Source organism: Miscanthus floridulus, chromosome 8, assembly GCF_019320115.1.
Source record: "Miscanthus floridulus cultivar M001 chromosome 8, ASM1932011v1, whole genome shotgun sequence".
Taxonomy (NCBI): domain Eukaryota; kingdom Viridiplantae; phylum Streptophyta; class Magnoliopsida; order Poales; family Poaceae; genus Miscanthus; species Miscanthus floridulus.
This window is the reverse complement of record NC_089587.1, coordinates 55990835-56062354: the sequence shown is the minus strand read 5'-3', so window position 1 is coordinate 56062354 and position 71520 is coordinate 55990835. Positions and strand designations below refer to the sequence as shown.

General features: G+C 45.9%; 4 protein-coding genes and 2 pseudogenes across 4 annotated transcripts; 5 read left to right on the top strand and 1 right to left on the bottom strand.

The window, feature by feature from the left end:
• Positions 1-1877: 1877 nt before the first annotated feature.
• LOC136472139 (transcription factor MAMYB-like) lies at positions 1878-5725 on the top strand (annotated as a pseudogene).
• Positions 5726-8140: 2415 nt separating this feature from the next.
• LOC136472138 (tobamovirus multiplication protein 2A-like) lies at positions 8141-11849 on the top strand. The gene is made up of 6 exons (XM_066469867.1): positions 8141-8698; positions 9384-9477; positions 9858-9938; positions 10014-10118; positions 11055-11255; positions 11343-11849. The coding sequence occupies exons 1-6, from the start codon at positions 8442-8444 to the stop codon at positions 11427-11429; spliced, it is 825 nt and encodes a 274-aa protein (XP_066325964.1). The 5' UTR covers positions 8141-8441; the 3' UTR covers positions 11430-11849.
• Positions 11850-12606: 757 nt separating this feature from the next.
• Positions 12607-15898, bottom strand: LOC136472137 (protein LSD1). Its single transcript, XM_066469866.1, has 6 exons — positions 15744-15898; positions 14920-15080; positions 14399-14512; positions 13930-14043; positions 13333-13442; positions 12607-12934 (listed from the first exon to the last, which is right to left on the bottom strand). The coding sequence occupies exons 2-6, from the start codon at positions 14975-14977 to the stop codon at positions 12899-12901; spliced, it is 432 nt and encodes a 143-aa protein (XP_066325963.1). The 5' UTR covers positions 14978-15080; positions 15744-15898; the 3' UTR covers positions 12607-12898.
• Positions 15899-40952: 25054 nt separating this feature from the next.
• On the top strand, positions 40953-41831 carry LOC136469108 (uncharacterized). The gene is made up of 2 exons (XM_066467430.1): positions 40953-41282; positions 41394-41831. Exons 1-2 carry the CDS (start codon positions 40953-40955, stop codon positions 41829-41831), a joined length of 768 nt encoding a protein of 255 aa, XP_066323527.1.
• Positions 41832-42090: 259 nt separating this feature from the next.
• Positions 42091-42462, top strand: LOC136469107 (uncharacterized). The gene has a single exon (XM_066467428.1). It carries the CDS (start codon positions 42091-42093, stop codon positions 42460-42462), a length of 372 nt encoding a protein of 123 aa, XP_066323525.1.
• An 18022-nt stretch (positions 42463-60484) lies between these two features.
• LOC136469106 (uncharacterized) lies at positions 60485-61164 on the top strand (annotated as a pseudogene).
• The last annotated feature ends 10356 nt before the right edge of the window (positions 61165-71520 follow it).

Below are 71520 nucleotides of genomic sequence, written 5' to 3'. Positions count from 1 at the left end.
ATGTGGGGCTTTTCAGTGGAGGACGTTTTTCAGGGTGGGTTTAACAAAGAAAAAGACGGTGAATTAGTAAGGTAGATAGACTCTTGGAGATGCTCTAAGGAAGGAATAGACAAATCGCTAGTAGGTCAATAGCTATTATTTACTCGATGTCTATCTATCACAAGATTAAGATCTTTTTAACTCCGCTGCTTTCTCACAGGATGGCTCGTCAACAATTTTGAATAATACGTCTTGTTCCTTGATGCCTTTGTTTGAATGTTGTCGCCTCAATCCACATGTGTTGAGATGGATAATTTAGTCTAAGTTCACTTTAATCGACCCCGATGCCTAGATTGATGCGAATCTGACTATATCCCAACAAAGCCTGAGACGGGAAATCCACTTGTTTCTCTGCTTCCACAATGTCCCGGTGACCAAAATCGGTAGGGTGTGAGCTACATTGTCATCGTTATTCACGATGGCTGCAATCCAAGATTGTCGTTCCTGATCTTGGCACTAGATTTCAGGGTTCACTTCTATACACGGCTAGAGAAGAGATATTCCAAGATAAAGTGATATGTTGTTTCTAAGTTTCTTGTTACACAGAGAGTAAAAATAGTTGTTCGTCTAATCTCTAAGCAACGTCCATGATTATATCTTTTTTTTTAATTGTTTATATGGCAACACAAAGTATTTTAGATGTGCCAAATGCTCTAATCTACTAGCAAGGAGTCCATTGTTGTAAGAGTTGGGCCCTCTTTTCCAAGGCTTTTTAGGGGCTTCTGTTTTAGCCTCTCTGAGGTGAAGTCCAGCCAAACACGTGTTTGGGACCACGGCATGGCCACTGCACGATGCAGTACCGGCACCGCGGCCGTGGCACAGGAAACACGCGCTAGTTCAATCTCGTGGTGGTCGTGTCTGCGGCAGTGGAAACAATCATCGATTCTGACGAGGTATTTGCGGGATTTTCTCGACTCTCGTGGTGGGATGACCGTATATGTAAGGCCCCGTTTAGTTCCGATTTTTTTTTTTTGCTTTTAGTTACTGTAGCACTTTCGTTTTTATTTGGCAAAAATTGTCCAATTATGGACTATTTAGGTTTAAAAGATTCGTCTCACGATTTCTCGGCTAACTGTGTAATTAGTTTTTTTTTCCGTTTACATTTAGTACTCCATGCATGTGCCGCAAGATTTAATGTGACGGAGAATCTTAAAAATTTTTGGTTTTTGGCTTCCATCTAAACGGGGCCTAATTTTAAACGGCCCGAACACCCACCCACTATCTTATCAAATGGTTGTAGGAGAGAAGCCATAGATGAGAGAAGCCGTTTTATCAGAGGAGTGAAGCTGCCTAATAAATGTGGCTGCCATGGCTTCTTAGGTTAAACCATTAAAAAAAAACATTGCCACAGACGGCGTTAGTCAAACTCCGGTGCATTAGCACGAATCCTTGTCAAATATTTCTCTTTTTGGGTTGAAAATAATATTGTATTCCCACTATCTCAAAATAAGTGACTCTTTTTACTTACGTATTGTTTGACCGTTCGTCGTATTTAATTTTTTTTATAAAGATTATCTATTTTATTATAATTTATTTTATCATTAGAGATACTTTATATTTGTTTATAATTAACAAAAAAATAAATAAGACAAATGATTGAAAACGAAAACTAATAGAAGTTAAAAACATCATTTGGGACAGAGGAAATAGTAACAGTTTGGGGTTCTTCCAAACGATGTGCAAAAATGGATCTCGAAACATCGGTCATTTGCGGATTTGATATTGGACCCATATTCATAGATATAGATGGACCCATTTATCATTCACCCGAGTGTTATTATAATCAAGAAGTCAAATTTTCTAGGGTCATTTTTTCTTTCCAAAGGGAAGACCATCTGATCCCATCATCCGATCTGGCCAGTGACCCTTTCTTCACTTGTCGCTTTCGCTTCGTGAGACTCCGGCGAGCCACGAACCCGAGCGCCGGCGACCATGGAGTTCATCGACCCCTGGGACTCCCAGTCCCGCGCCCGCGTCGTCCATTCCGGCCCCAACTCCACTTCCTTCTCCTCCACCACCGCCAAAGCACCCCTCTCCCTCCCGCACGCCGCATCTTGCGCCGCCGCGGCAGTCGCGCTTCTCGCCGCCGCGTACTACCTCCCCCCGGCCTACCAGATCCTCTCCTCCCTCCTCATATGGGTCGCTTCCTCCCTGCTCCTCGCCCCCTTCGCGCCCTCCTGGGCCACTGGCGGCGACATCTCCGTCGGTCGAGGCCGCGTCGTTCCTGCTCCAGAACCGGCCCCGGAACCCACCCCGGAACCCACGCCCGCCCCCCGCCGCGGCCGTCGCCAGAACCCGGCCCCGACGCCCACAAAGCCCTCAGATCCGGTCACTCCTTCCGTCCAGTCGGCCGCATCGCTGCATCCGTTGCAGAAGGCGACGGCTGCGGGTGGAGCCGTCGAGGACGGCGGCGAGAGGGAGGAGGACGCCGGCGAGTGGACCGACCAGGACCTGGAACTCCTCCGGCGGCAGATGGTGAAGCACCCGGCGGGTGAGCCCCAGCGCTGGGAGAAGATCGCCGCGGTGTTCGGCGGCCGCCGCACGCCCGAGAATGTCATCCGGGCGGCGAAGTCGGGCGCCCCGGGGGCGGGGGGGAAGCTCGTTCGAGCAGTTCCTACGCAAGCGGAAGCCGCTCGATCCGAGGGCTGAGGCTGCTGACACTGGGGACACTGCTGGAGGCGCGGAGAGTGCAGACGCCGCTTGGAGCGCCGGGGATGACCGGGCCTTGCTGAACGCGCTCAAGGAGTTCCCTAAGGACACTGCAATGAGGTGGGAGAAGGTGGCGGCTTCTGTACCCGGGAAGACGAAGGCCGCGTGCATGAAGAGGGTCACTGAGCTCAAGCGGGACTTCAGGAGCACCAAGACGGCATCGGAGGCAGCATCATAGGCGGACGCCTTTGCTGAGAATTTTGGTAGGGGTAAGGTTTCTGCAACCTTTTCTTCTCTTCATTCTGATACATCAGTGGAGCCATATGTTGCTAATTGTTGATCATGATAGTTGTTAACTTTTCCCGAGTCATCATGAACAATGTTGCAATGATGTATCAACGTCTTGTTTCACTAGGAACTTAGGTGAAATTTAAGAGTTCACCCTTAGGTGGCTGCCTAGGCTTGCTATTAGAAGTCTGAAACCTTAGAACTGTAGGGCTTCCCCCCACTTTTATTTCATTGGAATTTGAAACAAAGCAGTTGGAATTTGAATTTCATTGAAACCTCAGAAATGTAGCACACCCGCCATTCATTCATTTTTGGACGTTGACATGGTGCAATTTCAGTGAATTTACCAGATGTATAGCCTATCGACAGATAATATGGATACATTTATTGAGATGAGATATTATATTTGCTTAAAAGATTTAAAATCTACTGGACCTTCTAAAGATATTTTAGATTGGTGTTCCATACCCCATAATCAGGGCTGTCCCGGACTTTTCATGGGCCCTGTGCTGAATTCAAATTTAGACCCCTAGTTTGCCAAAAGAAAAAGAAAAGGAAATTTAGTCCATAAACCATTTCAAGTTAACATCAAAGTATCAACCTAATGACATTGATGTTACAACTAAGGTTAGCCTGTCAACATTTTTGCTATCAACATGATCTTCCTACACAAGTATTTTGTGTTCCTAATTATCTTTTGTCGCATCATCGTGGTCTCAGCCAACATTGGATCCAGCAATGCAAGTTTGATACCATTTTATTAGTTGATGTTGATCAGATTAATTAGAAAGAGTATGTGCTTGAGTGTATAATAAATAAATGAATAAATTGATGGTCATGATAGCTGTTAACTTTTCCCGGGTCATGAACAATGATGCAATGACGTATCAACGTCTTGTTTCATTAGGAACTTAGGTGAAATTTAAGAGCTCACCCTTAGGTGGCTCCCTAGGCCTGCTATTAGAAGTCTGAAGCCTCAGAATGATGCTCTGTGTTATCTGCCAAAGGTTCATTTTTTCATTTTTTTAAGAATTTAAATTCTTTACAGCATAGCATATTCTAGGAGCGCCCGCTGTTCATTTTTGGACATTGACATGGTGCAATTTCAGTGAATTTACCAGATGGATAGCCTATTCATAGAAATAGTATGAGTACAATTTATTGAGATGAGATATTATCTTGGCCTAAAAGTTTTTTTTTCCCGAAATTGGCCTAAAAGATTTAAGATCTACTGGACCTTCTAAAGATATTTTAGATTAGTGTTCCATACCCCATAATGATGCTCGGTTTGCATTTAGCTGATCTGAGACTATGTTCTTTAACCTTACCAAGATAGTTAGTTAGGTTTATGCCAAGATAGTTAACCAATACAGTCAATATACCTGCATTTTTCTTTGTTCCAATATATCATCCTGCTCATGATATATTGGCCCCACAAAAAGCCCTTCACGATTGGAAGCTACATAGAAAGAAATAGCTTATCTGCTGCATTGGCTACTTGCTGAAATCGACAGGGCAGTTAATCTGAATATGTTGCAGTCTTGCAGAATTAGTGTTTTGTGAATTTGTGGTATCACCAGTTCACCACCATTTTCTTGGTCCACATTTTCAAAACATTACTATAAGTAGGATTGTGTAATAAAATTACTCTGCCACTCTTGTATCTGCAGGTGAAAGGTGTATCTTTCTAGGACTAGTGTAGCTCATTGTAGTCTGGGTCAGGGATAGAAAGGATTTGCAGAACAGAGTGTGGTGCACACTTTCTATTTCAAGCAATCACATGTTCGTAAAGGAAAATAATTAAATATCATTAGATCATGTAAGAACAAGAACTATAAAGGAGAAAAGGCTACCAATGTGAACTGCTAATGTGTGCAATAAAGGAGAAAGAGCTACCGATGTTTACTGCTAATGTGATGCGCATATTGCAAACTGCCAGTTTTTTTTTTTCTCTTGAGTTTGCAATCAGCTTTGAGCTGCAGAATGGTCATGCCACAGCTGCAGAATGGTCATGCCACCCCCCAAAAAAATCCTGGAAAGCAGTATGATATAGTAGGACTTGTTGCAACTTTTAAAATTTCAACTTCTGATTCAATCTGTGTTAAAACTTAAAAGATTATCATTTGTGGAAATTTCCTCATTCTAACCTAGTTGGAACTCGAACATGAATTCCTGTACATTGGTAAGGCAAATTGAGAACTACACCAGAACATTTTGTTTTTTGAGATGTGAGAACTACACCAGAACTTCTTTTGATGATTCAATGCTCAATGTATGCATTATACTGTAGACTATATATTCTGAATGGAAAGTAGCTAAATCTATATGTCTGGTCTCCGTCGTGTAGCTTCTGTTTTGTATCATGAATTCATCATGATCATTAGTTCATTACATAGTGAACTTATCCTGCGATACTTGTAAACAATATTCCAGGTGTCGGACTGAATGACATGCATTGATTTGGCTAGCGAGGAAGAAGTTACACGGCTATAGCTCCACTGAATCATGGAGTCGCCAGATGGATAACGGAGAGGCCGGAACTACAGAACAGATCGTGTAATTTTCCTATTGAACTAGAGTCAGGGGATCCCTTGATATAGAAGAAACTTTACTTACTACTGGACACATGACATGAGAAAGTTATAGCTGGTCTTGTTGCAATGTTTTCATTGCCAATTCGTCTTTGGTACTACTACACGGTTAATTGTTGTTATCTTGTGTTTTGCGCTTCACAATCTTCGTATTCCCGGTCAGAGAATGAGAAACCAAGCAGCGTTTTTTATGGTCTGCACACTGAAACAGGAGACACTAATGATGACATGACTCATCAAAGGACCAATTTTTTTTTTAGAGCCGTCCTTGCCATCTCATCCCCAGCAGCAATTCGAAGCCGACGAGAAGAGTCCAAAAACAGTGGTGACAGGGACATGGCGTGGACATTTCATTTCGTTTTCAGCTGCGCAGTGTCTGCATGGTTGGGATGGGGTCAGATGGAATGTTATATAGGAGCGTTGGGTGAGTTCGGATAGTAACAGTACTTCTCTACGTTTGTGTTTACTTGTCAGCAATTTTTTACTATAGTAAATTTGATCATCTATTTTTTTCTTCTAAAAAAAATCTTAGATACTTCAATGTATATAACACTAATGAAGTATGTTTAATAAAGAATCATATATGTGAAAACTTGATGTATCTAAAAATCTTTTGCAGGAAAAACGTATGGTCAAATTTGCTACAGTAAAAATTCGGTGACAAGTAAACGAAAACGGAGGTAGTAATAATAAAACAAATTATAGAAGTCAAGTAATACGAGGGAGGGAGTATCGGCTGGCAGTGACGGATGTACTGTCACCGCACCGTGGTTCGAAAGGAGCGGCGCCCGCTCGACGACCCTTTGGGCCCACCACTCCGATCGGAGCACTCGCTTTGACCTCTAGCCGCCTTTGGACATCCTCTCCGATCGGAGGGTCTGGCCCAAAACGCTACTTCCGACTCTGACCCCGCGTCCCTTCGACCGGGACTTGTAGGAACTCTGCTCATCGCTCTTCTCCGACCGGCGCACTCAGAGCTGACTGGAGCCATCCGACTGGGGACGCCCGCTCGGTAGAAATCAGAGGACGTGCGGAGAAAGGCAAGGCAAGGCTCACAAGTCAAAACCACTGTACCAGGGACCATACCATGTACGGAGCAGTACTCTGCAGCCACCCTGACACAAACAGTGTTGTAGGCGCCTACCATTATCTAGTATCCGCCGGTGTGGGCAACAAGGCTCGGTAGGCATGGACAACAAGGCTCGGTAGCATACGCACTCTCTCTCTGACTTGTAAAGCCGTCCCCTTCATCTATAAAAGGGGACACGCTTTCTCCAACAAGGGGGACCGACTCTTGACGGATAAGTTGAACACACACGACACTTCATACACAGCTGAGCAGCGACCAAGCTCTCAGCAACCTTTTCGATCATTCCATCAGAGACTTGAGACTCGTCCCTCTCTCGACTGTGTTGTACCCCCTACTACAAACCATTTTTAATATTAATAACACGAGCAGCAGCAGCAAACTGAACATCGTTTAGCCCGAACCAGTATAAACCTCATATCCTATAGTACACCGTCGAGACCTAACATGTAATAAATTTACTAGCCCATCCCCAGCAGCGATTCGAAGCCGACGAGAAGAGTCCAAAAACAGTGGTGACAGGGACATGGCGTGGACATTTCATTTCGTTTTCAGCTGCGCAGTGTCTGCATGGTGGGATGGGGTCACATGGAATGTTATATCCGAGTGTTGGGTGAGTTCGGATAGTAACAGTAATAATAAAATAAATCATAGAAATTATAGAAGTCACGGGAGTACGCGAGACGAATTCATTAAATTTAATTAATTTATTATTAGTACATATTTATTATAGCACAACGTTATCAAATTATTAACTAATTAGATTAAAAAAAAATCGTCCCACCCATTATGTAGCGGACTAGCGGCAGATGCTTCGCCCATGGGTAATTCGAAATCGCTAGACAACGAGATGCTTTGGGCGGTGGGCCGGCGCCTCGCCTCGCGTCAGCTGTCCTATCCTATTCCTATCCAATTATCCATGGTCGTGTACTCGTGTTCGTGTCACGATACCGACGGCGGAGCGTGTCAAAGAGCTCTGATTTATTAATTTAATAATGATATGCCCTTGCCTGCAATTCAGAATTTTGGGCTACCTGAAATTGGTACTGTGATGATGCAACGTAAAACTGCGTGAAAAAAAGTTATCCAAAGTACGTCATATTTGCTCCCTCGGTCTCAAGAAAAAGGTGTAATTTAAATATTGATAGGTTTAATTAAATTTATATAAAAAATCATACTGAAAAAAAATATTATAAGACTCCATGAGACACCTATTTCAAGTCGTACAATTTGATACTATTTTTAATAAACTTAAGTAAACATAAGATAATTCAACTTTAATCAGATCTAAAATTGTATTCTTTTAGGACAGAAAGCAGGAGATTTAGAGTCATGCGACAATCAGTTAATTATATGCCGTGAGGTTTCAGAGTCATCTTTTCACCAAAGTATATTTGGTTTATAATAAAGTGATTTATTACTGTAACTCCTCCTGGTTAATAAACTCATTGCGGCTTACGAGGAGAATAAAAACGCACGCTACGTAGTCACCCACTCCCAACGCAATTCCATCTTCTCCGACGACCGCCCAAGAAGAAAAGAACCCGACGAGTTCCCCCAATCCGTCGAAACCTCCCAACATCCCAACGGAGCCCACCCTGCCTGCCTCGCCGCGATCCCTCCGCGCTTCCGGCGTTGATGCGACGAGTTCCCCCAAGCCGCCATCGTTGATGCGCCGGGGCCGGGGCCGTGGCCGGGGCCGGGCCATCGAGATTCCGGCGTGAGGCGAGGTTCCCGACTGTCCCTTGCGCGCGTAGGAGGGATCGGAGGAGCGCCCCGCCGCGGCCATGGCGTGCCGGGGCTTCTTCGAGTGCGTCCTCAAGCTGCTCAACCTCGTCGTCATGGCGGTCGGGCTCGCCATGGTGGGCTACGGCGCCTACCTGCTCGTGATGTGGCTGCAGGTCGCGCCGCCCGCGCCCGCGCCGGCGCCGGCGGCCGTGCCGCCCAGCGGCGAGCTCGTGCGGCTCGGGAGGCCGCTGCTCCTCCTTGTTGATGCGTCCCTGTCGGATGCGGATGGGACCGTGGAGAGACTCTCCAGTGCCTGGTGCGTGTGTGACGACTGATCTCCTCTGTTGTTACCTTTCATGTGTTGGTTGATGTGGCATCTGCGGTTTATTTAGGAGACGCAGCAGCTTTAGATCATTAGATTAGATGCTTAAGAACACTCTGCATGTTATGTATAGACAAATGTGGATCTTGCAACTTAGTAATAATGACTCAATTGCATGTAGTCGTGGCAAGAATCTTACAAAATCGTACAGTATGTGGGTACTGCATAGCCCAAGTACAGATCTTCATTTCCTTTTCGGCATTTTCTGGTGGTATCCTTAGCTACTTTACTATATTGGGAATTTCTGCCATCATGGATATTTTCCCCAATCTGTACTCTTTTATAACTGTCTGAAATTGATGTCCCATTAAAAAAAAACTCTCTGAATGATAATACTGTGTTCTTTCAACTTCTGGAATTGATTTTTTTTTTCAACTTTATTTATAGAATTGATAACATCTCAATCTTTAATTTTGCTTCTCATAGGAACACCCCAATCTTAATAGGATTAATCCAGAAAGGATTATGTATTTTCGTACTATATGATCTCAGCATTACAATTGAAGCACTGTATAATTGCAGTGATCATGTATGAAGTTGCACCGTTGTTAGGATGTTTTGCTTTGTGTATCATCTTTTACATCTCTTTTTTTTATACTTTGTTTTAAATCTTCTGCAGGTTTATTTTTGCGTTCATTGGTGTCGGCGCTATACTCTTTATCACATCGATCTTTGGTTGTGCTGGAGCTAGAAATGGATGCTGCTTGTCTATTGTATCCTCATTAATTCTGGACTCCTATTTATGAACCTAGTATCATGTGGTGTGCTCATATCCAATTTGGTTTCTGTTACTGTCTTGTCAATTATGAAGTAGTTGTGCTCAGTGGAGCAAGGAATCAGCCATAATAATCATCGATAGGGAACATCGAAATATGGGAACATCTTGTTCTATATTTGACCGACATGACACACAAGATGCAACTAATGTTCAAAGGCTTGATTAATAATTAACTAAAAAAAAGGTTTCATGTGTACTTTGTAATGCTTTGCTGTCCCCTTCTTGCTAATGTTGGTATAAGTCTCCCATTACACCATTAGCAAATAACTTATTTTCTGTGGTTGCATACCATGCTTTCCTTGACATCTGGAATAGTACTCATTCCTCATTATTCTGTTCATACTGGTCGAGCTTGGTGCAGGAGGCTTCATTTTCTTCAACCATAGTTGGAAAGAGGTGAGTACACTGTAGATCCTGTCTCTACTGTGGCGCATGATTTTTTTTCTTATTGAATTTAATTTCGCATTGCAGGTCATCCCAGTTGACAAAACAGGAAACTTTGACATTATGTACAGCTTTTTGAAAGAGAATTGGAGAATTGCAAAATGGGTTGCACTTGGAGCTGTTGTATTTGAGGTAAAAAAAAAAGAAAAGCAAAGCCCTTGGAATGTTGGATGTAATTTGATACAAGCATTCAGGAGATCAAGCAATTTTGCCTATGTATTAAGTTTGTTTTACGTATGAACATAGATGACATGCTCTAAATTTTTTATCATATTGTAGTGGAAGCCATCCAAATAAGGGAAACAATAATGTTAGCAGTAGGGTAATTATGAAGTGAAGCAGCTTGTGAGAAAATTGGTTGGGATTTGCAGCTCAGTACCTTGTTACTTTATCTAAGTTTAGATCCTTTTCGGGTAAATCAATTTTACGAAATTTATCAAAATATAACCTGGTGGTATGTTTATTATGGGAGTTTACAGGATGGTCCCTATAAATATTTCATATCCTCTTTACGCTGCTTCTCTTATTCCATTCCTGCTTGCTTCACTTAAGGTGTTTTTGTTGTAGGTTATTAGGTTAAATTATATTAGGGAAAAATAAAGTAAATTCCATGCTTTCTAACTTTTGCACATAGATTTTTGAGAATGTCTCTTTTGGGTTATACTATTACGATTTTTAATCACTAGGCTTGTACAATGGGAGTGGTTTTTACCATAGTATCGATATAGACATGGGCATCTGTCATGCCTCAAACTATACTAGGCAGTAGTAATGTTAGACAACTGGAATGGACCTGATTAGAACATATTTAGAAAGAGTTGAGGTTTCTGGTGAAACTGAAAGAAATTTGCATACATTTGAGCTTCTGTGGAAAAAATAGTACCTGTTATGAAAAATTTCTAGCCTTAGCTTGCACGTATTTGTTTAGCATTGGTTAAATTGTTTCTTGTGTGCCCGTCAAGCTATGTCTCACCCTTTTTGCTTCATAGAACTGAATTATCATCACAGCATGCAATGTTTCACCAGCTAGAAGTAATAGCAGCAAACTGTTTCTTGTTCTTTATGCAGGCATTGTTGTTCACTGTAGCTATCATAGTACAGTCGGGCAATCAAGCTGATTATGACAGTGATGATGAGTACATCGGCGCAAGGTCTGGAATACGGCAGCCGTTGGTGAATCAGCAGGCTGCTGCTGCTGATCCTAGGGTGCCCAATCTCGACTACCGCCCAATCCGGAATGACGCATGGAGCCAAAGAATGAGAGAAAAGGTATCAGGTCCTCTCGAGCCCTTGTAATTTTTATGGGGGTGGCTCATTTCTTTCCTTTGCTTACATGAACGTTTTCTGTTGTGGCAGTACGGGGTGGATAGCTTTGATCCAAACAGGTTTCAACCGGCCACGATATCTCCTGCAGAACAAAGAAACCGATGCACGATTCTCTGAGGCTTGATTGATATCAGTCAGTAGTGGTTCCAAGTTTTACATATATCGAACCGTGCAATTACATCGAGTTGAAGAGAATATATGTGCCTGGTTGTGTAGCATATGGAGAGCTTCACATTCGCATGTATCTGTTTTTTTTTGGCTTACATAGTCCAAACTCAGCACACCAATGCACTGGTGCAGGTGGCACATCCTTTAAGTTTTTCTAATAAGTATTGAACCTAGTTTGTGTTTTAGATAATGCTCCAATGTGCATAAAACTTCTCCTGTTTAAGTGATGGTCATTACATGTTTGTTACGCAAAACTTTATCAGAGATGTCTATGCGGACATATGAAGCTGTTGAGCTTTCTTGTCGTGCATAATTGTGCCACGGCATATTCGTATTGAAAAAGGCATCTGTTCATCTGGCCCAAAAGAAGTGACGTGTTCCCCTGTCAAAGATCCACAAAAAGTACTAGCGTCTTGATCAACACTCCATATTGTCTGCTGTCGAAAAGCTGCAAAGTGGTGTTGATACAGCGCTGCAAAGATTTAGATTAGGAAATCTAGGCGTTGTGCTGTCTGCTCCTCAACTGCTGACTCGACCAAACACCACCTATGACTGTGCCTTTTACCATTGTGTGTTTGCCTTCTGAACTATTGCACCATTTTCTCTGAATCGTGACAATCCGGGCATAGGTGTTGCACTATTTTCTCTGAAATTGTGGCAATCCGTACATAGCAATAACTGGATCACTGATCCTACACTAATAGGCATTGTCCGTCGACCTCTGCAGTGCCTGCAGAACTGAAACAAGCCACATGGCATCATTGCCTGCTGCTGCTAGTGCTAGGAGAGGGCCAAGCCTGCAATCACAGTCGGATAAGAATCAGAGAGAGGGTGTCCAGCCCAGCAGTCAATCAGGCATTCAGGCCTGTGCCACGGCAAGCAACAAATGCTTCTGTTCCTGACCATCTGGTGCGATGCACCCTCTGATCTCAACACTTTGATGGATGCCATGTTGACAACGGTGTCGATGTTCCCAGGGGCTAGGGTCAGTTCATTGAGCTACTATGCACCAGTTTCTTCAGTTAAACTCAAGACTTCAAGAGAGACCATGGTGAATGCATTTTAGAAAAAAAAAAAAAGGGGGGGGGGGGGGGGGGGGTGACAAAAAGGTTTGGATCGAAGTACAGTCAGAGAAACATTCAGAAATTCAGAAACAAAGGAAATACCATAGGTTTATATATGTCTCATTTGATTTTACAGACAAGTCGACGAGGTTGAGCCCTAGTTATTTCCAAAACTCTCATTTATTCCACGGGTTCGCCAGATTCATTGAAGGAACGCAGAAGTGGATGGGGGAGAATGGAGATGAGGAGGAACAAAAAAAGAATTGCTTCAGGGAAGAACTCTATACATGTGCACTCAAAGCATCCTTTCAGTCGCTGCCTTCATAGGTGATCTCAGTATTTTCAGGGACACTATCAGCTGCTGGGCTTCTGCTCTGCACCAGGTGAGGCCTGAAGAGAGTGAAAATTGGTGGTTAATTTTAAACTCTCATGAGAAATACTCCCTCCGTCCCAAAGAAAATGCAATTCTCGTTTTACGAGGAGTCAAACAGTTTGAACTTTGACTAAATTTGTATAAAAAAGTACTAACATTCGTGATATAAAATGAGTATCATTAGATTAGTTATAGAAAATATTTTTATAATAAAATTACTTAGAGACATAAATACTAATATTATTTACTATAACGTTGGTTAAACATGAGTTTGCTTGACCGGCACGGTTCCCACAATTGCATTCTTTTGTGGACAAAGGTAGTACAAGTTGTTTTACCGTAAGAATAAGAGTGAAATGCTGTTAGTCTTATACAACATTTATTTTTAAGTGCACTCTGATGGATGAATACTTACCCCAACTGATGTCACAAAATTGCAGACTGCGCATTTCACAGACCTAGCTCCATACTGGTACATGAGCAGCATACGGCAGTTCCCGCAGTTTACATGCGCAACTTGATTTGCTGCGATAGGAAACAAGAAAACGTCACTGGAAATGTTAAGAATGAGTTGAGCACTTATTTTCTGAACTCTGAACAATATAGAATTTCTGAACGTGATGTTTTTTCCTTTTGACAAAGTTGACAACTTGATGACTGGGTCATGGCACTAAATCCTTGTGAAACTTTTAGTAAATGCTTGGACTTTTTTTTTGAAACTGTAAATGCTTGGACTTGGCACACTAAAGTAGCTCTATGAGATATTCATTCAACTCCAGTGATTCTAGGATATCCCTGTCAACCTTTTCATCTTTCTGAATAATAACCAATTTCAATGACTATGACTTCAAGATAGGCCAAGTCTATAATGTTAAAATGCTATTGGCAGGTTGCTAGTGTTTCCAAACTGCACAATATATAGAAGTAGGATTTTTTTTGGACAGGAATCAAAACCACAGAATATACTTCTTCCAACTGAGAGGAAAATAATATTGAAGCTTCATAGGTCTACCTTCCATAGCCAGGTTAACAGTGTGGCAGCAAGAACATTGTACACTCGTCGCACCACGTATGTACATCAGGAGAGTGTGGCATCCTCCGCAAACTAGCTGTGCCATCTCAGTTCCTGCAGAAAATTCACATTTCAGCCCAACAACCAGTACTGCTACTGCACCAGAATTGCAACGCTTCAGAGGGCAAACAAACTTGTCCCCTTTGATCTCCCTGACCTATCATGAAACCTACAACTAGATCTCTGTAGTGAATAAAAGCTCTCATCTCCTATGTGTATATATAGTTTGCAAGATGCAAAACTTTATGGATACAGCAAATGCTACTTCTTAGCTGGTTAAAAAGAACAGAAAGACGAAATGGACGGTATTACACTAGTTCTCCACGCACAAATGTGGCTCAATGTTCAGATGCCATGTTACTTACTAACAAATTCTTCAAACCGAAATGAAGGTAATTCATGTGTGTACCTGGAGCCGGCACGGCGGTGACGGTGCTGCAAACTGCACAGCAGACCGACGTCGCACCAGCTGGATACATGAGGAGATTCCGGCATCCGATGCAGACAAGCTGGCTTTGGCCCCCTGAAAATTGCAGGACGGACAAATGACACTTCGTGTATGAATTTTCTGCTACACAATAATCGAACCTCTGTTTCAAAAAGGCCCCTTTCATGCATTACAACGTCAAAGTCAGCAGATAAAGCTCCACAGTCCATTCCCACAGTTTTTGGGCAATTTGTTACATAAAAACATAAAAGTTTCACCAAGCAGAAGGAACTGCTGCAAGTTCTGAACCAGAAACTGCAGGTTGTAGCCAAAATTAAGCAGCATCTGAACTGTATCAGTAACACGCCTTGATAAAAAGAAACTAATTTTTTATATAACTTTCATACATCCCAGCATTTCTTGGTACCTAGCAACACTCTTTACATGCCAAAATTACCCTGTGCACATCTGAGGTGGTAACTGGGGGGCAAAAAAGATTTTACCATTGGGCGGCGTGAATGGCACCGGAGGAGTCGGATACGGGGCAAGGGGAACCGGCATTGCCGTGCCGGCTGCCTTATCCGATGACGCTGCTTGGGAAGGCCTCGCAGATTCCGGCGGCGTTCAGGCGGCAGAAACCAGCTGCTTTGCCCTGCATGAAACCCTGGAAAAAAGTGCAGGAGATGCTGATGAAACAGAGCGAGAGAGGCTTCAGTTGCACTGAAATCCACAAATCTTGGAGAGAATGCACACAAGAGTGCTTGGCTAGCAACAAGCGACTCGAGAATTCCTTGGGAAACAGAAAATCGATTCTCTGAATGCACGTCAGAATAAAATCTTTCAGGTTCAGCTTCCAATTTCTCCTCAAGTCGGGTGTCTCAGGTCTATTAACAGAATGGCAGAGAAAGAACTCTACTCCATAACCCCACCAGCTCAGCCAACAAGCTGTTTTCAAGGACCAAACCAACTTTTAACAAATTTCGCTAGTTTGAAGAGATTAAACCTGGTACTAAGGATTTTCATGAACAGCCATATTCATGGAAACTGTTTGCCATTGTTGGTCTGATGCAATATGAGTACACTGAGCTCAGGATAAGGCAGGGGGTTAAAAAACTCACAGCTAATCCAGTGTCCCAAAAGAACAAATAAATGCTTGCCATCTCACAGACAAAACAGGCAAAGAATCACCCACATGACCATAGCAAGGCCAATAATAACAAAAGAAAGCGAGAAAAAAGAAATCCCAAGATGTAGTTCCCAGCCAATCATCGAAGAAGAAGAGCAAGAGGGGGAAATAAAAAACAAAGAACAAGAGGGGAATCAGCACCTAATAGCAATGCTTATGGCTGCTTCATGCATAAGAGCAGTTCTTGGGTTTACCGCATCTCTCTGTCTTCCTCTCTCCTGTCTCCCTCCCTCCCTCTCTCTCTATGTGATATGGAGAGTTTGACAAATTTATAGGGAAGTAAAGAAGACAGAGTATATGATGGGTGGCCAAAAAGGTATCTAAAGCTTCTCTCGACTTATTGGAACTTCTTTTTCTTTGTGCATAAATAAAATTTTGCGTCTGGATTTTTTTCCAAGTGTTTTTTAATGTTACTCCATATGTAACGTAAGATTCTTTAAAAATACTGAACATGGTGTATTTTTATATAAAAAAAAGTGGAACTTAAATCTTCACAATCTCCGATTCATTGCTTCGTCATAGTGAAAACCACATAGACATACCAAAATGCACAAAAAATAATATTTGTATTTTTATTTTCACACCAAATAAGGAGTTTGAAGATTAATTAAGTAACCAATCAATGCGCACACAGTAGTGTTCTGCCCTGGACAATACAATGAGTCATCAATTTGGTTTCTCCTACAGCCTGTTCGTTTGTTGGTTTTAGTTAGAGCTTATCAGCCAGCCAGCAATGTTTTTCTCTCACAATAAACCAGCACTAGCCGGACTTATCAACCCAGAAACTAACCAGCGAACGGGCCGCCGGTCACCGGTGATGCAGTGGTTTCCACAAAAACTGGTACTAGATGACGAAGCACACGCATAGTTCAACTAATTTGAGTGTGACATCAAATCAGTTGATCCCATGTTCCATCCCACAGTTTCATTATGATGATGACTAGGCAAAGAGAAAAACCATATGCAATTAGAGAAAATGTCAATTCTTCAAGCAATGATTGATAGAACAGCTTGTGATATTTTTATTACAAAAATAAATCAGCACAGTTGCAAAATTACAGACCTCGTTCAGAATAAAGTCATTATAATTTAGAACCCGTTCCGCTTACCTTAAATTCGGCTTGTTCGGTTTCTTTTTTTTAGCTGAAACAGTGTTTTTCTCTCACAACATTTCAGTCAGAACAGCGTTTTTCAGTCAATTTCAACTCAGTTTCAACGAGCCAAACGGGGCCTTACAAGGTTAATACCCCGAAAATAAAGACAGCAAGAAAGGTAATGCTTCATACAGAGAAGCAGTTATTTTCCTTGTGCACACGAAAACCAGGTTGGTGGTCACCAAAAATGAAGAGCAAATTCGCCTGTCATTTTCCTTGTGTGGTCTACCCTTGCAGTGAGATGCGATGAGATGAAGACGCCAACGCTCGCCATAGTACTTCACGTCTGAGACCGAGGTAGTGGCTGTGGAGACGCCACGTGCGCACCAGACAAGTCACGAGGGCTCGTACACAGAACTCTGGGTCTACACACGCTATCACACAGTAAAAAGTGGTGTGCTGTGGAGGACACACGAACGACTTTCCTGACCGTCACTTTCATGATGGGCTACCCACTTTTCTGTAACAATTATTATGCAGTTTTTTTTTGAGGAAAATAATAATACAATTAATGCAGGACTATACCGTTTCGAGAGTTGGTCTCTGTAAATTTAAGGACGTGTTTGGTTTGGTTTGAACCTCTGCATGAGACCCTCATCTAGCATTGATGTCTGGGCCACATGTATTTCTCAAGGTGGCAAGAAAACATATCTTAGTGGGGTGGAGTGACTTGAGGTGTAATTTAGTTTAAATTCCACTCTAGTCTACTTCATCACATATGGATTGAGGGGGTACATGTGTATCCAAATAAGCCCTTAGGTACATCTGATTTTCTATGCAATATGTCCTTCATCTTTGGTGAGGAACTGAGAACAACTCCAATGAGTTAGGATTTTGGGCTTTGGGTTTACCAAAATGTTTTCCTTGCTTACCGAGATGCCTAAGTAGCAAACCGGTAGTGACTACCAGCGGTGGTTAAAGATGTCAACCAGGACCCGATCCCCGATTCCCCGCGGTGAATTCTTCCATTAGGGGACGGGGATGGAGGAGAATTAATCCCCACAGGACAGGATTTGGTAGGAAGGTTGTCCTCGTCGGGGATGGTGGTGACGGGGATGGTTGCCTGGTCCCCGACCCCAATCCCCGCCAACCCGCCCCGCGAAGCACGCAGCAGGCAACCCAGGTGCCAGCCCATGTAAAGGCCCAATAAGTCGTGGAGGTATATAACGCGCCATCCAACCCTAATTCCTCAATCCCCATCCGGTCACTCACTCCGTCCTCCAGCCGCAGCCGCTACCGCCGCTCTCTCGCTGTCGCTCTCGCACGCTCGCCTCCAGCCGCAGCCGCCGCAATCTCCTCCCGCTCCCAGCTACAGCAATCGCTTGCCGCTCCCAAGGCCGAGCGTCCCTCCCTCTACCTCTCCGGCTCTCCCCCACAACTGTCGTGCAGGGCGCGGTGCCCTTCACCCACAGCGTCGGCGGTGGCCAGCCAAAGGAGCGGTGGAGACGGATCCGGTCACCACCGGCATCGACGGCGACGGATCTGGCTCCACCGACATGCCATCACCGTGCCGCCCCCGCCTGAAGCCGCCGACCGACCCAACACCGCCGACCCTGCGACGGCGTCGCGGGCAAGCCCTAGCGGCGCCTCTCCCTCTCCCCCACGTCCGGCTGAAAGGTCCTAATATGGCTAGAGGGGGGGTGAATAGCCTATTTAAAAATCTACAAATTAACTAGAGCAATTTGATTAGTATGACAAATAGCGTAATGCAAACTTGCTCTAGCTCTACAAGGGTTGTAAGCCACCTATCCAACAATTCTAGTTGCAATGATTACTTAGGCACACACACTTGCTAGTCTAAAGAGCTCAACTAGATGAATGTAAATAACAAAGCAAGCTCTCAATTCTAATTACATTAAAGAGCTTGTATCAACTAGTTTGCAAGAATGTAAACAAGCAAGTAGGGTGATTATACCGCCGTGTAGGGGATGAACCAATCACAAGATGAAGATCAAGCCAATCACCGGGAGAATGCAAATGACAAGAGACAATCGATTTTTCTCCTGAGGTTCACGTGTTTGCCAACATGCTAGTCCCCGTTGTGTCGACCAACACTTGGTGGTTCGGTGGCTAAGAGGTGTTTCACAAACCTCGTCCACATGATAGGACACCGCAAGAACCGACCCACAAGTGAGGTAACTCAATGACACAAGCAATTTACTAGAGTTACCTTTCGGCACACCGCCAGAGAAGGTACAACTCCCCTCACAATCACCGGAGACGGCCACGAACAATCACCAACTCGTGCCGATCCTCCACCGCTGCTCCAACCGTCTAGGTGGTGGCAACCACCAAGAGAAACAAGCGAAATCCGCAGCGCAACATGAATACCAAGTGCCACTAGATGCAATCACTCAAGCAATGCACTTGGATTCTCTCCCAATCTCACAATGATGATGGATCAATGATGGAGATGAGTGGGAGGGCTTTGGCTAAGCTCACAAGGTTGTTATGTCAATGAAAATGTGCAAGAGTTATCCCTTGAGCCGGCCATGGGGCTATGAATAGAGTCCCCATCAAATAGAGCCGTTGTACCCCTTCACTGGGCAAAACACGCTCTGACCGGACGCTCCGGTCATACCGACCGGACGCTGGCCCTTAGCGTCCGGTCGCCTGATGGACGCCACGCGTCACCAGCTTCAAACGCTGTTCGTCAGATTTCAACGGCTACGAAGCTGACTGGACGCTCCGGTCAAAACTGACCGGACGCTGAAGCCCTAGCGTCCGGTCGTTTCCAGTAAGCTCCCCGAGGCATGTTTTTTTGACCGGACGCGTCCAGTCCACCTTGACCGGATGCAGCCAACGTCCGGTGCTCAACCCTTAGCCACTGTGCAGACCCGTCAGTTTGACCGGACGCAGAAACCAGCGTCCGGTGCATCTCAGGTCCAGCGTCCGGTGCAACACAGAAACTGGCGACCTCTCTGCCAGCTCGATCGGACGCAGCCTTTCAGCGTCCGGTCGCTGAGTGACCCAGCGTCCGGTCAATAGACCAACGCCAGCATTATTTCGACCAATTCCATTTCAACTCTAACTTCTTCACCCTTGCTCAAATGTGCCAACCACCAAGAATTTTGCATCCGGCGCAATAGAAAATAGACATTTCATTTTCCCGAAAGTGCCGAATCCCGCCGAGCTTGCTCGGCGGGAGGGAGAGAGGGACCCAAACCCATCTCAACCCTGCAAACACCTTGTGCACATGTGTTAGCATATTTTCACAAATATTATCAAGGGTGTTAGCACTCCACAAGATCCTAAATACATATGCAATGAGTTAGAGCATCTAGTGGCACTTTGATAACCGTATTCCGATACGAGTTTCACTCCTCTTAATAGTACGGCTATCTATCTTAAATGTGATCACACTCACTAAGTGTCTTGATCACTAAAACAAAATGGCTCCTACATTTTATACCTTTGCCTTGAGCCTTTTGTTTTTCTCTTTTTTCTTTTCTAAGTTTGAGCATTTGACCATCACCATGCCGTCACCATTGTCATGATCTTCGCCATTGCTTCATCACTTGGAGTAGTGCTACCCATCTCATAATCATCTTGATAAACTAGGTTAGCACTTAGGGTTTCATCAATTAACCAAAACCAAACTAGAGCTTTCACCGGCGCCGCTTCGCGCCCGCACCACGCCGTGCACTGCTCAGCCGCTGAGAGCAGGTCCGCGGGCCCTTCTCCTCCTTCCCTCCTGCTGCTCCTCCGCTCGCCCACGTCTAGGGACGGCGAGGTGGTCGTCAGCGTCGACGGCAAGAAGGGATGCAGGGATGGGGATCCCCGTGGGGATTAAATCCTGGAGCGGGGATGGGGAAGAAGTTCTCCCCACGAGCCTTCACGGGGACGGGGACGGGGGAAATTTGCCCCAGCGGAGATGGGGATGGGGCAGTAACCCCCGACGGGAATTCACCATTGACATTTTGAGTGGTGGTGCACACAATCAAAACTTCACTTATGCGAGGGGCATGTTTGTTTTTCTTGCACCTTTGCCTTGCCTAACCTAGCTAGGCAAGGATAGCCTCACTACCGAGGCGAGCCAAATCAGCTCACCTGAGCTAGCAAGGATAAACTTGACACGTCACAAAAAAAAGGGTGGTAAAGAATCCAAACGCCATGATTTTGTTCAGGACAGGTCAGGCAAGCGCTGGCAAAAAAATCCAACACGCCTGAGGTTGACACCCAATGCCAATAGCGTCGAGCTAGAGCAATGCAAGTTACTTCAGAGCCAGGGCTTATCACAACCAACAATTTTTCTCTCACAACAAACCAACACCAGCCGTGTTTATCAGTCCCGAACTAACCAGCGCAGACTCATTGGCTGGGTAGAAGCATCATGGCAAAAAGTTTGTGCTTTGAACATCTGATTGGGCTCTTAAGATGCCCTATTGTATTTATCATTGCGGACTCTCTCATAAAACATGGGGGATGAATTTCATAGCTCATTAATACCATGACCATGATTTTGTAGTTTTTCTCCACATGGGAACCCATTGATTATTAAAGGATTCTTTAGTAATCAATGAAACCCGAATGGAGAAAAACAACAAAACTATGGCCGTGGTAATGAAGTGATATAGGTAGTGTTACAAAGATAATCTGGTACAAAATATTTCGGACTTTATCAATGACTGAGTTTATTTATACATAAACATAGAACAGAACTTATAAAGTATACCGAATCATCTTTTCTTAATTTAACTTGGCTACTGTACATATTGTATTGCTTTGAAATTTTAGCACATTAAAGTTTCGTATTCCTGAAACTGAAACGTTATGTCAGCTATGACTCCTTGCCTCCTTTGTATACTCTAAAAAAAGATCTACTGATCCATTTGCAGGGCCAGCCGGGGTGAGTCCTCAGTTCTCTACTACGTTTTGGAACCATTTGTCTGTGGTATAAACTTGAGACAAAGAAGGGTCGAGTGGCTACCAATTTGCACGTCTCCATTGGTAGATCCCCGTGATCTCTTGGACCCCCACATCTGAATTATTGGGGATCGATCCTCTGCATTCGCATACGATAGCATCTCGCCATCGTGATATCAGAAGCATATCCTTGACGCCATCCTGGAAAACGGGAAGCAGGAAAGAGAGATGTAACGGCGCAGGCTCTTTTGGAAGCAGGATGTTTGAATTTCCCCTCATAGTTATCGACATAAGGCGAACAAAACATGGCCCCAATTTCCGCGTGTCCCAAACATTTTTTTTTTTTTGCAGTTTTTAACGAATTTCGCTTACAGCATATACAATTGGCATGGGACGGTTCATTTTTTTATATGTATGTATGTAGGGAACTGCTTCAATACCTCCCCTTTCTAAAAATGCCGCTTCTTAAAGCAGTCTATCCAAGTAATCAAATAATTATCGTCTATAATTATGATCCATCTAGGTCCCGTATGGACCCCGGCCTTCCAAGCCCAGACCGTACGTAAGCACATATCGAGTCCTCCTCGAGATTTCCTTCGTATGTAGTGACGACGTCTACACGGCGGCCAACCTCCACGCACGTACCCTCCAGCCCAACTCGATCTGATCTCCGTCTTCCGTTTCGTGTGAGAAGATGGGTGTCTGCCGCTGTCTACTGCGGTACTGCCCGTGTGGAGGAGGTAGGCAAGGAGGGGCACCACGATGGCTGCGTAGTGGGCACTGGACAGGCCGGACACCGGCCGCTTGGGCTGGAGAGATCGTGAGCGGAGCTCTGCTCCGTGCATACCTGGTCCACTCTGAGACGCGCCGGGAAAGAACTCTGAACAAAGAGGATCGTGAACTGGAGGACCAAAACAAATGGATAGAATTTGGGCTGGGCATGGTCTGCGGCTGGAAATTATAGATGGATAATATAAAAGGAAATTATATTTAATTAATTTAATGGGATGCTTTGAGATTCTTTTTTTTTTAGAAAGAGGAGAACTGCTGGTGTTGACTGCTATCACTGCTGAAGGTGCCCTTGTCGAAGCCATGTGAAAGAAGGCCATGGTAGTGGTAGAACGTACAACGATAGAAGTAGAGAAGAGGGTTTGGTTTGGGCAGGGGCAGAGGCAGAGGCAGAGGCAGAAGAATGACATGCCTGCCCCAGCTAACCACCCACTCCCAGAGTGGATAATGGGATAGGCAGAGACAGGGCAGAGAGCCAGACCCATTGCTGTCCGAGCACAGTACCCTTTCTTGTAGTTGTGCGTGCCTGAAAATCTTCAGAGGCGCAAACAAGGGCAGGCACAGGCAGGCAAATTGTCAAACGCCCAACAGTGAAGGGTGAGATGAGCTGCAGACAGGGACGCCAGACTGCCTGCCTGCTGCTGATTGCTCATCCTCCTCTCCTACTACTAATTAGTCATGTGATTATGCATCGTCATGATCATCGCCTCCCGTGTTCGTGTTTCATTCAGAGAGGTGCTGCTGTACTAGTGGCTGGTTGAATCCATGGCGGACGGATGCGGACACCTGTTGCGACGCTTTTTGGTAGGCTGGCTAGCTGTGGGCTGCGGCTCGTGGGCGCGCCAGGTCAGGTCCTTGTCAGCACCCTTCAATTTCAGTTGCTGGCCGTTACTTTCCTCGAGACCCTTGACAGTGAAACAATGCAAGAAATGAGCTCATCCATTTACCTTTCCGGCTTTCAGGTCAAGCTCTTTCTCGAGTTATTTTTTACACCGGTCTCAGAAAATTGACACCTCCATATGGTTTCTGTTTCTCAGAAATTCCAGTGGCTGCTGGCCGGGTGATGGATCCGGTGGCGATTCAGATTCTCGATTGAGTGCTTCATGATTGGCTGACGAGTGACGAGCATGGTAAACCTGACACGTGGACGCCACCACTGCCCTAATTACAGATGCAATGCAAAAGATCGATCCATCGATCTGTGTGCCGCCGGCCATGTCAATCAAATCACAGTCGCAGCCGAAACCGGAGGGCGGCGCACACAGAATTGAAGCTCGGTCGGTCGGTCGCTAGCTTTTTTGGGCTTTGAATGATGCACGGTGGGAAGGATAGATGGATGGAAACCAATCAAGCGATGAAGAAAACCAGAAGCAGAGCCAAGAAAAGGATCGAGGCTGGTGGAATGCGATGGAGCCTTGGGAGGTAGCGGACGGATAAACGAGAGCCTAATCGCTGTAATCTGGACCACTAACTCCAGATTTTGCGGCGAAAATATCCAAGCAGGAGATCGATGAGAGCTAGGGCCTTGGTGGTGTTGTGTGGTGAAAACGCCGGCGAAAGGCACCGCTGGGGATGACGGATGACTGGATGAGCAGTGAATTTTCGCCGTCGATCAATTGCAAAGCGATGCGGGCCGGCCGGCTGAATCTCGCGTCACATCACACTGCTGTCACATATGTCGTCGTACGCTACAATGGAGTGAATTCAATGAAGCAAGGGTAGATTTATAGCCTGCACTGCAGCTTCTCTTCTTCTCATCTCATTCTCATGTCACCGGGAGAAGATAAATAAGTAAAGTAACCAGCATGCATCTCTCGATCTAGCTAGGAGTATCTCTGATGAAGAAATATATAATTATTTCAACTCAAGTTTTGTTTGGTTTAGTCATGTCATATCGATCACATACAACTACAAGGAAGGAAGGAACGAGCGGTGTGAGTTAAAAATGGGCATGCATGTCGTGGCCAATTGGCAACCAACGATCAAGGAACAAGTAGCACGTACGGATGAGACACGCGAGCTTGCTGTAGGTAGGACTCCACACTCCACTCCCAGTCCCAGCCAAGCCAGCTGTTGCTGCGGCTGAACAGGTTCAAGCTGCTGAATACTGAATAGTGGCAGCAGTTGGGATATATATACACACACACACACACAGCAGTAGCTTAGCTGCAGCACAGCCATGGGCGGATACAGTGGTATTCTTGGCTATTTTCAGAAATACCTAACTTTTTATGTACTCTTAAGTATATATGTATGCATACTTATCTATATCTATCTATACCTAATATTAAAGAGTTAAAATTTATCTTTTTTTTGTCTCGCTTATTCCTTCCGTAATTTTTCTGTCAGTTTTTGTGTTCGCCTCGAATGTTTCTCGCCGAGCCTGTTCCATTATTTCTGCAAATCAGAATCTAAATATTTATTTTTCAGTACCCGTACCTATTGACTCAAAGTTGTCCCACCAAATATCCAAGTCCAAATCATATCTTGCTTCCAAACTGTTTTCCAAGACAAATCTGAATATGCACGTCACAACATGTATCACCGTGGAAATCAAGTTCAAGTACATCTTTATTTTTTCAAAACTCCTAAAGGTAGCACCAAAAGTTACATATAAATCTAGCGTATATAAATCTTTGAGCCACAGGTCTTCAAGTGACCACGCAACACTGTGTATGTTCCGTTGCAACCAGGTCCGTGCATGTTTGCTAGTGTATATAAATGTATAATGAAGTATTGTCTATTATTTTCGCTGATTCTAGCCCACAACGACATAAAAACGGCATATCGGCATGTCTCCCAACCTCCCCACCTCACAGGACAGGCCACTCCAACTATTCCGCCCTGGCTCCTCGCACCATCACGTCCTACCTCGACAACCTAACCCTGACGTGGCGACTCCCCGACTGTGCGTGTGTTTCTCCCAATCCCCATTCCCAAATCTATAAGACTGTCTCCAACAACTCATGCATTACGGCATGCAAACCCAAAATGTCTACTCCAGGTTGCTTTATCGGTGGAAAACGTGGTCCAACAGATGACGCAAACGAGGAGCCTATTTTGGGTGGGACGCGATGCACGACCCAAATAAGCGTCGCCTCTCTCCTCGAACCCAAATCTCTGGCGCCGTGGAGAAGGCCCACTCACCTGAGATGTGACGGGTGCCAGAACGTGGTGGCCGTGCGCTCGGGTCGACGCCGTCGTCGTGGGGGCCATATGTGCGGACGTCGAGGTCGGATCCGCCGTGAAAGGGGCGCCGCCAAGCCCAATCGACTGGGTCCGCCCACTGCTGACCGGAAGGGGAGAGGAAGCCACCACCGGTGGAGGAGGAGCAGCCACGACCACGTGCCGCAGGTGGGGCAGGAGGATGCGCGCCGCCGGTGGGGAGAGGAGCCGGCGGCCTTGGCTACCTTGCCTGATTTGGACCCGCTCCCTTGCCGCCGGTGATGAGCAGCGCCGCGTGGGGGCGGAGGCGCTCGCCTAGCGCTTGCCAGATCTCGCAGGGAGGGAGCATCGGAGGGAGGGAGGGAGGTGCTCACGTTTCTTGAGGCCGCGCAGGGGAGGGAGCTCGCCATGTTTTCTTCAGGGGATTCTTCTCCGGAACCACATCGAAGCATGCAGCCAGCACCGGGCGCCGGGGAAGGCCCGCGAGCAGCCACGGGGCGGGGTCGCTAGGGCTCCCGCGCACTCGACCGAGGCGGCAGCAGCGGAGCTCCCACATGCCTGTCCAAGGGAAAGAGGAACTCCGGCTGGGGGCTGGGATGGGTCCGCGGCGGGAGCGGGGCGCGGCTGGCAAGGCAAGGCGGGTCCGTGGTGGGGTCCACGGCCAGGATCGGCCGGAGCGGCGCGGCAGTTTTGGGTGCTCTGCTTCTGCGGTCGCTGTTGGAGAATGAAAGTTTTAGGTGTGCGACCCTTTTACCGTGTATGACCTAAACCATAGAATGTGTCCCTATTTTAGGTTGTGCTGTCGGCATCCTGGGCTACACGATGGATACGTTGGGCGCGCGGCGCTTGCGCGACCCTGCACGCCTACGCCTGTGTGGCTAGTGAGCAACGGCCCACCAGGCAGTCAGGCACCAACAAGCAGACAGTTAGCAGAACAGAGGCAAACAAAGTAAGGTGATATTTTTAAATGTGAGAATGTCTAAAGTTAAAACCCTGGCTCTGCCACTGAGCAGTCCGTGGGCAGTGATGTTCTGATGTACGGAGTACATCCCGCTCACCAGTCACCACGGTGTACACTGACGACATGTATGATGATCAATAATGTGCATGTTAATTAGCGAGGCCAGTACTCGACCGAACCAACAACCTCTGAATGTCTTCTTCTGAAGAGTTTCGACACGTCCTGAGTTGAACAGGTCTTGAAGGAAGCAGCTGGGTACTGAGGTGAACAGTCGCAGCTAGCTAGCTAGCGCTGTACCTGGCCGGCGGTGCCATTGTTGGCAACGCAAAACACAGGACTCGGCCGTTCATCTTCCCCAATCAGCCATTAACCCTCCACAGTTGCTAGTATATATATGATGCTAGGAGACTAGGGGTGTACGTAGGTAGCGCCCCACAGGGGACCTATGGGATCTCAGGGACCTCACCCGAAGGGGAGGAACCGAGATCGACCTGCCGTTGGGATCACGGATCCAGATCAAGGCGGAAAAGCACCACGGCAACGCACCTGTCCTGACAACGAGATCGCCGCCATGCCCGCAAGATCGAGTGACCTCTGATAGTTACGGTACGACGAGTTCTAGCTTCGATTAACACGACGAATTCACGAGTTAAGTGAAATCACAACGATATTTGGTGGGATTACAACGAGCCTCGCTCGCCGCCTCCGGACGCAGCCGCCCGTTTCTAGCTAGTTTCTTCCGTTTGAACGGTTCACAGTATCTGCAGATACAGATGCTGTGACAAGTACACCGGCCGGCAACGCTCTTTAATTTGGTTCACGTTGCCACTTTGTGTCAATGACATGTGGGACCCATTATTGAGTCGATGATGTGTGGGTCAATCGGAGCGACCAATTAATAATGAGTGAAGCGCTAGGAGCACACGTACTACGGCCTGTTTGGGATTGTTTCGCTCCAGATTTTTCAGCCATACTCTATGTTTTTTTCAGCCAAATAGGTGCAACTCCACTCTAGAAAAATAGGTGAAGTTGTGAGACCTAAAGAGTGCTAAAAAAAAAAAACTATAGTTCAAACTGGCCCTACACATCGTGAACCCTGAATGGCTTCTCTCTTCTGCTCGATCGATCGATGCTTGTCATCAGTCACGCTGCACATGGATCTCGGACGGACCATGGCAAATTGGCAATGGATGGCAGCTAGCTACCTACCTACTGTTGTTGGAGCGCATGATGCGGCAAGCGGCATTGTTCTTGTTCACCCAGAGGCCAGATGCGAGCGAGGAGAAGGGGAGGCCGGCATGCCGGGACCAGATTGCTGAAGCCGAATGACCCCACCTGACCACCTCTCACCTCTCGCTGCGGGCCGGGAGCCGGGCATGCATTGGCCGCCACACTCCACTCCACTCCCAATTCCCATCGTCGGCGAATATTCCGACGGCCGTACGCGTCGCCGTCCAGTACGGTCCCGCTCCCGCCCCGGCCTGGCCCGGCGACGGCGATTGACAGCCACACGATCCATCCGTATGTGCGAGGCCGGCCGGCCGGCCGTGTGAGAGGTCAGGCAGGTCCGCGTTTCATTTGGCAGTCACCTGCATTGGCAGCCAAGGATCCATGGAGGCGCGCATCGGGGGATCATGTCAGGGCGCGCGCGCGTGTATGCGCGCTCGGTTGCTGGTGCTGCTGTGTTAGCTAGAGTCAGTGAGACCCCATTCCTGGACGGCCCACTGTCCAAGTTCATGTGGCCAGGGAGCTCGCTGCTGAGCCTGTGCTGCCTATACTAGGCGTTGCAATGGGCCACACGCCGGCCACTTGCTGGCTTGGAGTGGAGCACTATGAAACAGTGGCCACCAATCGATCTGCTGCTTCTGCTGCTGCTGGCCCGGCCTTGCCGACTGCTGTGCCATCGGCTTCACATTGCCCCCTATATTTTTGACAATCATTTTGCTGCTGAATTGCTTGTTACTATATGCAAATCAAATAAAAAAAGCTACCTGCTGGTATTGCGACATTAAAAGTTACCAACACATGGTGTCAGTTAAAAGATGTACTCCGTCCATTCCAAATGTAGATATTTTAGGTTTGTCGTGACTTAAGCCTATTCAGCTTTAACCATTTTTTAAATTATATATTATATTATCTCCGTCCCAAAACAAATAAACTTCTAGACTTGTCTTAAGTCAAACTATATAAATCTGATGGGAATTAGATAAGTTTAACTTCAAATTATTTAAAATGATTTACATTTTTTAACGGAGAGGGTAGCACCTGACATAAGACACTGAAAATATTTCTAGCTAGGATTGGATCTGCTCAGTTGGATGCTCACAGAGAAGTGCTTTAGGTCCAGATTATCTTCAATTGGATGCTCAAAATGAGTGATGATGACATGCTAGTGAGTGTTCTGCGGTAGTGACCACTCCAATGATGCTTGATTTAAACCATTGTCCAACACCAAACCTTCTCTGGACAGTTATTTATTTTGCGAAACATATATAGTACAAATGCAGACACTCGTGTATACACTTACAGTACTACCCTTAGAGCAAGGCTCATAATACAGTCAGCTGCTGGCTGTAAAGATCTTTACAATCTATATCTCTCTCAGCCCACCTATATAGTAGTTAGCTCTCCACTATTAATACATGACCCACTTGTCTTTCTCACAAGTTTCTCGATTCTTGTGTCTAATCCTGCTGTAAGATTATAGTCCGCTTCTTCTCTCTCCTCCGCCTCAGCATTCAGCCTGCTCATAGCATGCTATTATACTTACTCTTATGAAATAACCGTATGCACACACTCTACTCCCTATGAGTTGGGCCCCTTGAAAAGACGAACCACAAATACATCCCTATCTTCGGACACGCCACTTGCCGCTGAAAGAATAATTGGCCGTAAGGCGTAAACACGAGCACCAATGCTAATCAAGCATTATTCATATATAGATCTATAATATCCCAGTGAATAGATATTGTGATTATTCTTGTTACTTACGTATATAAATGTTAGTTAAGCACACAGTGTAGATTTTGTTAATTGTACTCTCATTCTGAATTATCAATTGTTTTGACTTTTCTAGTTGCATAACTTTTGCTATGAACCTAAATATACATTATGTTGAAAGCTATGCATACAGAAAAAAAACAGAACGGCTTATAATTTGCAACGGAGTATCTTCTCCCCTTAGAAAAACAATAGAGTGAGGAGGGCACATGCATGCAAATTAAAGCACACGTGATGGTTGACGGTTCTGGACGATTCCACTTAGGCACCAAAATTGGTCGTGACACTCGTGAGGGACCCTTTCCCTTTGCAAATTGAAGGACACGGCCCAGCATGCAGTCCTTCGTCTGTCTCACTCCACATGACCACATACGTATACGTGATGCCACAGGCATGGCCCACTGACCCCATCCGCTGAAACTGAAATGCTCGGACTCATCTGCTTCTGTTTCTGTCAAATGTTCGGGCCGGACTCTAACTTTGGGCTCGTCTGTAAAAGCACAGCTCAAAGTAGCCCAGTTGTCGTACTGCGGTCCTGTAGTAAGCCCAATTGATTGATGGGCTCAAAGTATCTTATGGCCCGCAACTGGCACGGACTGTGCTGCCAAAAGATCAAATCGGGAACAATCAAAACCAAATGGCCGAAGAATCTAGAAAAGAGGTCGAGAAGAATCAGTGTTTTAAATAGTGGGCTCACGTCAGCCGCTGTTACGAGACTGTTGTACTAAATAGTGTGCTATAACAACGTTATAGTAGCTAAGCAGATCATTCAGCTTAAGTATTATAGCCCATCATTATTGAGAAACACTGACTACTTGGTTTCAAATTGTCATTTTAACTAACTTTTGCGAGGAATATCTCCAAATAGTTAGAAAATATTAAGAACAAGCATCTATCGTGTCCACCAGTGGCGACCGCTGCACAACATGATAGGAGAGGCTCACCCACCTCTCTCCCCTTCTTCTTTTCCCTCTCCTTTTTCTTGTTCTTCCTCCTCTCCTAGCGCACCAGCATCTGCTGCTCCCCCAATCCATGCAAGGGCATGCCCTTAACGAAAAAAGTTTTACATTCAGGACTATTTGATTCAAAGCAACATATTAACACCAATATTAGCCGGTTTTACTCCTATATTCCTAGCAACAAAAGCTTTGAATGTGATACTGTTTGGGTACCACTTGCACTACTACGAGTGATTTGAGCCGGGGAAAGGACATGGATAATGACTAAGGATGATTTAAGTAGGGGAATAACATTGATAAAGGTCTTCTAGGGCGTGTCTGGACCGGCTATGGGTAACTGTTAGATGCAACTAAAATTTCTCAAACTAAGAGCATCTCCAAAGACTCATAACAATTCCCTTAGTAAATCAATGATTATGTCAAGTGAATCAAATAAATAGCGAGCTCAATTTTTACCTTTCTCCAATAATTAATTTTCAATAGTTAGTTTCTTAAAACTCGAAAACCTACGGTAGGAAAGAACTTGGGTTGCAAAAACCGTGGGGAAGGGAGGACCTTGGACGAGGAGTTGAGGAAGAGATTTAACAAAGGATCATCGAGTTGTTTTACAAAACTATTAGAGAGTTTTTCCTTTTGCCAACTAACTGAATTAAGAAGTTTTTTAAGGAGCTTTTTGGAAGTTGCACTAACTATATTACCCAGTGTGTTTGGATCCCTGTAGGTGCATAAATCCCCACTATTAGCTTTTGATAGTTGGTTGTGTCCAGCTAATGGGCTAACAACTAGACAAAGGCTTATAATTTTTAGTGCACCTTTTAGCCATTCTGCTTAGATCGTCTAAGACTAATTTTTAGTACCTAATAATTAGCCTGTGGTATCAAAAGCAACACAATTTCTATGGGAGTAGCAGAGCTACGAGTTTAGATAGTCTATCAGTTGAGTAGATAAAAAATAGATGTCAACCCATCTATTCTTTATTTATTTTTTGAAAAAATCAGGAGAGGTGCCCCTACTGTAAAGAAAAATTGGCTTACAAAGTTTGGGAAAAAGGAGATGAAAAAAATGAAGAAGATTATAAGTGGGCCTCTAGCCATTGGGTAGTTAGAGTAAAGTATTTGTTTATGCGTGTCATTGTTGGAGTATCTTGCTCATCAGACCAAGTGAAACGTCTCCCCCTTAGTTCTAGTTCCAAAAGCTGCAAATCATCGATGGATCATTTGAACGCGTTCATTAGTCGAGGATTGAATCTGTCATTATTTTTATCGACGGCTTGGAAAACATGCCTTCTGTATTTATTAATATTAATTAATTAAGAAAGTATAGATTTGTTTTTTTTAGGAACTAGTTGTTTTTTTTGAGAAACAGGAACTAGATTTGTTAAATCCAGAGATCAGACAAACAAGAACCCAACTTCGGAACTTCCCACCAACACAAGTCATTGTCGGCCCACGCCAGCCACCAAGCCCAATAAGCAAGCTGCTCATCACAATGTGCCCCCGGTCTCCTGGCCGAATATGCCGGCCGGCCAGCCGACGTTGTCGCACAGCCGCACAGGCCCCGGTAACTACACCCTGGATGGAAAGTTCTAGTGTTCGGTCAGACATCAATTCTGTTACATATACATGTGTTTATATTCTTGAAGAACTTGCTAGAACTGTTACAGTATCGAGTACGTAACTGTAGAAAAAGCATAGGTAATTTACACAAGGCATATGGGCAAGGAGGAAGCCGCATGCGTTGCTGCCGAGATACAGTCGGGATTTGGGAATCCTTGGTCAGCTCATATGTGAGGGAATGGAGGAACTTTTGTGTCTAAGCAATGACGTTGTGTGTGTGACTTGCTATGAGACTTAAGAGACTCACGAGCGTGGCTGTCATGTATTGAACTTTGGGCGATTGAACAAGTATTCTGGCTTAAACACTAGCCCCAAAAACAAGTTTTAGAGTCACCTTCCTTTTTTTTTTGTCAGAGGCAATTCTATCAAAAGCCTCATCTAGCTCTAGGGGGATCTAGATAAGGGTCCGACTTTAAAATCGATTGTTAAAGACGGCTTGCCTTGTCAATCGCCTCAGAGATAGCCTCTATTTTAAAAACTAATCTCTGCAAATCTTGTTTTTGGAGGGGATTGGAATTACCGGCTGTTGTCCTTACTATACAAACCATTTTTAGATGTGCAGTCCTTTTACTCCAGAGACGGTTCTATCAAGAACCATCTCTAGAAATGGTTTTTGAGCTGGCCAGCCGCTAAAATGCGTTTTTTAGAGGCGGTTGAAAAGTCTAGCCACCTATAGGAATTTCTTTTATTTTATAGAGGCACTAAAAATGTTAAAGGCGGCTAGAGAAATTCGACGTGTATCTTGAAATGGATTTCTAGAGGTGGCTGGCTATTTGGTCTGCCTCTAAAAATAGGCTAGCATAGTAAAATTCATAACATGGCAGATAAAGACAAACTTTATATCTTTTTATTTAATTTGAAATCATTTAGGTCCCAAAAATTCCATTTTATCATATGTTTCCAAATTTTGGAATTCAATTTTTTCTTGAATTTCTCAAACGACCTTAGATGGAGAAATGACATAAACAAAAGTTATAGTACTTGATAAGATCTAAAACCTTTTAGTTCAACCTTTTCATTTGAATTTTGTTTAGAGTCACAAATATTATTACAACATTTACTAAATTGAATACAAAAGGATTGTATCAGCCACTTGGTCACAATTTACTTTGGGGTGTAGTGGTAATTACGGAAGGAACATATGACGCCTGAGGTCCTAATAAGTTCAATCCTGCGCTAAAATTGTCTGATTTGTGACTGACATATGACCACGGGGGTTGCCTGGCGAACTTCTCCTGGGGTTAAAATTTCACTTTGCTATTTTTTTGGCCTAATTTGCAGATTCTGAAAAACGATTTCTAGAGACGGGTGGATTTTGGCTCGCCTCTAAAAAATATATTTCTAGGTGCAGTTGGATAGCTTCGTTACTATAGCTCAAGTATTGTAGCAGCGTCCTGTTGTGTAGGTAGGCGGAACTGGTACTATAGCATGAGCTTTGTTGCTATGTCATGGTTCAAAACAATCAGAACTCAGTTGGAACTAGATTTTGAAATTTAGATTATCGAAATTTTCAAATGATCTCAATGAACATATGTATTATACTAAAGTTTAGACTCGATGAGATCTAAAACTTTGTAGTTCAAACTTTTTTATTCGAAATTATTTTGGATACCAAATATTCAATTCAAAATTCACAAAACGTAATACAAAATAATAGGTTCATTCATTTGGTCACAACTAGTGATTGTGTGGTGGAGTGGTAGGGTATGCTCAAGTAAGGTAAGGGGTCTTGAGTTTGATTCATAGAAAATGCATGCACACATGGATTGTGACTTACATTTGTTGCTATTTTTTATGGTCCCTTTTCATTTTCTGAAACATGATTTTTAGAGGTGGGCCATGATACCAACCACGTTAGAAATCGCTGATTTCTACCATAGATTCTTCACGATTTCTAGAGATGCTTGAGTAAATGGGGGAGGGGTCGGTGGAAGACTCGCTTCTAGAAATCAATTTTGACCATGACTACAAATGTCCTCTGTAGTAGTATAAGTTCCCCATTTTTGTTCTGTTTCCATAACACTTCCATCCGTATTAATTCATTCGTTACACGCACCCACATGTTCCATTCCTATTCTCGTACCCGTAGTCCTGTTCTTGCTCCCATTTTCGATGATAAACATGGACACAAAATAGTTCAGGGCTTTTTAAGCCCTCTTTCAGTTTTCATATCTACCACCGGTCACGATGAATCCACCACCAGCACACCATGGAGGATACACCTTCTAGCCTCCCCGGCCCATGCCACTTCTCCATATGTGCTCCCCTGCAATGGAGAGAGCGAGGGGCTGAAGTTGGAGAAGTGTCGGATCATCTAGAAGTGGCACCGTAGATCCTACAAAATCCGTTCTCCCCCTTCCCAAATGCAGTTGTCCCACCGACAGAAGGGGGGGGGGGGGGGGGGGGGGTTGGAGGGCAAGGAAAGTCAAACGGGGGAGGGGCAGAGAGAAGAGAGAAGAAAGAAAGGAGATGATGGGTGGCAGTGACCAAGGGACTCGAGAAGAGTTGTAGATAATAGGATTTGATAGTTAATTATATATTGTTTTGACGAGTCTCATAAACACCGGTCTCTAAAAATAGGATTTCTAGATACAGTAGCTTATATAATATATTGACCGCCTCGAAAAATCATTTCAGAAGTGGGCCGTAACTCTAGACCTTCGGAGACGATACATTAGAGATGGTGGGTTTTATGGACCGTCTCTACAATTAAAAGGAACAACTCTTAAATTGCTTTTCTTTATATAGTATTAGCTTGTGCAAATGCCCGGGTTGACTATTGTATAGTATGTAATATATAAAAGTGAAAAATGAAATTTGGGCACGTCGACGTTGCAACTCGATCCCAAACCTAGTTGGAATTCTTTTATGAATGAGAAATCAAGTTGAAGCATGTATAGCTAGCAGTGACAATTAATGCAGGGACAGGAGATATACATATTCTTTGTGGATGAACTGTAGACCTACAATCATATTAGCAGTAAGCGTCACTGTCTACCTAATTGTAGGCACATGTCGTAGCACACTGTAAGCACTTGCTTTCACTAATCTAGCACAGCATTGCTTGTCCACTAATTTGTAGGCACCGGACTGTGCACGCGCACATACATAGAACAACGGGATGACGATCTCGATTAGTTCCCAAAGTGATCAAGAACTGATGGGACAATTTACTGAATTTTTTATGTCCTATTGTTAGCTTTCGGTACGCTGTACCTAGAATCATTTTTTTTATCGAATACGCGGGAGCTGCGCATCATTTTCATTAAAAAGGAAGCAAAATGAAATACAAGGTTTTGCCGGCGTAGCCGGCTGCACATCTGGGACTACATGATTGAAACGACAACGACATAGCAGACACTAAGCATAGCTATCCCCTAGCTAGTTCTGCAAGACCAGCGGCGCCCGCTTCAATCCATCGGTCGGCCTCCATCTTGATGAGCTGGAGCAACTCGACGATTGTTGCCGAGGCGTCGCGGAAGCATCTGGCGTTACGCTCTTTCCAAACCTGCCAAGAGACCAAAGCAAATAGCGTATCGAGACCTTTTCGACGCTGTCCATTGGCGAGTAACCTGATGCGTCGCCACCAGGCAAGAGAAGATGCTGTCCCGGCAGGTAACTGAAGACCAAGAGCTTGTAGGATGTGGTGCCAAAGCTCCTTTGTGAACGGGCACGCTGCGATGATGATGGTCAATTGTCTCCTGGTCTTGATCGCAGAGGAAACATGTCTCTCTAGCTTGGAGGCCATGCCTAGCACGCCTATCCGCAGTCCAGTGACGGCGTCTGAGAGCCAGCCAGAGAATATCTTAACCCTCAAAGGCGCCCAGGTTTTCCAAACGAGCCGGTGACCGCGGAAAGAGGTGGTCTGACTGCGGCGCCTTGTTCTATGAACCGTCTGGAGTATGCATGGCGCAATGTCTTGGATGCACTCACCATCAATCCATTTGTCTTCCCAGAACAACGCTTGTCGCCCATCGCCGAGTAACATGAAGGTTGAGGCCCTGAAGAAAGCTTGCACTTCGGGGGCTGTTTTGATCGGTAGCTGGCTCCACGCCCGTTCCTGATCAGTCCGCTGCAGCCACAGCCATCTAGATTGCAGCGCGAATCCCTGGAGCTTGAGGTCGCTGAGCCCGAGTCCTCCCAGCTCAGTTGGCTTGCACACGGTTGGCCAGGCTACCATGCATTTGCCGCGGACAGAGGCATCGCTGCCCACCCAAAGAAACTTCCTGCACACACTGTCAATTTCCTTCTGTGCCCAGGCTGGTAGACTTTCTGCCATCATCGCGTAAACTGGCACCGCTCGTAGAACGGACTTGATCCACACAAGTCGCCCACTTCTAGCCATCAGCGAGCCGTGGCTTGGTGGCAGCTTGCGCGTGACCGCCTCCACCACCGAGTGCACCTGTGCTCTGGGAATCAGCTTCGTGCTTAACGGCAGGCCCAAGTACTTGATTGGGAATTGTTGGACCTGGCAGCCAAGGATTGCGACAATATCCTCCAAAGCATCCTCACCACCGTAGACAGGTGTGATCGAGCACTTTGCAGGGTTCACCTTGAGCCCGCTGGCCTCCCCGAAGATATGCAGTATACGCTTGACAACCGACGCCTCTTGCATAGTGGGTCGAAAGAAGAGTATGACATCGTCAGCATATAGACTGTATTGGAACTTGATGGCCGCCGGCTCCATTTGCCTGAGTACCCCATCATTTGTTGCTTTTTGGAATAGCCTATGGAGGATGTCCATGGCAATGATGAACAAGAGCGGAGACACTGAGTCGCCTTGGCGCACTCCTCTTAGATGCTGAATAGGTGGACCTTGATGACCATTCAGAAGGATTTTGGAGGAGACTGTGCAAAGTAGCGTAGTGATACATCTGCGCCAAGTTTGCCCGAAACCACGTGCCTGGATTTTTTTTTTAATTTTAACACTTTTTGAAAAACTAATTTTAAATCTATCATGGTCGTTTTTTTTAAACTAACACTTTTGGCTGTGCCTATTGCCCTGGCGCGGCCAAATGCATGTGCCACGCCATGAATGGTTGCGCGGCAGAGGGCTGACATGACGGCGACCGAAATCGTTGACCGCTGACGGGGCAGGGCCTGCCGCGCCACCGATCTTGGCGCGGCGGGGCCAAATAAATATCGCGAGCGAGCCCCCCGCCCGCATGCACGCCGCCGCGTCCTCCGCTAGCCGCATAGCGCCCCGCCGCCGCGCAGCGCCCTTGCCCGCATCGCCGCCGCCAGCCGCACGCGCCCCGCCATCAGCGCCCGCATGTGGCCACGCCCGCCCGCGCCCGCCGCCGGCCGCGCCACAAACGCCGGCGCGTCAAGGCCGCCCGCTCCTAAGGTACCTCCCTCTCGATTTCATGTTATTTTGATTATTATTGTTTTAGGACAATTAGTGATTTATGATTATTAGTAATATAGGATAGTTATGGTTTTATGATTGTTATTGATTTATGATAGTTAGTGATTTAGGATAGTTAGGTTAGTGAATTTGTTTGTGATTTATGTAGGTAGTTTTTAGGTTTGAGGTTAGGATTTTGGGTTTAGGGATTGATTAGATATTCTTATTTTTATAGTTAGTTATTAGTTAGGGATTTTGGGTATAGATACTAGTTTACAAATGTTGGTACTTACTAGTGCGTGATACGTTGATTTTGATGACTTCATGAAGTTTCGTCAAATGCTTATATTTCTAGTGAAGTTGTTTATGTTACAGTGCGTGATATGTCTGTTAATTTTACTTTGAATATATACATGTGCTTTCATATTGCATAACAAGTAGTTCAAATTTTAGAATGCTCATAATGTTAATTTTGAATTTGTTAATTTGAATACTCTAACGCTTTGTTTATCAATTTGTAACAGGATGGCCCCTCCCACGCAGTACCCGTTGTACCCTATTCTTGAGGTGGAGTACGACGACTAGAACTGAGCACATCTTGAGTGACAACGACGCAGAGGTGGCCTTGCCTACTTTGAGGCCCCGCCGGACACCAGGGCGCACCAGTGGGACGAGCGTTATGCACCGTATATACGGCGTGCCGGATTCCTTGAGCTTGTTCGTGTTGTCAACCACGGTCTTTCGCTCGACCCAGCACTGCTTACTGTCCAACGAAGCAGCGTTTCGGCTTCATGAGTCTAGAGGGCAGGGGTCAGGCGTTCTCGTGGCTTTTGTGGAGGTAAACATAAACTTGTTCGTTTCTAAAATGTTTCTTTAGTGTATATACGTTTGGAAAATATACTAACTTTAACGTCTATTTATGCAGAAGGTGAAGAAGAGCTGCAGAAAACTAGCTCAGAAGCTGGGCTGCATGGACACTCCTTATGAGGAACCACCACTCCCGGCGCGGTCGGGTGGCACGTCTTCAACATCTTTGAGGACACCAGCCGACTCTTCTCAGCCGATGACAGGTGTCACTTTCGTGGTGCGTACACCATCACATCATAGCGTTGGGAAGGACCCTGCAACCGAGGACGACGAGGACGATGACGACGACCCCCGGGCTTCCGCAGACAACACGACCAGTGGGACGATTGGCCGCAGGACGAGATCGGCATGTCTCAGCTAGGTGGTGCCCCGCTTGGTACCCAAGGAGCCTCACAGGTACTAACAAAGGTAGTTTCTTTAAATACGTATGCTCCATGAACTAACGATCATAAAGAATTATAAGTAATCGTGCGTATCATATACTTGCAGGGTACGAGCCGTACACACCATCGACGCGACCATACCGACGTTGGCTACACTCCCAATGTGTTGCCAATAAATCCAAAGAGACAGAGGCGTCTGAGGGATCCTTACACTCCTGGGTCTTAGTTTGTTAGGTCAAACGAATATTGGCGTCCGAAACTTGCGGGGTTATTTGGTTATGTTATGTCAAACTTATGTCAAATCAATGAAAATGTTATGTGTCAGCTTGTCAACTTATGCATGTACTTCATTTATTTGCTTCATATTCATTTCTATGCGTCGCGGCAGCACTGCCGGTGAGATTAAGTAGCAACTAGTTCGGGAACCGGCAGTCCCGCCGTATCTCGACGCCAGTGGCCGACGTCTTGCGCGAGGGGTAGAGGAAGCCGGGGTCTATGATCGCGTCGTCGCCGATCCTACAATATGGTGTCAAAAAGCCCAAGAAATAAGTTCCCTTAAAAAATATTCATTTCAATCCGATCTAATTTTTTTGTTATCGATTAGTTAACATAGTGGTTAACCGTATTATGAAAAACGAAAAAAATCATTGCCTTATTAAATTCTCTATTTGGCCGTGAAACCAATTCAACAAGAGACAGAAACAAATCCACTATAGATTTTACGTCAAACAATACTTAGAATAACTCCCACTATCGGCGCGACGCGTTCTGATTAAACCGTCTAGGTACCGCTGGGCGGGCGACGGACGCGGCGACCAGGTGGGCTTGCTGCTCGGGCAGGCGGGACTGACCGTTGGGTTTTATTCGGCTCTGCCGCGCCACGGATCAAGGCGCGTCACTGTCGCGCCAAGGTTGATGGCGCGGCAGGCCCTGCCCCATCAGCGGTCAGCGATTCCGGTCGTTGCCACGTCAGCCCTCTGCCGCGTCACCATGCATGGTGCGACATAGGTATTTGGCCGCGCCAGGGCAATAGACGCGGCAAAAAATGTTAGTTTATTTTTAAAAAACCGACCGTGTTAGATTTAAAATTAGTTTTCAAAAAATATTAAAATTAAAAAAAATTCCGTGCCTGCAGGACAACAAGCAGGAAGGGCCAAGAGAAGGTGTCGATTGCTTTAGAGATATCAATCTTGAGCAGCAGCATCGGCACCTTCCTCTTCCTGATGAGCACGGCAGCCCTTTGAATGTACTTGTAATTGTCATGGATCGTTCGCTGCCTAATGAATTCGTTCTGATTCTTGCCGATGAACTCATCCATCCTTGGTGCCAGCCTTAGCACCAAGATTTTTGAGACCAGCTTTGCAAAGCTGTGGATCATCGTGATGGGCCTAAAGCTGCCTGGACATGAAGCGCCCACTTTCTTTGGCAGCAGAATGATTAGTGCGTTGTTGAGTTTAGCCATGCTTCGACTGTCAGCTTGTGCGAACGCATGAATTGGATCCATCACCTCGTTTTGAATAACCGGCCAGGCTGCCTTGTAAAATGCTCCCGTGAACCCATTAGGTCCGGGCGCCTTGTCGCTGGGCATTGCCTTGATGGCATTCCATACCTCAGCGGTGCTGAAATCAACTTCCTGTTCAACTTCCTTGATGGCATTCCATACCAGCAACCAAGACACCCCCGCGCGTGTGCGATGCCGGCAGGTAACCAAAGTCTGAAAATTCAATTTCCAACATGGAAAACACAAGCGACTGCGAGATTGTGAACTAATCTGCTGCTCCTCTGTGTGAACGCACGGCAGGGGACAGACGTTGAAAAGGGCTCCCTGTTGCTGTACTGTAGCAGCTATAGGGGCAGGCGTCGAAAGGCTTCCATGCCACACTGTAGCCACAGCAGGGGCAGACGCAAGGTCAGCCCTGCTGTCACATCTAGTCACTGTAGCAGCATGATAGCCTGACATATCTGTGTACTAGGATTAGATGGGTAGAGTTATATATATAGTTTTCTACTACAACTCAGTAAAGAGAGCGAGTTCAATTTTGCCATCTCCTCTGCAGAGCTCCGGCCAACGCTGGTGCTTGTGCTGTGTGTGTGCGATCTGTTCTCCCTCTCTTCTTCTACCTCTAGCCATAGTGTGTGGTCGATAACGTTGGTGAGTGGTTGGCTCACCTGTGCCGAAGATCCAGGGGCCAACAAATAGTATCGGAGCCGTACAAGCGTTGTCGCTGGACTAACCGCTGGCGATGACGGACGGTTTGAAAATGGGCGACAGCAGCGGCGCTGCTATGGCTGTCCAGCCACGACCGGAGGTCGTCGTGCGCATGGTGCGGGAGGTCAGTGGCACCAGTTGGCCGACGCTGACTCGCACCAACTATGGTGAATGGGCGGTAACCATAAAGATCAAGCTCAGAGCCCGACGGCTTTGGAATGCTGTTGACAAAGGCACCGACAACGAAGAAGACTACATGTCTGCGTTGGACGCTATCCTCGCTGCTATGTCAACGGAGTACAGGGAGCCGTTGGGGGCGAAGAGCTATGCTAAGGAGGCGTGGAAGGCCATTGCGGCGATGCGCGTCGGTTCCGACCGTGCAAAGAAGGCGATGGCCCAGCTGCTAAAGCAGGAGTACGCCAATCTCAAGTTCAAGGATGGTGAATCGGTAGATGACTTCTCCCTCCGCCTATAGACGCTCATCAACAAGCTGAGGAGCCACGTCGTCACCATCGATGAAGAAGAGGCGGCCTCCAAATACCTCCACTCCATGACGATGAAGTACATCCAGATCGTTCTTTCCATAGAGACGATGCTAGACTTGTCCACCCTCACCATTGAGGATGTGACAGGCCGTATGCGGGTGATGGACGAGCACATGGAGCTAGCCACAGTAACGATGGACAGTGGCAAGCTGTTGCTGATAGAGGAGGAGTGGGTTGCCCGAAGGAAGAAGTCCGGAAAAGCCTCCTCCAGCCACGGTGGCGATGGCAAGCACCGTGGTAAGGCTTCTTCGGAGGAAAAGAAGAAGGTCGACCCCAATGCCTGTCGGCGCTACAGGAAGACGGTCCATTGGGTAAAGGAGTGCCCAAATCACAAGCAGGAGAAGAAGGCTGAGGCTCATCTGGCGTAGACTGATGATGATGATGAGGCCACTCTCCTGATGGCGATGTTCTACGCACAACACGACGTTGAGGCCAAGGAGAAGTGAGAGGTGACGGCGGTGGAAGGGCATGGCAAGGCTTTGAGGGCTGTCCACCTCGACGAACCACACTCCCAAGTCCACCTCAGATGTGTGGGCGGTGGATAGGAGCAGCGGTGGTACCTGGACTCCGGCGCCAGCAACCACATGGTGGGAAGCCTTATCTGAGCTCGACGGCAACGTGACCGGCATGGTGAAGTTCGGTGATGGCTCAAGGGTGGCTATCCAAGGGCGCGGCATCATCATCTTCAGGTGCCAGAACAACAAGCACCGCATGCTAAAGGATGTATATTACATCACGCAGCAGTGTTCAAGCATTATCAGCATTGGCCAGCTGGATGAGTGTGGCAGCGAGGTACTGATCAAGGACGGCGTCCTTAGGATCAGGGACCAGGAGCAGCGCCTTCTTGCCAAGGTGAAGAGGTCCCAGAACCGGCTATACCTACTCGACTTGAAGGTGGAGCAGCCGGTGTGCCTAGCAGCACGGCACACCGAGGAGCCGTGGCTGTGGCATGCCCGGTTCGGCCATCTTAGCTTTGACCAGTGTTTTGCTAAATGCTAAACGGTAAACAGTCGGTCACCTACCGTTTAGCCATTATTCGTGCAAAACGTCCCATTACATGGGCTAAACGGCCAATTAAACAGGGTAAACGGGTGATTAAACAGAAACGGTGCATGACCATGTAGCGTTTACACGGTGTTTAAATGGGCTAAATGACCGTTTAGGTAAACAGTGGCTTTGACGCGCTCGGTCGGCTAGAGAAGATGGTTCGAGGGCTGCCCCACATCAAGCATGGAGGCAAGCTGTGTGATAGCTACCTATCTAGGAAGCAGAGGAGGCTGCCATTCCCAAAGGCGGCCAAGTATCGTGCGGTGGATGCTCTCGAGCTCGTTCACAGCGATCTCTATGGGCCAATCACGCCAGCCACAAATGATGGTCGACGTACTTCCTCCTGCTCATGGATGATAACAGTCGCTATATGTGGCTGCAACTCCTAACGAGCAAGGACGAGGCGGCAGAGGAGATCAAGAAGTTCAAGGCACGCGTGGAGGCGGAGAGCGGCAAGAAGCTGCATATGCTGAGGATTGATCACGATGGTGAATTCACTTCGGTGGAGTTCGCTGTGTACTACGCAGATCAGGGTGTGGTACGACACCACACTGTGCCATACTCGCCATAGCAGAATGGCGTGGTGGAGCGGCGGAACCAAATAGTGGTCGGCATGGCTTGATCCATGATGAAGGCAAAGGACATGCCGGCAAGGTTCTAGGGTGAGGTGGTGACCACGGTGGTGTTCATCCTCAACCGCGTGTCCACCAAGGCCCTGAAGGGTATGACGTCGTTTAAAGCTTGGTGTAGGCACAAGCCGAGCGTGTCCTTCCTCTAGACATTTGGCTGCATCGGCCAAGTCAGGAAGACGAAGCCGGTCCTCACCAAGCTAGAGGACAGGAGCACACTGATGGTTCTTCTAGGCTACGAGGAAGGTAACAAGGCATACCAGCTCTATGACCCATGTGGAGGCAAGGTGCTTGTCTCGCGCGATGTCGTGTTTGATGAGAAGGCAACCTAGGACTAGGATAGTCCTGGAATGGGGGAAGCTGGTGGCTTCACCAACACCTTTGTCATCGAGCACTTGGTCATCCATGGTGGTGGAGACACTGGAGAGGAGGTGCCGACTACTCTAGCAATGGAGGGAGGGGTGCCAAGTACTCCAGGAGTGATGCCAAGCGGTCCTATAGTGGTGTCGACCCCTCTAGGACGGGTGCCGAACACTCCCGTAGCAAAGCCGAGAGGTCCTGCAGTGGTGCCGACCACTCCAAGAGTGGTGACGAGTGGTCTAGGAGTAGTGTCGAGCACTGTAGTTGGGGTGCCGAGCACTCTAGGTGTTTTGCCGACCACTCTAGTGAAACAAGGAGCTCCATAGACGCCGATCAAGTTTGCCTCACCTCCAAGCGACATCACTGAGTTCATGGATGCCTTCCACGATAGTGAGGAGGTGCGGTTCTACAGGCTGGATGACATCATCAGTGACACAGGGCCCTTAGGCCTGGCGGGTCGGCTGCTCAATGACCTAGAGCTACTTCTTGTTAGTGCGGAGGAACCACCCGCATCCGCGCTGGCCGAGCATGATGCAAATTGGCGACGGGCGATGCTGGAGAAGATGAAGGCGATCGAGAAAAACGAGACTTGGGAGCTTATTGATCCACCTCTAGGATGCCATCCGATCGGCCTAAAGTGGGTGTACTAGGTCAAGCAGGACGAGCGCGGTGCCATTTTTAAGCATAAGGCGTGCCTTGTCGCCAGAGGCTTTGTCCAGCACGCGGGCATCGACTTTGAGGAAGTCTTTGCGCCGGTAGAGCGCATGGAGTCTGTCCGATTGTTTCTAGCCTTGGCAGTAGCGAAGGACTAGCGCATCCATCATATTGATGTAAAATTGGCCTTCCTCAATGGCGAGCTGGCAGAGACGATTTTCATCAGGCAACCTCTAGGTTTTGCCGTCAAGGGAGCAGAGCATAGGGTGCTCCAACTGTGCAAGACGCTCTATAGGCTACGGCAGGCCCTGTGAGCATGGAACGCCAATCTCAATGCCACACTGGGTGAGCTTGGGTTCACGAGATGCACAACCGAGCATACGCTCTACACATGGTGACGGGGGAAGGTGAAGCTTGTTGTCGACGTGTATGTGGATGACTTGATTGTCACCAGCGCACATGCAGAGGACATCGATAGTTTCAAGCGTGAGATGGTGGCTCATTTTTGAATGAGCGATCTCAGTGTGCTCTCCTACTACCTCAGCATCGAGATGAGATAGGGGAAGGAGGCGCTCATGCTCAGTCAGAGCATGTATGCCTCAAAGCTGTTGGAGCAGAGTGGCTTGGCTGAGTGCAAGCCATGCATGACTCCGATGGAGGAGTGACTAAAGCTAATGAAGGTCAGTACCACGGCGAAGGAAGATGCAACACTCTACCAGAGGATCATCGGCAGTCTATGCTACCTAGTCCACACAAGGCCAGACATTGCATTCACCGTGGGCTACATCAGCTGCTTCATAGAGGATCCCCTAGAGGATCACTAGGCTACGGTGAAGTGACTGTTGTGCTATATCAAGGGAATAGTGGATCAGGGGATCATCTTCTCCAAAACTAGGAGAAGTAGGCTGTAGCTCACTGTGTTCAGTGATGCAGACATGGCGGGGGACATCGATGAATGGCGCAGCGCCTCTAGCATGCTCATTTTTCTTGGGTTGGCTCCAATCTGATGGCTATCACTAAAATAGAAGGTGATGGTGCTATCCACATGTGAGGCAAAGTACATGGTGGCGGCCACAGTAGCGTGCCAAGCTATATGTCTACGTTAGTTGCTGGACGAGCTGGCCGGTGTGGAAGCTCACTCACCAGCACTGATGGTGGACAACTAGCCTACCATCGCCCTCGCGAAGAATCTGGTTCTCCATGACCAGAGCAAGCACATTGATGTCAAGTTCTACTTCCTCAGGGACTATATCGATGGAGGTAGATCATCATCGTGTTCGTCGAAACTGGTTAGCAACTCACGGACATCCTCACCAAGCTGCTCGGCCGTCTTTAGCTCATGGAGCTAAAGAAGATGATTGGCATGGAGGGGGGTTCTAGGGTTAGCAACAAGATTAAGGGAAGAATTGTTAAGTAATCTGTTGCTTCCCTGTATGAACGCACGGCAAGGGGCAAGCATTGAAAAGGGCTCCCTGCTGCTGCACTATAGCCGCTACAGGGGTAGGCACCAAAAGGCTCCCCTGCTGCACTGTAGCCACAGCAGGAGCAGGCACCAAGGTCAGCCCTGCTATCATATCTAGTCACTATAGCAGCATGGCAGCCTGACATGTCTGTGTACTAGGATTAGATGGGTAGAGTTATATATATAGTTTCTCACTGCAGCTCAATAAAGAGAGCAAGTTTAGTTTTGCTATCTCCTCTGCAGAGCTCTGGCCAATGCTGGTGCTTGTGCTATGTGTGTGCGCGCTCTATTCTCCCTCCCTTCTTCTACCTCTAGCCATAGTGTGTGGTCAGCAACGCTGGTGAGTGGTTGGCTCACCCGTGCTGAAGATCTAGGGCAAACAGAGATTACATCCAATTTTGTCTCCTGGAGACATACAATGGTGGGACAGATGTCATTGACAAGTGTTCTGACGTTGTCCTGTCTTGCCCATGAGTTCAGGCCATGGACGTTCAACGAAATGATGGTTGTATTATCCATTAGTGATTAGCAACCATGGGACACTTGATCGGGTGTTTAAACCGCCATGATCAAAGTTCGACGAGTGGCTCGACCAGCCCTTGTTTTTGTGGCTAGGAATAGCTCATCGAACGCCTCGACATCCGAAGTGGAGAGCTTTCCATTGAAGAAAGCTTTGTAGTTGCGCTAGCAGGCCGATGAGGGCAGCGCCATTGGTACTAGGACGCCCATCTTCTTCATGAGCATCACTTCACCCCTTTTTGCCGCTGGGATGTGATCCATCTGTTGGGCAGCTAAAAGCTCTAGTTTGGTTTTGGTGAATTGATGAAACCCTAAGTGCTAACCTAGTTTATCAAAGTGATTATGAGATAGGTAGTACTACTCCAAGTGGTGAAGCAAATAAAGATCATGACATGATGATGGTAATTCCATGGTGATGATCAAGTGCTTGGACTTGGAAAAGAAGAAAGAAAAACAAAAGGCTCAAGGCAAAGGTATAAGAGGTAGGTGCTATTTTGTTTTGGTGATCAAGACACTTAGCGAGTGTGATCACATTTAGGTTCGATAGCCATACTATTAAGAGGGGTGAAACTCGTATCGAAATGCGGTTATCAAAGTGCCACTAGATGCTCTAACTCATTGCATATGCATTTAGGATCTAGTGGAGTGCTAACACCCTTGAAAATGTTTGTGAAAATATGCTAACACATGTGCACAAGGTGATACACTTGGTGGTTGGCACATTTGAGCAAGGGTTTAAAACTTCACAGGCGGAGTGTCCGACGGTGCCACCGACACCCTGTATAGAAAAGATAGGGTTTCATAGATTGTACCGGACGCTGGTTTCAACTGGACCGGAGCGTCCGGTCAGTGGAAGTAGTGAAGACACTAGCGTCTGTCTTTGACTGGATGTTGGGTCACTTCATGATGGGACACTAGCTGGGTGCATCTGGTCCTCCTGACGTGGTAGCGCATAGAGGAGACAGTGTGTGACCGGATGCTGGGTGAGTCTGGTCGCCTTTGGAACCTTACTGGAAATGACCAGACGTTGGTGTTGGTGCGTTCGGTCACTTCTAGTAGCACATCCGGTCATCACTTGACCGTTGGGATCAGGCACACAGTATTTGAATAGAGGGATGATGTGGTAGCCATCCATTGACTGGACGCTGGCAGGGTGTGTTCGGTCGATCTGACCAGAGCATCCAGTCACCCCAAGCAGTGCCCAGTGAAGGGGGTACAATGGCTCTATTTCATGGGGCTTCTATTTAAGCCCCATGAGTGGCTTAAGCTCACTCTCTTGGTTATTTTGCATTGACATGGCAACCTTGTTAGCTTAGCCAAAGCCCTTCCACTCATCTACATCATAGATTCAACATCTTTGTGAGATTAGGAGTGAATCCAAGTGCATTGTTTGAGTGTTTGCATCTAGAGCCACTTGATGTTCGTGTTTCGCTGTGGGATTTGCTTGTTACTCTTGGTGGTTACCGCCACCTAGACAACTTAGAGCAATGAGGATCATTGAGTGAAGGTTGGTGATTGTCTCCAGCTTCGATCGTGATGATTGTGAGGGGTTCTTGACCTTTCCCCGGTGGAGAGCCAAAAGGTACTCTAGTGAATTGCTCATGACTTGTGTGATCCTTATCTTGTGTTGGTTGTGCAGCACCCTATTGAGGGTTTAGCATGGGATGCCAATTAGTGCGTGAACCTCCAAGTGAGTGAATCACCACAACAAGGACTAGCTTGCTGGCAAGCAATTAAACCTCGGTAAAAAATCATTATGTGATCATTTGATTTCGAGGTGATTGGTCTTCATTGATATTCATTCTTGTGATTGATTGGTTCACTCCTTGACTCGGCGGTATAACCATCTTGCTCACTCTATCTACATTATCACAAACCAGTTGTCAAGCTCTTTAGTGTAGCTAATTGTGAGAGCTTGTTAGTTTGGTTAGTGTGGCTCTTTAGTTAGCCTTTGAGAGCACACTAACTTAGTGTAGTGACATAACTATTTTGTGGATAGAAACTATATAAACTAGAATTGTGGTAGGTGGCTTGTAATTTTAGTAGGCTAGCACAACACCTGCTTCGCCTCATAATTGTCTAACCGGTTTGTTAAGTGTTGTTGTAGAAATTTTTAATAGGCTATTCACCCCCCTCTAGCCATTAGGACTTTTCAGCGGCGATGCGGGTGCTTCTTAGTGGATTGCTCCATTTCTTGATGATCGGCTTCTGTTTTGGTGGGGAGGCAATCAGAGGGGAGCGCAATTGTATTTGCACCCCTCAGAGAACCTTTCTAGCCATCTACCCGCCTCACTGAGTGTAGTTGTCGCCTGATTAGTACCTACCCTAATGGCAGCAGTAGAGCTTGCCGCTAGGTGGATTGTACCCCCTAGCATGGCAGTGTTAGCGGCCATAGGCATGTGCACTTGATGTGTTGCTGCCGCATGAACCTAAGAGGGAGCGGCTGCATGTGCTGCATGTTCCATGGTCGCAGCATCCTTGGTTGCTTGGTCTTCCACATATATAGCAGCATGGGAACCCGACATCATGCCTAGAAGGACCGCGCCTACGGCAGACCCCATAGTCGCGTCTTGTGCGTCCTCCACGTCCTTGTCCAGCCTTTCTTCCAGCACCGCTTTGCCATTTGGAGTGGACGCTGACAATGGGCCCATGCCAACATTCCCCCCAAGATGTGGGTGATCGACGTTGGTTGCGAGTGCGTCCAGGTCCCCCCTAACATCAGCTCTATCTTGGTGTTTTGCTCAATCGCTATCTTCCAAGGGACCGCCATAGTTGGTGTTCTTCTGGACGTTGGCCGCGAAGATCGGTTTTGTCTCTATGCTGAGTAGCCCTGCCTCAATGACCATAGGATCCGAGGCATGCTGTCCTATAGCGAGTTCTTGACCGGTGGAGAAAGAATCAAATTCGAAATGGCTAGGGCCCCACGGCTGGTCTTGCTTTGGGTGCGCTCGTGGCCTCCCCACTATGAGATATATCATTCTATCAATAGATTCCCTATAGATGGGGTCTGCATCTGCAACTAGCGACTCCTTTTGTGGAGCAACAGCCTGGCTTTGCTGATCCTGTCCGCTGATGTGGCACGCACCATTGCCGATAGTGTCCATCATGTGCTCGCCGTCAATGATCCCCTAGTGGTAAGCGAAGCCTTGAATGTGTGGGCCGTACCCGCTAGAGAAGTGGTGGTGGTCGGGGTTGCCATTGTGGCCACTATCGTCATCGTCGGAGTCTAGCGGTGGCAGCGGTGGCGTAGGGTCTGCCGGATCAAAGTTGGTGACGTAGCAGATGTGGACAATGACCTTGTACATGAGGATGTCCTTGCAGCAGAGATACAACAGGAGGTTGCCGAATCGAATGCCCGAGTTGGGTTTTGTGTGAACTAGCTCGTTCTCCACGACGTGTAGCCACACTATTGATGGTCGTTAACATGCTTTATAAACCGTCAGCTTAACTTGTATAAATGCATAAAAAGGATCACCAACATAGGTCTAGGGGTTTAAACTAATAAATTCTATGAGTTTTGGTAAATCTGTGTTTTCAGCAGGATTTAATCAGAAAACCACCAAGGAGGACTTATTCTTCAAAGGAAATCATGGAATTCTGCCGCGTAAACAGCGTGGGAAGACTCTAGAAGACTCCAGAAGACTCCACCGAAGATGACCACGAGAGGCTGACATGGGGGTCGGCCGGCCCCACCTACAGGCTGGCCGGCCTATGGGTCCCACCAGTCAGCCCTCCTTCATATGTCGGTTTCCCACCGCCTCCTAGATTGCACCTACGTCATTCTTTCAAGTCGGTTTGATCCTAGGGTCCAGAATTGATGCTCCAACCTATATATACCAGCCCATTCCCTCCTCCCTAGAGCTATCCTAAAACCCTAATTCATATTCTCCTCGTCAGGATCAGAGCCAACTATAAGGAGAAGATTCGTCCTCTTTAGAATCTAGTCTTGTAAATAATAGTGAGATAGAGAGTGAGGGAAGAGTTTAGAGGAGGTGCCTGCCTGTCGGTGCTCTCTCTATGGCTTGTACCTTGGCGGATCCAATATCTATCTGAGCTTGCCTCTAATATTTCTTTGGTAATCAACTTCTGATCCAAGTAAGCTCTTGTTTATATTATTCATCAGGTTTGCGACTCTTTTGAGTGCTTTATTCTCTTCATTGGGGGAGTAAAGTATTAATCATAAGTGTAAGCATGGTGCTTACACTTAGGTTAATTGTAGATGCATCCTGCATTCTAGATCGGTGGTAGCTCATGAGGGTGACTCTTATAGCCTTGTTGAATCCTCTATAGTCCACCTCCCATTTGTAAGGGCACATAGGATGCGGTTGCGAAGGAAAGCATCCTTTACTGGTGTCTTTCCCTAGTAATGTCCCAAGTTGAATCATAGAAGACATAGCTTACCGAAGTCAAAATTAGAGAACCTTAGTTATCCTCTCTACGCTCCTATTTATTCTAACCTTGTTGCTACCCTTAGTTAAGTTAGACCGTAGTTAGTCTCACACGTTTCCCTATGGATACTATACTTGGAATACTTCCAGGTGAAAGCTACAATGGTATCTGTGTGCTTGCGGATTTATCTGTGTGCATTAAAATATACCTACACACACCACCTTGGGGATGGCCCTAGGGTCGCATGTCTAGATGGTGAGCTTGAAGGAGGAGAGACCCGTCTTGTTCGTGGAGCTGGGGTCGATGATATGCACCCAACAACTGGGCGCAAGGATCTTGGCCACCGTATCTTCTGCCCAAGCGTGTGGGGGCAGGCCTTCAAGTTCGATCAGGACCTTGAACTTCATGGTTGCTAACTCGGCGTGGGCCAAGCGCATCCACGGGCGTAGGACTAGGGCCATTGTTGCGACTGGCATGGTGGGCGTGGCCAGGAGCAAATCCCAAACTTCCCTGGAGTGGCAGTGGATCATGAAGTTCTTGGGGTAGAATGGGACGATTGTGAAGGTGCCCTCCCCCACCCCCCTGCATGGTCCACAGTGCTTGTGATGTGTCCTCGGTGGAGATGTCCCTAGAGCCATCAGCCGCCATGGCTATGAAGGAAAGGCATAGGCTTGCCTCGGCATCATCGATGGTGGTGGTATGCTGGATGATGTAGGTGCTCTCCACCTACTGCTCGTTCAGGTGCCCCAGCGGCAAGGGGTCACGGTCATCGAAGCCATAGTCGCTGCCATTGTTGTGGTCGACCAGCGGGGAGTTCGGTGGAGTGGAGTCACCTGCCTAGGAACCCTGTGGCATTCTGGGGCTCCTCAAACCCTGAGGTGCCCTGACAAAGCGGTGGCCCAACAGCCCATCACCGATCACCGTCGCTCTCGGGGAGCGGCCACGCTTGCAGTCTCACGTGAGATGATGTAGCCTGTGAGACCACAGATAGTGCAACGGGGCACGACAAGTAGCCAGCCTGTGGTTGTAGGAAAGGAAGTTCAGGCACCTATCATGGAGCGTGTACGGGATTCATTGTCGATGAGGCGGGTTGCGTGGAGGCAGCGATCTATGCTCCACTGGTTGCCAAGGCAGAACCTCCCTCCACCCCTCGGTGTCTGGTGCCGAGATGCGGCGTTGCCTTGGGGGTGGAGCTTGGGACCCTAGGTGTTGGTGCAAGGGCACACACTCTCCTCTATGTTGGTGGTTGGCGACCGCCCATGGCCAGAGGCACTGGTGGGCCAGTATGCGCCCAGCTGCGGCGGCGTGCTAGCACTGTTCCCCGGAGGCAGGAGCGGTCCTCCATGGCCTCTTCTTGCGCCTGCACCACTTGGGTGCAGCCTGGCCCTCACACATGGCAGCCTCCACTGGCGGCTCGTCTGTGGCAGAACCGTCTGAAATAACATATTTCTGGAGGTGCTCGTCTTCCACTAGACACTAAGCACCTCGAAAGGAAGCTACACTGGGTAGTTCCATCGAGACACCACACGGGAGAACTCAAATCAATCCAGATTTTACCTCCAGAATCTAATAATGTGAACGAGCTTATAATACTTAGTCCATTTCATACAACAAGAGTTCTTAAAAATACATTATTACAATACCAAGTTTAGACAGTGGAATTAAAATAAATATCTAACGATAGGATACAAGGATCCTTCTGTGCCCACCAGAAAAATCATCCACACAACAGCCACTCCTCAAGCTGCACCAACAACATGGGTAAATAAACCTTGAGTATATAATGTACTTGTAAGACTTACCCGACTACTAGGAATAATTTCCCAACTCCAAAGGATATGATAAGTTTTATGGTTTGCTGGGTTTCCTTTTTACGAAAAGCATCACTTGTAGTGAATCTTTATGTATATGTTTTATTAGCAGTCATGATTAGTTCATTAGCTAACCATTCTATGTAAGCACCTATTCTACTTTCAAGCAAGAGTTGAGCAATCAGATCCATTCATCCCCTTTCATCTTCCAGTTCTTACTATGGTGCTAGACCATAGCCAAGTTGTACTGTCTCACATGGCGATTCTCAAACCAATGTATCCCAGCTGGGTACCCTGAAACACACGCCCTACTTGTACCCCAGGCACAAGCATGGTCAACCCACCACTCTCCTGTCAAGGGGTCTAGGTCCCCATCTAAACTTGGACTCCAAGCCCCCACTCTTGAGTCCCGAACTTAGTGTGGTGCTTAGACCTCCACCATCCCCACCTCCAATCAGTTGGTCCAGAAAGAGCCAGAACCCACGAAAAGAGAGTAACAAGCCTTCCCGCTCCCATAAGCAAGTATGTGCTTAGGATAATAAGTCTATGACCTGACTACCATCCACAGCAACGGACGGTCCTTAACCGACACAGACAGGGAAAATAGTGTAACCAAGCTATGCCCCATTGGCCACAGGGCACAACCTATTACACCCACCAATACCCATACCATATCCCTGGCCGGTCTCCATTTCCTTTCACCATTTTATCATGAGAGTAATAATAATAATCACATATTATCAGTAACGGTAGGTTACTCATGCTACCGATAGCCTAAGCATAGCAGCTATTCGACCTATGCTAGTAGGACTCATAGGTAGGTTTATCTATGCATGTAGTTTCAATATAAATCCTATAACGTTAATGCACATCATATATACATATCTAGTGATTATTCAAAATAAGGGTTATGCACCGAGGCTTGCCTTGGGCAGGCGGATTGTCAGCTATGTCGGTCGTTGGTGGCTCCGAGGCTTCCTCCTATATGAGGACCTCTTCCTCGTACTCCTCGATAACCTCCTCATACTCCTGCTCTCCGGTGGTCACAAACTCCACCAACTCGTTCTCTACGTGCATGCAACGATGATGCAACTCTTAAAATAAAAATATATCTACTAATCTACTAAGCTAACTCTAATGACTAAGATACTAAGCTAACTAGTATTTTCATCAAACAAGGTACAAATTCATCTAACACGTATTAACTTAACAACTAAAATATATTCTTGCTTCTACTACCGATTTAGCATATATTAAAACAAGGAGTATCTAACTACCCTAAAGCTTAGCATATTATAAGGCTACAAAAATTACGGCGAGCACATAATAATACCATAAAACTACCATAAAATTTTTAGAGCTAAAGCTATTACCATTTTGTCACAAAAATTCCTACAATTATTAACCTAATAATATTAAGTATTTTCAATTGATTTTACTAGACCTTAGTTTGATCATAGCTATGTATGAAATAATTATACTAACAGATATATAAATAATTTAAGAGCCTAACAAAATTGGTTTCATAATTTTTGGACACCTATATGAATTGTTGTTAATTATCAAAGTTTAGCACAAAAACTAAAATATAAGGCTATTTCTATTTCCTAATAAAAGGAAAAATGAATTCACCAGTGTGGCCCACAACCACGCGGACGTGGCTCACTCGCGCGCGGTGCGCGCGCGCACGCGCATAGGCCGGCCCACGGTAGGAGGGAGCCCGTGTGTGTGGCGCTTTTGCAAAAAACATCCTTGCTCTTTCTAGTATTAACGTAGCTCTTATGCGCCTTGTTCCTACAGTCGGCCCTTATGCCGATAGGCCCTTACCCTAACCCATCTTTACATCCGATCGGTCCCTGACACCCCCGTGCTCGCCAACACAGCATCGGCTGGCACGGGGCTGCCATACCGACCAACCGGGAGCCCTTCTGATGCACCTAGGAGGTCGATCCTCACCTACGGGATGAAACACAACTTCAAGCAGTGGTTGGACAAGATGGGATGCAATAGAATGGCCTCTCCACGACGACAGGCACCCTACGGTGGTGGCAACCAGGTTTCGATGAGCCACGGCCTTTTGGAAGTGGTAGAAATAGTTGGTGAGCACCAGTGACTCACCATGAACCTACCCTTGGCAATGGCTTCATCGGAGATTACTCAAACAAGACTGAGCGCGTGCGCGTGACAGGTTCAACGACGGGTCACAGTGGCACGGCCACGTCAGCGGCGTAGAGACGGTAGGAGTGCGGCTTAGGTGCGCATGGCGATGAAGGGTTCTAGATGGGGCTAGCGGCGAAGTCAGTCTGGCTCAAGATGGCGAGGTAGAAGCTATCCACATTGAGGCGAGCTGGGTCTTAATGGCATGGTGGTGGAAGCAAAGCTCCAAAATTGGAGCTCAGCCTAGCAAAAATCAAGGCATGGAGGGAGTGGTGGGCAAAAGGACGTAAAGGCGGAGACACGGGCACGAGGAAATGATAAGAGGTGCTTGCTCTCTGGCTCACCATGACCATGACTCAATGATGGCGGAAAGCAGAGGCATAGCAGGAAAAAAGGGTTGTGGGTGCAATCAGTGGTTAGGCTAGTGCATGCCTTGGTAGGTCATGGTTGTTGTGGCTGAGGGACCTATGTCCAAGCACAAGGGGACAAGCGCGAGGATCCACGATCGACCATGGCCCATGCTCTGTATTGCCATTAATGGCACGATGATGGCATGCACGACCATGTGCGGATGGTACCCAACCGAGCCAAGGAGGGGCAGCGTGATGCAGCAAGCAGACACGAGTGTGGGAGTGACACGACAACAACGGCAGTGACTGCGACCGTGATTATGTCGTGACGCGTGACTTGGAGGGCAGTAGCAGCACCAGTGGCAGCCACAGTGGTAGTGGTGGTTAGGCATGGAGAGGACGAGGGGAAACACCCTATGTAGGGGATGTCCACCCACTGGTCGGTCCTACTGAGGGTGATGGGTACCTTGGACCATGGGCGATAACTGGGGTTGGTGGTGTCATCTTCCATAGTGATGGAGAGCACCCATCGTGCGGTGAGCTTCTGTTCTCTTCTGCTTTTGGTGGTGGTGAGGCCCCTAAAGATGGTGGCGACCACCTTGTTGTGGTTCTAGAAGGCTTTGTTGTTACCCCCAGGTGGTCAGCGGTCTTTGGCTCCATCATTGGTATCGTCTTCCAGCTTTTTGTCCTAAAATTCCTTAGCCAAGCCGAGGCAGTTCTTCATCTTGTGTTTGGCGTTCTTGTAAAGAGGGCGTGGGCCGTCGAGGATCTTTTGGTACTGCTCATCGTAGTTGCACTTGGCGCGAGGTTGATTGACAGCGGCAACAATGTGGTCTGGCCGATAGTGATGATTTTGGCTAGGCTTGGGTCCTTCTGTTCGATCATGGCCACTGTCACGATGGTAACTATGGTTGTCGAAGCGGCAGTCGTTATGGCATCAGTCGTCGGAGTGATCGTCATAGCGGCGACATTGGCAATGGGTGCCCGCATCCTCGTTGAAACACACCTTAGCTTCCTTGACGTTAGCATACTGGTTGGTAGTAGTGATCATCTCGCCAATGCCTATGGGTGGCTTGCGGTTGAACTTGGAGCGAAGCTCGCGATGGTGGAGTCCTCGGGTGAAGACGGTGATGACCTCAGCTTCTGTGGTGTTGGGAATAGAATTCCTCATCTCAAAAAAGCATCGAATGTAGGTGTAGAGGAGCTTGGACGGCTTCTGGTTGATGTGGTTGAGATCATGCTTAGTGCCTGGCTGAGTACACGTAGCCATATAATTGTCGGTGAAGACTTTTTAGCTCTTTCCAGGACCCGATGGAGTCTAGGGCCAGGCTAGTAAACCAGCTCATGGTGGGTGGCGTGAGCATGATGGGGAGATAGTTCACCATGACACTAGTGTCTCCTCTGGCGGCACGGATAGTGGTGGCGTAGGCCTATAGCCACTGTGTTGGATTCATCCTTCCCTCGTAGGGCTCGACCCTAGTGATTTTGAAACCATGGGGCCATTGGAGTGTCCAGAGCGCCCTCGTAAACGCTGGAGGCCCTTCGGGGTTGTGGTCGGTGTCAGCTACAGCGTTGTCGGTGTCGATCTGCTCAAGAGCTGAGTCTGGGTTTTCATACTCCTGCTTGTACTCCTAGCAGTGGCGTACTTCATCTTCATGGTGACCAAAGCAACATTGCTCGATACGCCGTCATGCATCCCTAAGATTGCTGAGGTGCACCTAAGCATCCTGTTCGACCTCCTGGTCATGTTGGCGATGGTGTTCGGCACGATGGCCCCCAGCTCCCCCCTGTAGAGGCAGTGACTGGTTGATGAAACAACTTTGACTAGAGCAGCAATTGGATCTCAGCACAGCCAATTGGTGAATCATGCTCGTGGAGCACAAAGGTCTCTGATCCTCACGAATATCATTAACCTGATAGTGTGTCTCTTTAAGCATGGCGGCGACCTTGGTGAGCTCGGGCATCTATGGGAGGCGGGCAAGCTCATTGGTGGCCACTGCTAGATTGGCGCTTGGAGTCTTGAAGATGTCATGGCTATCAACGTGGAGAAACTCTTCATCAAGGTCGCGATGGAGTGGAAGTGGCCTTCCTTGTGAGTCGAGCCAATTATTTTTGAGCAGCCTCGGCCCACGCAATAGCTGCCATGTTTTCTTGGCGCTGTGCGCGGTTGATGTTTCGATTCTCACAAGCGACGCGTTCCTCCTTAGTTTTGCTGTTTCGAGGAGGGCTATCGACGTTGACGTTGAAGATTGTGCCACCCTAGAATGGTGGGAAAATGAGCTGCTCGGTGAAGGTTTTGACGAGGGTCTCCATAGAGCCCTGAGACTCGGAGCCCGGATTTTCCTTCGAGATGGTCTAGAGGGACGCTCTGGGGCACCGGCCTATGTGTAGCATGTTGATAGCTGATGGAGGCTGAACAACAAGCTGGTCAGCGAGTGGATGGGCATCTCCCACCTAGTCAGTGAATTTCCCCCTTAGGGCGCCTTGGTAATTAACGGCGACATTGGTGAGCCTAAAGGGCAGAGCCGTAACTCCTAGAGTTTTTCGAGTATCCTCTGATAGATCTGGATCAGAGGGTGGTCAGTGCTGAACCAAAGTATCCAGGGCCGATTCGGTGATGGAGAGGCAATCAGCGAGCTTCAGATCGACCCAATCGATGGATTCGATCAGATCATCATTGTTGATCTGCCTCCTCTGGTAGCAAGGAAGCGGACGATGGGTCATTGATGAAGGTGACCTCAGAAGTGGTTCCAAGATCGGATCTATAGTTATAGGCGCGGGGGTGGTCGGCGCAGAAATGATCTATAGCAGCTCGAGGAGCTCTCTGACTCCGTCAGCGTTGATGACCCACAAGATGGATCCAACAGTGAAGATCTGGCCGGATTGCGGAAGGAATGAAGAGCCTATGGAAAAAGCCATCTTGTTCGACAAGGAAACAACATACGCAACCCGTACCTGGCACGCCAACTATCAACATAATATCGTTGGTAGTCCTCCGAGGAGTATCCCATGAATGTAGATTGATTGATAGAGGAGCATGAGATCAAGAACAAGAAGGCAACAGAGACACCCGAGTTAGACATGTTTAGGCCATCAGTATGATGTAATACCATACTCCTGTGGTCTATTGGTTTGTATTAGCTATCATCTAATATTACATGTGTTTGGAGGGGGTCCCTGCTCGCCTTATATAGTTCGGGGAGCAGGGTTACAAGTCGATTAGATATGAGGGATAACCGGAAAGTAATAACTAATTACAGGAATCTTGGGATCATACATATCCTAACAGATCTTGTAGTATCTTTGGGATATCTTTCAGATGTCTTGCAGAAGGCGCCAACCAGAGTCGTGCCTTGCAAGGCTTCGTCTTGTGGGCTAGGCCACCCTTGAGGGCGTAGCCCATGTTGTCTGCCTTGGGTATCCGAGGTCATACCCCCCACAGCCGGTGGGGCATGGCGGCCTACGACTGGCTATAAGCGGTGCGTCCAGAGCGGCCAAGCCGCGGCCAGGCCATGGCCAGACCAAGGGCAACCTCTGCCGGCCGATGTGCGGCCATGCACGCACGTGCACAGCACAGTCGGCAGCGACACAGAATGTCCACGTGTGGTGACCACGCGCCCGAGCCCAGCGGCCCGAGACTGAGTACGCGCATGAATTTTAAAGCACCTGTAAAAACTAAATGATTCAATTTGGAACCAAGCCATCTTCACTACTCTAAAGAGGGCACCTTAGGCTATCAACAAGAGCTACAACACGACACCCCTTCTTAAATCAATCTCACAGAATAATTTGCCAAACATGGCTTTGTCACACTGCTGCTCACCTTAGGAATTTTTCTAAGTCTTGAGCTGGATTTGTTTTCAAGTTATGTTTCTAGACTATTAGAAATACTAGCTAGTAACATTATTTTTCTACAGCAGGAGTTGCGTTGTTATCTATAAAGTTTGTAATTTAAACATTATTTAAGTCTAATATATAGGTTCTATAGTAATTTTTGTTCAATAAAAATTAGTTTACACCCCTGCTTGTTAAATGTACGAATCATGGAGCAACTTTTGTTTCGCATTTTTGTTGATTGTTTTAGTTGCACTGCATTATCTACTCACTTCACCACATGCATTAACACACAAGTATGATGCTCATGACATGTTTTAGTAGATGATTAACCAAAGTTTTAAATAGCCGGCTATAGCTGAAGCTATAGCCAGAGATAGCTGCTGGACAAGGTAGAAGCTAAGATATGCAATTTTTAGCTCTATGAAACCAAATCAACTAATAGCTGGAGATATTCAGAGATAGCCGCTATAGCTGGACACATTTTGGTGGCAGCCCAACAGCTTCTACCGCATGAGAGCCCAAGATTTTCGCTGGCCCAGCAGCGGCCCCCACCCCCACCATATGGACCCAGCAAGCAGCAAGCAGCAACCATCAACCCTAGCTCCAAGTCCCATACTCCCATCCCTCTCAGTCTCTCTACCACACAAAAGGAGGCAGCGGCGAGGGTTCCCCAAGCATCACGGTGGCCGGAGTCTCATGCGACCGTCTACGCTTAGACTCACAGGCATATCTTCTTGTGGCTTGGTAAGTCATTCATCCACCAGGCCTGCGTCAATCGACTCTAGTAGGAAACGGTGATTTAGACTTTTAGAGAGCTATCTATTCCTCTAGATCCAAGCAGCGGTGGTGGCGAGGGGGCCCCAAGCGGTAGCGGCTTCATCTTTGGCTTCACCATGGCAGATCAACAAAGTAAGTGCTGGACTCTCTGAATTCAATTCCTAACAAATCTATTTAGAGCAGTCTTGTATGAGCAATGTGTTGTAGCGGCTGTTATCATTGTCATAAATCCATTTAGTGTTGGAATCATAGTTCAATGTGTTGCAGCTCATAAATCTGACAAAGCAAGTGCTCATCATAGTTCAATCTTGCATAGTTTGCCATATTAACTCAAGCTTTGTACTTAACTCAAGCAACTATATTAGTTTTGTTTCCTTTTGTGTCCGCTCTTTGCATAGGTCATCCATCTAGTACCGCCTCTGCCCCAGTAGCAGGTGCACAACATGCAATTAACTCAGATGACCCTACATGGTCTCATTGTTACTGCCTAGGCATAACCAAGAAGCAAAATATGAAGTGCAAATACTGTGACAAGCTCTGCAGTGGTGGAATTACTAGGATAAAGTTCATCTTGCTGGGATTAAAGGATTCAATACTACTAAGTGCTTGAAAGTTCCACCTCAAGTGCAGCAAGAGATGTTTGCTTTGATTACAAAGAAGACTAGTGAAAAGGAAGAGAAAGACAAAGAAAAGGAAAGGGAAAGAGCTGAAGTTGACATAGATCACTCATACTATGGAAGTGGCAGTGAAGATTCTAAACATGGCAATGTTGTTCTTGTGGTGAAGCCAATGGAAACAAAAGGATCTAATAGCTCTAGATCTGTAGTACATAGTGGTTCTATTTAGAAGTACTACAAGCCACCTACTATAGAGGAGTCTGCTAAGACCAAGCTAAGCAACAAGGTTTAAACAACATTGACAACCCAGAAAAGAGAAGAGAGGAGGGATAGAACCTGTGAGTACATATGTCAGTGGTTCTATGAAGCTAGCATTCCACACAACACAGTTAGCCTTCCTAGCTTTGCTAATATGTTAGAGGCCATTGGACAATTTGGTAGAGGTCTAAGAGGGCCTAGTCTCTATGAGATGAGTGGACCATTCTTGCAGAAAAGGAAGGAAAAGGTATTGGACGGATTCAAGGAGCATAAGGAGGCATGGGAGCTCATAGGTTGTTCAATCATGATAGATGCATGGACAGATAGGAAGGGTAGGGGAGTGATGAATTTAGTTGTGAATAGTGCTCATGGGGTACTCTTCTTAGATTCAATTGACTGCTCAGGTGATAGGAAAGATGGCAAATATATCTTTGACCTTATGGATAGATACATAGAAGAGATAGGGGAACAACATGTTGTCCAAGTGGTGACTGATAATGTCAGTGTTAATACAACTGTAGCAAGTCTATTGACAGCAAAAGACCTTCAATATTTTAGAATGGATGTGCTGCTCATTGCTTGGATCTCATGCTGGAGGATATTAGGAAGCTTAGACCAGTTGAGGAAACAATTGCTAGTGCAAGACAAGTGACTGTGTTCTTGTATGCTCATACTAGGGTGTTGGATTTTATGTGAAAAATTCTTAAGAAAGACTTGGTTCGCCCCGGGGTTACACGATTTGCAACTGCTTATTTGAATCTCAAAAACTTGCTGTACAACAAAAAAGAGTTTGTAAAGAAAATGGACCCTAGGCCCATTTACTTTGGATTTTAGTGTTTGATGACCAACACAACCAAACTGGACTAATGAATTTTCAAGTGATTGTTTTGTAGTTCAATAGGGTGCAAGACGTGACTTGGATGAAAGCGATGTGATGATCCGATGATCAACACCATAAGCAAGACCTTATGAGCAAAGAAGAAAGAGAAAAAGCAGGCTCTCCAACACCTACACCAACAAGGTGGACAAAAAGGCCTCCACACCTTATCTCTTGAAGAAGAAGAAAAATGACAAGGTGGTGGCCATCAAGGTAAACAAGCAAGCCAACAATGGGGTCAAACGCTTTTGGGTGCCAAAGGAGGTTTGGATCCTGAAAGGAAAGTGAGAAGTCCGATGGACTTTGGGGAATTTGGAGACTTGGCAAAGTATGGGTGCATTTCATGGGGTGCATCATGATGGACGAAATCATTGCCAAGTGGGTTAGTGAATACTATGGGCCCAAATTCCTCTTCCCATGTTAGGTAACTAGATTCAATTTCCTTCAAGTAGTATCAATTTGCATTTCCTACAAGTGGTATTTCTTACAAATTGATATCTTTAAGCATCTAGTTACTTTTCATGCCTATGTTTGCATTTGCATGATTATATTTTTTGTCATGCTTACACTAGGTATATCTTATGGTAGGCTTGCTCGGTTTCATTCTTAACCCTTGGAGCAAATCTACATGGTTTAAAATTGTTTAGGAGCACGACACATTGATTGTCTTTTGTTTGTTCATCTAATATGTGCCAAAGTCCAAATTGTAGATAATATATCGCCTTTGAAAATGACTCTCACATTCATGTGATGTCATCTTTCAAGTGGTATTTTTTATTCTAAAATCAATGTGCATGTTTCCTATAAGTATTCCATACTTGTGTGCATAAATTTAGGGGGAGGTTACTCTACAAGTTTGATGCTTTGAGACTAACACCTTTTTAAGTTTATCATGTGTGTAGTAGTCTCATTGCAAGGAAAATGGAGTCCCCAGAGTTAAGCATCATACTTCAAATATCCACCACCTATTGCAAGTGGTAGAAATCAAATTGGTTTCCACATATGGTATTTCTAAACCAATATCATCATGTTGATTTCATTTTGATATTTATATGCTTTCTCCATGCATTATATAGATTAAATTTCCTTGAGCAATAATTTGCCAATTATGCATATGCTTTGCCTTCTACCATATGTATGCATATATTTAGGGGGAGCTTAATCTATATAATATGAGAGTCAAATTTTGTGACCCTTTCCACTATACACACAAAGGTTCACAAAGTTTAACCCTCCCTTGTGCTACTAATGTCTTCCTTTTCGGTGTTTGATTCCAAAGAGAGAGAATTTAGAGGACCAAAAGAAAGCAATAATTTGTAGGACCAAAAGCTAGATCATAATAAATTACAAGTGGTAATGGTCTATAAGTGGTAATGGTCCGAGAAAGGGAGGATAGTGGATTATGGATTAACCTATGTAATGGGGAGAATTTGTAGGAAGCAAGGTTTAAATCCATAATACCACATGGGAACTTTTGCAAGGGCAAGATAAGTGTTCAAGTAGTATCTTCTAGTTTTACAAGTAGTATCTTTTAGCATCAAATAACCTTGCTAAAGTAGCTAGCTGATCATCGGCCAAGTTCAATGAGAAGCACAAGTTCCTAGTCTCTTGGAATCTCTGAAGAAACTCAATGTCCGATTCATTAGTCCTCTGTGTCATGGTTGTCAAATCGGTTATCTTCTTTTCTCTAGTCCTAGTGTAAAAATATGTATAAAACTTCTTTTCTAGGTCAGCCCAATTGGCAATGGAGTTGACTGGTAGTGACAAAAACCAAGTGAAGGCTAGCCCTAACAGGGATAAGGAGAAGAAACGAACTCGATGGGCATCCTCAGCTGACGCTTCGCCCAATTGTGTAAGATACTGACTGACATGTTCTATTGTGCTTGTACTGTCTTGACCGGTGAACTTGATGAACTCTGGGAGTCTGTAATTTGTAGGAAGAGCGACCAAATCATACCATTCTGGATATGGGTGTTTGTACAAAAAGGTAAGCCCCTTTAGCTTCAGACCGAACTAATTCTTCATCATCTCAGTCACCTTCAGCTGCAGCTCGTTAGCTTGCGGATTTGGGTTTCTTGGTACTTGCTGACCCATCTATGGATTGAAATCCCGCATGCCTTGATATCCTGGATTTGGCATCATGCGGAGGGTGTTATAATCCGTGCCATAGTGATAGCCTTATGGAATCTCAATCTATTGGGTCCTTTGCTAGCTCGCTGCTTGAAGTCTCTGATTATAGACATAAGGATCTATATCTCTATGGATCTTTTGAATTGATGGTGCTATTTTTTGAGCCAACGATGGTATGTGGCTTGATGTGCCAAAATTGATCACCTAATTCTAACCTTGCCCCACTGGCTATTGCACATGCTATATTGACGGTCCAGGATTGTACTGTATCTGATTCATAGTAGTACCTGGAGTTTGTTTAGATAAACCTTGAAGTGTCTGGACATCATCATTATCAGGTGCTGCTGCTTCTTGATGGCTGGTACCAACTTGATTAGTCCCTTGAGTCGACGAATCTAGAATGTTGTAACAAGTTAATCCAACCTGACCAACTGGAATTCCATGAATCGCCTCTTTCATGGCGTTGTGAAATGCGTCAACGAAAGCATTATTGCGGCGTGATATGGCATCATGAATAGATTTTTCTATGGCTTCTGTAAAGAAACACCTGTCTTCAGCTTCGACTGTATCTGTTTGCCCATGTAGTAGAACTCTTGGTAGTGGAAATTTCTGAATAATTGTGTTGTCATGTGTTTTGGTGCAGGACAAGAAAAACTTCTTCTAAAATTCTTCTGTAGCTTTGCTGATGGTATCCTTATCTTCATCAGGTAGGTCTTCATAATGTACCATAAGGATGTTGTCGTTATTGTGAGCCGCCATGACGATTGTGGTGTTCCACCGAGCGTGCCAGAAACGTGTCGACACAGAATTTTTGTCTTCATGCCGAGGACACACGTAGCAAGCCAAAAGGGTCCGCTCGATGGAGCAGATCCGCCTAGCTTCAGCGTAAGGGTGGTCGATCCTGTGCACTCCTCCCGAGACATACCAGTTAATTTGACCCTACAATTGACAAGGAGAGAAAGCTCATTAGTAATTAAGGGTGGAACATGCCGGTGTTGCCAGACAGTTCCGAATGTGCGGCTCTGAGAGCCGATATGAGAGGAGATCAACTAAATAGTTGATTCCAGCATATTCATAAGAATAAATCGATTAAAGCTCATGGGGTCATATAAGAAGAATCAGTTATCATTCAGGATAAATATTATTTAAGCAAATATTAATCAATGGCAATAAAATATCAATGATGATCAGTTTATACTGAGCCAATGATTACAAGTAACCGAACTTCATTTTATATAAAGAGATAATTCAACACCACTTCACCATTTAATAAAGATAAATCTAATGAACATGTTAGATCTCATCTATTACCATGACTAGTGGGGCATGAGGCAGAATCATGTAGGCCATAGTAACAACAATAGACTCGACGACCCTAACTCATTACTAATATCAGTGGGGCATGAGGCAGAATCATGCAGGCCGTAATACAATAATAAGATCATGGGGCTAACATATCTTTCAACTTATCTCTACTTCAATGATCTCGTAATGTGAACTGTTCATGAAAGCACTCGATATCGGCTAAACATCCGATTCAGGCATAGCGCACAGTTAAGGTCATGCCTCCTCAGGAACGGGTCTACCAACTAACGATCCCCACTCCATGGTGCCAATAGTGGGATGAGAGGCAGAATCCCATAGGCCATGATGATAGGCCATGGAATGGTTTTCATTAACCAATAGATCTACTCGAGATTGGACATGCCTTAACTGCATGCTATGCACGATTAAGATTGATGTAAAATAATCGATAAAAACATAATTCATCATTTAAGGTGTAGATTAGATCAACTTTAAATTAGCAAATGATGAGTTCAATAAGATATAAGACCGATCCAGATCAATCTCAATCGGGCAGAGTGATATTGCTGTAATTAGATAAACAATGAAAGCAATAAGCAATATCGGTAACTTAATGAATCTACCAAAGACTGCCATACTAAGGTAGGCTGATAACTTGACCTTGATCTAATTCAAGCAGTGGTGTATGAAGCAGAATCACACAGGCCATACTTGAATTAGACAAGAGTCGATAACTAGCCTATACCAGAGTCGCAGTGGGGATCGACCGGATCGATGCAGCCATACGAACAGAGGTATAAACCATGACGGTACTTACAGACAAGCAGTGGAGGTCGACCAGATCAATGCAGCCATACTCACTGAAGAACTCGCCGAGATCTACTCTACTCCTACTCCTAAGGGGTGGCTGGAGCCAAAAAAAGTAATTGACTTGTATTTGATTGATTGTTGTCTTAGCAATAGCCGGGGCTTTGATATTTATACCCGGGACCTAAACATGAATCCTACTCGAGCACGATTCGTTACAATCCGTGGCATAAACGAAAATATTCCTAATTTAAGATAACTTGGACTCTAATCTTTCCTTTTTTGTAGAGTCCAGCATGTCTTGTCCTGGCGCCGATCATAACCTTCGTCATTATCCGCTGGCGCTATCTGAAGAAAGTCGATTCTAGTTTTGCACTCAAATCAGCTAGTTCTGATCTGCACGCAATTGATTCCCTGACGACATGACCTTGGGAGCCTTCAAGTCCCTGTGACTCTTTTTCCAAATTTTGGTGTAAACACATGCCCCTCAATTTTGGGATAAAAGTAATTTTATTCCAAAATTATCATGTCTGTATCCCTGAATTGTCCACAGTCATGGGTAGAGAACCTTGATCTGGGGTCTACTGCTTGTCGCCGCTTGCATCCACTCATGAGCCTATGCCTCAAAACTTATTACTGCTTCACGGGCACTTGGATTCATCTTCACAGGCCGGTTATAAAATACCTATCCAACCTTGGCGAGAGCAACTCAACAATTCAGCCATGTCTTTCTTCTTCCTGTCTCTTCAAGTGCCCCTAACTCTGCTGGACCCTCCATGGTCTTGTTATGAAGATCTTGAGCAGTTAGAAGAATTCTTGTGCATAGGGTGATTGTGTCACTTATTCTAGCGCCTCGTTGGGCAAGAAGACCAGTCATTGCGGTTAGAAGAATTCTTGTGATATCACATCAGTCTTCTCTTCATGCTCACAAGGCTGTTTTAGTGTTTGAGAGGGCTAGAGGGTGTGATCACCTTCCCCTTGTTGCTCCTCCAAATGCTCATCAGGAAAGCCTCAGGCTTCTTTCCCATAGTTTTTCAATTTATCGAGAAATCTATTGAGCACATGTTAGGCGGGTGAACTTTCTTCTTCTCTGGTATAATTTATTGATGGGCCGATGCAACTTGGCTCACAATGAGTTTTGGCCTTGTGGAAATCTGGACTCCCTTAAATCCAAAGAAGTTCTGGTGGGTTAATCTTTAGCCAATGTATCCATCCCACGATATTTTGTAATCCGGAGAAGCAATAAATGTGAATATGTTATCTCTTCATTATCCGTCCCCTAAATTCCTAGAGTGTTGATCCGTTTCTATTTTCGATTTCAATTTCATACCTCCATCGAAATCTATCTTCTCGCTTTCCCAGGCTATATATACGGGCTATGGCTATGAACCGAAAAATAACCCTATTCGTCTCAACTCCTCTTCATCTTCAGTACATCCTCTACATTTCTATAGGTTCAAGGTCATGGAGAACAATAAGAGGTCTACTAAAGAAGCCTGCAATGGATCCACACCATCACACCAATGCCCTCCTCGTTAAGAGGACGCATCTTGGGGTGCTCCCATCGCTTTGGATCAAAGGGCCAACTCCACCTAGCCCTTGGGGTCATCTTTGGTACCAATCCGCTGCCAGCTTCCTCGTCACCTAAGGCGATAGATCAACAATGACGATCTGCTGGCCTCCATCAACCGGACCGACCAGCATCTAGCCAACTGCCTCTCCCTAGTGGAATCGACTTTGGCCATGATTGAAGACTGATCTCCCCCCGAGGTTGGCCTAGTGAGGGAAAGGTTGGCCAGGGCTGAAGCTAGAATCATGGGTGAGATGTCTGCCATTATTTCTTGGTTCTTTCTTGATTTTACCCTCAAGATCTCTGATCACTCTTTCCTTGAATATTTTAGATCTAACTGCTTAGTTGGAGAGTCTTCGATCAGCTACGGATCATGTGGTAGGGTTTGTCAATGCTAGGGGCGCCGTTCTGGTGGTTTGCTTGCATGACATCCCAAATCGTGTCAAGGAGGTCGCCCTTCATGGCGTTCGTCATGGCGCTACCATGGCGTTGGCTGCTGCACAAGCTCGTTCGGGCCATAATCTTTAGCTTCTTCCTCATGGTTTTCTAGACGCAGTGCACACTGGGGAGCATGAGCGCTTGGTTGAAGATTTCATGAACGCCGCCAACTCTGTAGCTTTCAATACCCTAGCCGATGACATAGTAGGCAAAGTGTTTTCTGGCCCATAGCTTGTAATAGGTGATGTTTAGCAAATAACTTCCTCGCCTTGTGTGGTTTCCCATTGTTTTGTGCTTCATACCCTTCACTTTGTTTGTGTTTGCTTTGCTTCTATAGGCGATACACACCGTATCGGCTTTTACTCCTTCGAGTTCACCTTTTGTACTAGAGGCGATATCTTTTCAATATCAGCTATTAAAGCAATCGACCAAATAGATCATTTATTAAGTATTGATCCAAACGCTAGGATAATATTTCTTTAAATATTTCCCGTTGATTGCTCGGTCAAATTCTTCCTCTCCTTTTAACATTTCTAAAATATAAGCATTACCAGGCGCACAACGTTTGATCTGATAGGGTCCTTTCCAGTTAGGTGACCATTTGCCGAATTTACTGTCCTTTGATTCGATCAGCAATTTCACTTTCTAGACCAAGTCTCCTTTGGAGAATTGCTTAATCTTGACCTTTTTATTATAATATTTTGCAACCCTCAGTTTATTGGCTTCGATATTCTCAAGAGCGCGCAGTCGAAGGCAACTCAAGTCTTCTAGATTATCTATCATCAAATTCTTGTAAACCTCAGCTGACAAATCATTCTGCAACATAACTCATCTCGATCTGGTCTGACCTTCCCAAGGAAGGACTACATTATGGCCATACACAAGCTCATAAGGTGACATTTTAATTGATCCATGATAGGCCATCCTGTATGCCCATAGTGCCTCATTAAGCGTCGAATGCCACTTCCTAGGTTGTTCCTCAATTTTCTTCTTGATCAGCTTAATCATAATCTGATTGGACGCCTCTGCCTGACCATTAGCCTGAGCATAGTAAGGAGACAAATTTAGCAGCTTGATCCCCATACTAGCAGCAAAATCTCCGAATTCCTCTGATGTGAACATGGTCCCTTGATCGATAGTGATGGTTTGAGGAATCCCAAAACGATACACAATATGCTCCTTGACAAAATCAACCGTGTTTTTTGAAGTTACCATTTTCAAGGGGACTACTTCAACCCACTTGGTGAAGTAATCTGTTGCTACCAATATAAACTTATGTCCTTTGCTCAAGGGTGGAAAGATCTGGCCAATTAAATAAATTCCCCAACCCTGAAACGGCCATGGCTTGATTATTGGGTTCATGGCCGATGCATGCGATTTCTAGATATTACTAAAACGTTGACAGTCTTGGCATCCCTTATAATATTCAAACCAATCTTCTAATATTATTGGCTAGAAATATCTAGTTCTACGGATAATCCATTTCATCTTATAAGCTGATTGATGAGCTCCACATATCCCTTCATGCACTTCGCCCATCAACACCTTAGCCTCTTCTTGATTCAGGCATTTGAGTAAGGCCCTGTCGATCATTTTATAATACAGCTGATCATCTAGCAGAACACATTTAGTCGATTTATACCTTAGCTTTCTGGTAACTTTTCGTGACGGATCTCTAAGGTAGTCGACTATCTCAACTCTCCGGTCATTATCCAAGGTATCATTGCCCAAGATTTCTTGAATTACTCGATAACCTGATGCACTTTGAGCCAAATGGTTAGCTTCTTGATTTTGTGCCCTCGGAATGTGCTGAAATGAGACATGAGAAAACTCTTTGTGCAACCTCTATTGTCATAATATCTCCTCAAAGTGTCTTCTTTGCACTCATATAGGCCAATCAACTAATTAATAATTAACAATGAGTCTCCAAATATTTCAATTACTTCGGCCTTTACCTCATGAAGAAGTTGAATCCCTCTCAAAACAACCTCATATTCTATTTGATTGTTGGTAACCATTGGCTTGGTTGGAAAGGCAAACTCAAAATTTGCCCTCGAGGCGAAATAATAACAATACCAATGCCACCACCTTGCTTGCAAGATTATCCATCGCAGAATAATGTCTAGGGTACTGGCTCTACATAATTCATGCTTGGTTTATGATGCTGGGTGACAAAATTAGCTATTACCTGCCCTTTGACTGCTTTAGCCAATTCGTACCTCAAGTTAAACTCTGATAACACAAGAATCCATTTTCCCACTCTCCCATTTAGTATTGGCATCGATAACATGTGCTTGATTACGTTAGCCTTGGAAACAATCGTACATTCGGCCGATAATAAGTAATGCCTCAACTTGGTGCAAGAGAAATATAAGCACAAACATAACTTTTTGGTGGGAGAATATCTTGTTTCTAGATCTAGAAGTCTCCTGCTTAGATAGAAAACCACTCGCTCCTTTCCTTCAAACTCTTGCATCAGGGTTGATCTAATTGTTTTGTCATCGACTGATATGTACAACTTGTAAGGCTTACCCTGCTGAGGAGGAACTAGCACGGGTGGATGCTTCATATACTCTTTTATCTCTTCAAATGCCTTCTATTGTATGTCACCCCATCTGAATTCTTGATCGTTCTTTAATTTCAATAAGGGAGAAAACAGAAGAATCCTTTCTAACAAATTTAAAATAAATCTTCTGATGAAATTAATCTTGCCAAGCAAAGATTGCAACTCTGTCTTAGTAGTCGGGGGCACTGCATCGTCAATTGCTTTCATGCTCTTCTGACCAACCTCAATCCCTTTCTCATGGACCATAAAACCCAAGAATTGCCCAGCTGATACCCCAAAGGCACACTTATTAGGATTCATCTTCAGACCATGTTTTCTCATACATTCTAGAGTTTCCTACAAATAAGCTAGATGCTCTTTGTATCCTTTTGATTTTATCATCATATCATCAATGTAGATTTCAACAATCCTGCCGATCAACTTATGAAAAATATAATTCATTGCCCTTTGATAAGTGGCACCAGCATTCTTCAGACCGAAGGTCATCACAACCCACTCGAACAAGCCGATTGCGTCAGGGCACCTGAAAGCGGTCTTCGCTATGTCCTCTTTAGCCATGAAATTTTAGTTATACCCTGAATTGCCATCCATGAAGCTAATAACCTTGTGTCCGGTTGCTGCATCTACTAACATATCAGCTATCGGCATTGGATAACCATCCATGGGTGTGGCTTTGTTCAGATCCCTAAAATCAATGCAAACCCTTAATTTTCCATTCTTCTTGTATACAAGGACAACATTTGATATCCACTCTGCATATCGGCATGGTTGGATGAACTTTGCCTCCAGTAGCCTTTCAGTCTCTTTTTTAATATCATTAAGCATGCTCGGATTGAATCTCCTTGGAGCTTGCTTGAATGGCTGATATCTAGGTTTAATTGGCAACCGATATTCAACAATTGACCGGTCCAAACCAGGCATCTTATAGTATTCCCAAGCAAAGCAGTCTTTAAATTCTTTCAATAAATTAATTAATTTCTGCTTATACTCTGGATCCAATTTAGCACTTACGTACGTCAGCCTAGGTCTGTCTCTAGAACCAATATCCACTTCTTCTAATTCATCAGCCGACGTGAAGCCGTGTCCTAGTTTACCATCTGTACCATCTATTGGATTATTCATTAAAACAAAATTTCAAAGCCGACTGCTTGGATCGACTGTGGGCTTTCACCATTGACTCTGAATTCTGATGGCAATAGAAAAACCATTTGAATATTAGCTAATGGTTGCTTTCTATCGGCTATTTGCTTGGTATGCCATGCTTGAGTTTTACCAGATGGCTGAGCCTGTTCTATCTCCTTATTCCTTAGGTGTTGCACTTTTTTCTTCTGGCTTCTTGTTAAACCTCCGGAGCACCATTGGCCTTCCTCCAAACATGTTCCCTCTAGTTGCTTCCTTCTTCATGATCAGCCTAGTCTTAGTCAACAACTCTTTTTTACAGGCGATCATGAATACTTTTATTTTTTAAGCGCCGATCCATGTTATTATGATGATATG

Coding starts and splice junctions, on each gene's coding strand:
- LOC136472138 (XM_066469867.1), top strand. CDS start 8,442: ATGGCGTGCCGGGGCTTCTTCGAGTGCGTCCTCAAGCTGCTCAACCTC. Junction 9,478..9,857: donor ATGGATGCTGCTTGTCTATT/GTATCCTCATTA, acceptor CATCTGGAATAG/TACTCATTCCTCATTATTCT. Junction 10,119..11,054: donor TTGGAGCTGTTGTATTTGAG/GTAAAAAAAAAA, acceptor TTCTTTATGCAG/GCATTGTTGTTCACTGTAGC.
- LOC136472137 (XM_066469866.1), bottom strand. CDS start 14,977: ATGCCGGTTCCCCTTGCCCCGTATCCGACTCCTCCGGTGCCATTCACG. Junction 14,513..14,919: donor GCCATTCACGCCGCCCAATG/GTAAAATCTTTT, acceptor TGCAATTTTCAG/GGGGCCAAAGCCAGCTTGTC. Junction 14,044..14,398: donor CACCGCCGTGCCGGCTCCAG/GTACACACATGA, acceptor AATTTTCTGCAG/GAACTGAGATGGCACAGCTA.
- LOC136469108 (XM_066467430.1), top strand. CDS start 40,953: ATGACGGACGGTTTGAAAATGGGCGACAGCAGCGGCGCTGCTATGGCT. Junction 41,283..41,393: donor AGGCCATTGCGGCGATGCGC/GTCGGTTCCGAC, acceptor CTCCGCCTATAG/ACGCTCATCAACAAGCTGAG.
- LOC136469107 (XM_066467428.1), top strand. CDS start 42,091: ATGGTGAAGTTCGGTGATGGCTCAAGGGTGGCTATCCAAGGGCGCGGC.